This window comes from Mus pahari, chromosome 23 (assembly GCF_900095145.1).
Source record: "Mus pahari chromosome 23, PAHARI_EIJ_v1.1, whole genome shotgun sequence".
NCBI lineage: Eukaryota > Metazoa > Chordata > Mammalia > Rodentia > Muridae > Mus > Mus pahari.
Window position 1 is genome coordinate 5,008,828 of NC_034612.1, and position 70,272 is coordinate 5,079,099.

General features: G+C 51.0%; 2 protein-coding genes across 4 annotated transcripts; both read right to left on the bottom strand.

The window, feature by feature from the left end:
• Positions 1-7,940: 7,940 nt before the first annotated feature.
• Positions 7,941-18,202, bottom strand: Mlec (malectin). Of its 2 annotated transcripts, none has more exons than XM_021186998.2 (5): positions 17,821-18,202; positions 10,729-10,907; positions 10,117-10,293; positions 9,981-10,038; positions 7,941-8,254 (listed from the first exon to the last, which is right to left on the bottom strand). In XM_021186998.2, the coding sequence occupies exons 1-5, from the start codon at positions 18,053-18,055 to the stop codon at positions 8,025-8,027; spliced, it is 879 nt and encodes a 292-aa protein (XP_021042657.1). In that variant the 5' UTR covers positions 18,056-18,202; the 3' UTR covers positions 7,941-8,024. The 2 variants fall into 2 exon arrangements, with proteins under 2 accessions (XP_021042657.1, XP_029389506.1); XM_029533646.1 differs by lacking the exon at positions 17,821-18,202 and adding an exon at positions 17,185-17,779.
• Positions 18,203-27,805: 9,603 nt separating this feature from the next.
• Cabp1 (calcium binding protein 1) lies at positions 27,806-54,259 on the bottom strand. Of its 2 annotated transcripts, XM_021186732.2 has the most exons (7): positions 45,379-45,992; positions 40,230-40,409; positions 35,389-35,419; positions 34,519-34,662; positions 32,105-32,214; positions 31,747-31,894; positions 27,852-28,290 (listed from the first exon to the last, which is right to left on the bottom strand). In XM_021186732.2, exons 1-7 carry the CDS (start codon positions 45,421-45,423, stop codon positions 28,265-28,267), a joined length of 684 nt encoding a protein of 227 aa, XP_021042391.1. In that variant the 5' UTR covers positions 45,424-45,992; the 3' UTR covers positions 27,852-28,264. The 2 variants fall into 2 exon arrangements, with proteins under 2 accessions (XP_021042390.1, XP_021042391.1); XM_021186731.2 differs by lacking the exons at positions 40,230-40,409; positions 45,379-45,992 and adding an exon at positions 53,538-54,259 and having other exon boundaries at positions 27,806-28,290.
• Positions 54,260-70,272: the final 16,013 nt, after the last annotated feature.

Sequence of the window (70,272 nt, forward strand, 5' to 3'; positions counted from 1 at the left end):
AAAAAAAAAAAAAAAAAAAAAAAAAAACACAGACACGCAAACATGCAGCCAGTTTAAAGTGTGTGTGTGTGTGTTTGTGTGTAGCAGGAGCTGGAGAGTTGCCTCAGCGGTTTTTCTCGATTCAGGGTTTCACTGTGTACCTCTCACAGCATACACACAAAGATCAAAACAAAACTAGGGAAAAGTGCTTCTCTTTTCTCTTGTGGCTCCTGGAGGCTGTCGAACTTGGAGGCCGGCACTTCATCATGGCATTAAAAGTACAAGCTTGGGGTGGGCATGGTGTTAACACACCTATCTAACCTACCACTTGGGAGGTGAGGGCCGGACTACCACAAGTTCAAAGCCAGTCTGCTACACAGTTCCATTTCTGTCTTAAGAAATTTAAGAAGTTCAGCTCTTAGGCTCCCTTGGCCAGTTAACAGCTGTGGGAATTTGGGGTAGGCCGTTCCTCCCCCAGAATGTGAGTCCCTGGAGATGTCAGAAAGTAACAAAACAGAAAGAGTAACAAAACAGTGCTGTGTAGACTCCAGGGAGGTTCCGGGGAATGGTCTTATGTCAGCATTCATGAATGGGCCTTCCCCAGGGGCCTCTGCAAGGGCAGAGGGAAGACATAGAGCTGCATGGGAGAACACAGGCCCCCCATCAGTTAGAGGTAGGCAGGCACCGGGTGAGGCCTTGAAGACACAGCAGATATGACTGGAAGCAATAAAGCAGCTCACTCAGGCCTGCATCAGCTCTTTATCGTCTTGGTTTCTTTTTTAAAAAAAAAAACAATCATAGCCAGGCGGTGATGGCGGTACACACCTTTAATCCCAGCATTTGGGAGGCAGAGACAGGTGGATCTCTGAGTTCGAGGCCAGCCCGGTTTACATACAGAGTGAGTTCCAGGACATCCAGGGCCACACAGTGAAACCCTGAATCGAAAAAAACCAAAACCAACCAACCAAACAAAAAAGTCATAAATTAATTTTATTTATTTATTGAGGTTTCATCATATAGCCCTAGCTGGCCTAGAACTTGCTATGTAACCTGGCTGGTCAAACCTCAAACAAATCCATCCATTTGCCTCTACCTCCTAGGTGCTGGAATCAAAGCCACCATGCAGCCGCAAACATTTTTTTTTTTTTTTAGTACAAGGTCTGAGCCAAAGAGGAAGGGGGTTTGCTTTCTACAACTCTAGGTAGCCAAGAACAAACAAAACTAAGACTCTCGGGAGCCTCCATGCTCCACCCCTTTTGCCTTGACCCCCTCACCTTTGCTCAGAGAAGCTTTCCAGTAACTGTGAGAATATCACCTCTCCCCCTCTATGGAGGATGGGGCGGGGATGGGGGGGTGTTAAGTATGGAGGAAGATCTGGCTCGCAGGCTCCAGCCAACCCGGAGCCTGATTTCCTAAGTAAGATTAATATCTAGACCCACAGAGTGGTCCAACCCAACAGCTGTGCTTGGCCCATCCTCTTCTGTCAGACAATGTCCCCCCCCTACTGCAGTGCTTTTTCAGGTCCCATCCCCATTTGGCAGGTCCTGCTGCTCTGCTAAATAATAGTAACCCCTATCCCTAAATGAGTAAAGAAGTTTGCCTTGGAGAGGGATCAGCCAGATCCCTGTTCTTGGGCCCCCAAGAACAGAATCCACCAACACTGGGCTTTAAAGAGTTAAGTGCTGAATTCCACCATAGATAGGGTAACCCAGCAGGCAGGGCCAACTCCATCCTTCATCACACAGAGCCAGAAACTACCACTGCTGTTTGGCGAAACCATGGGTATGTTCTGGGGACATAGCTCAACATTCTGGGGAAGTGGAAGGCAGCAGAGAGTAATCACCAAGACTAAGTAAGCATGGTGGCCCTAACTTTTGACCCCAGCATTCAGGATGTGGAGATGGGCAGTGAGCTCTGGGGGTTGGAGACCAGCCTCATCTACATAGTGAGTTCCAGGCCAACCAGGTTACTTACTGAGACCCTGATGCAAAAGTAGATAAATAAACCAAGAATCCAGTTTGTTGGGGTTTTTTGTTTTCTTTTTTTTTTTCTTTTCTTGCTCTGTGGTCATGGGAAAACACAGTGACATCTGTAAAGTGCTTGGCGTTGTGGCCAGCCTATTTCAAAGGTTCACTTGAGGACAGCTAGTTAGTCTAGCTGGAGGAAGTGTTTGGATGGATACTGATGGCAGAAGACTGGCTCCAGTCATGACCAATTCCTAACCAGCTCGAGGCAAACAACTGCTATCTTGAGCTTCTTGTACTGCAGCTTTAAAACAGGACTGATACGTGTTAGGGAGGGGGGGAAAATTCCTTCCTGCATTTGGGCCTTCCACCTGCCAGGGAAGGGGAAGGCGAGAGAAATATTCTATGGCTTCGCTTGCAGGTCGCCTCTCAGACATAGCTGGAGGAGACTCGGTGTGTCTCTCAACAGTCAAGGCTGGGCATTGCAGTCAGATCCAAACAGCACACGCTGACCTGACTATTCCTGGAGTGCTGGCTGAAGTGGTCAGGCTAAGGTTTGGGAGGAAGTGTGTACCCGTTTGTGTCTGGACATCAGGTGACAACCGGTGGGAATGCTGGATCTCTCCTTCCCCTTAGCTTGGTAGCAAGAACCTTTACTCGCTGAGCCATCTTGCCAGCCCCAAGCGAGACAAGAATGTCATGTCATTAGTCCTCCATGGCCTCTCTTTCCTCCCCTTCTCTTACACTTGTGTCTACTATTATGGGGGTGGGGGGGACACACATTTACTTATCTGTTGGGGAGGGGAGGTGCCACAGCTTGTGTCAGCGCCCGCCCTCTCCCTCCCCCCCCTCCTCTCTCTCTCCCTCCACACTCTGAGGGTCAAGTTCAGGTGATCAGGATCAGTTTTGGTGACAGCTGAGCCACCTCCCTGGTCTTTCTTAGGGGTGGGGGTGGGGAGTCTAGCCTGACAGTTTAACTGAGTACTTAATTGGACATGGTCTTCAATTCCTGATCCTCCCAACCGTTGGGATGACAAATGCGTGCCGCCACAGCCAGCTCACCATCACACTTTTTGAGTTAAATTAAGTCTCAACACGGAGTATCACTGCAAATTGTTTATTAAAACACAAAGCAATGGACAGTGAAAAACATCCTGATTTTTTACTTTTTGGTGGGAGTGGGGTGGGGCATGAAAGGGGTAGAGATGGATGGAGACAGCCCAGAAGGAACAGCAGCTCGACCTACTCCTGCTGCTGCCCTGGCCAGCCAGGTTCAAGGTCCCTCATACACCTTGCCTCACAGCTGTAGATGCACGGTGTGGCCTTGCAGGGAAAGATGGGAAAAGCAAGCGCTGCAGAGGCTAAGGACTTGATGCCTGCTCTCCAGTACTGGACTCCACAAGCAGCCAGGTTCAATACTGAGGGACACGGTCAGTTTCCTCACAAGCCAGGCCGGCCATAGTGGTTGAAGAGGCTGCCCTGAGCTTAAAATGGACAGCCATTCTATAGGGGGGGGACTCTGTGAAAAGGTAATGTTCCTTAACGCCAATGAAGGAACTAATCCAGGGTCAAATTTCTTTTCATTCCCTGGATCGTGGCACACTAGGAAAGAGAAGAACCAAGAACGTCTCTTTCCCTAGTTTTGCCAAGTCTCCCCTCCCACCTGGCACCTCAACTGTTTCCTGACAGTTGTCCTCTGTAAGGACGGAAAGCACACTTGAGTTTGTTGTTGTTTTTCCTCATACTGAAATAAAGCACTAAGCTCAAAATAGAGGTGAGGATGGAGCTCTGCTTCTCCCGATGCTATGTGCTCCCATCACACACGACTGCCTGGATGCGAGCGTGCCAAGGCCTCATCTGCCAACTTCCGCAGGCACTACCGTTTCCCTGGCTGCCAGCACAATCCTGGCCCCTTGTTTTTACACTCCCGAGAAGCCCATCCCAAGAGATGCACTCTGTTCTTTTCCTGCCAATCCAATCAGTCCCCAGATCTGCTCTTATCAAGACGATCTGGCCACCTAGGACGACAACGCAAAAGCAGCCTGAGAAAGACAGGACAGATCGGCAGCAGCCATCTGCGGCGTACGGAGAAAGCGGCCTCCCTGGGCAGCTGGCCACCAGTGCCATGCCAATCGTCTATCCTTGCCCCTCTCCTGTGTTGGGGAAGCCCAACACAGATAGTTTTAGATAAACCTGGGAGATAAAGCTGCCCTGAGCTCTCCGGTGTAAGCAGTAAGGCTTCTTTGCAATTTTCTTAGCGCTCTTTGATCCATAATTACATCTTCCCTATAAGAGAGGCCGAGCTCTTCTGCAATCTGTGAGCAGATCGTGCGTGTCTGCGGTTTGTCGGTGTAGCCTCTGTCAGTCTTACCTGAGAGTCACCTTCTTCAGAGGCCACAGCACGAGGCCTAAAGTCACCTCCCTAGCTCAGCCTTTTAACAGCAGGAGCATCTGTTAGTCTCTTTTGAGAATGCTCACGTGCTCTGCCAGGTCTTTATAGAGTCACAGAGAAGAGTCACATGTGGTGGCCACAATTCCTTCCATTAAGGTTCCTCAAGGCAAGAAGACACTTGCATTGTGTCAGAGTAGGCCAGCAAGAAGGGGGATAGATAGGGCAAAAGCCCACAGTGGGGACCATCAGACCCTCCCAGACCTGGATCTAGAGGGGATGCCCACCTGACTCAGAGCAGGAGAAAAAAAGGCACTGTGCTGACCGGGGCGGGTGGTCCCCAGTTCCCAGGGAGGAGAGAGAGCCTGCTGACTCCCTGCTGACTCCTCCCTGGACTCTGAAAGCTGAGCAGTTTCTAAGGACAGGGCTCTGTGCGCTAAGAGAAGGGAGTACTGTGGCTGTTCCTCAGCTCCTTAGCTAAGACTCTAGACCAGGGCCAGGCCCTTCCCAGGAGAGGCAGGGATGAGACAAGGAGGAGAAATTCCTTAAAACAGAAGCTTCTCAACAAAACTCAAGTCAAACCACAGTTGTAACCTGCTCCCAGGCACACAGTGCGGCTCAGCTCTGCCCACTCACGAGATGAGGCGAGACGCTCAGTAGGAGCAGGAGCAAAGGTCACACACTTCATCAAGAGGCAGCGCCTCTCGCACGATGGGCATTTGAAGGCTGCCTTTCAAAGGCCAGATCTGTGGGTGTCTAGTGAGCAGCTGCCCCTCAGGACTGCAGACTTTCCAAACAATAGATTTAATGGTTTCGGGACATGAATCCCACAAATCGTTTCTTGGCACAATGTTTAAGAGAGTTTGAGTTAAGACCTAAAGCAATCCAGTCAGAGGCCGGCTGGCCCCCGACTGCCCTAAACCACACAGAACCTGGACTCTCAACCCAGCTGTCCCTGCTTGCTCCTCCCAAGACATCACCAGAACCACACTCTGCTCTTTTCCCTTTCTCTCTAGTGGCTGGATCAGTGGGCTCTAACATCCTAGGTCAGAGTATAGCTCAAACAGAAAACCCTGGCCTCTCCTGGCCCACTCCCTGACTGGCACCACCCACAGCTCCCAATCCCAGGCAACTCCTTGTTCTAGCGCAAAACACAGCGGGGAACAAACAGTGCAAAAAGCAACATGAACAATGGAGCGATTCTTGACATACACAATACAGAAATAAAAATAAAGTGTGCCCCACCCAGCCCCTTTAACCCAAACCTCACGTACCTACATCATCTTAGAGGGAGGGGAAAGCTTTCAAGTTCAACGTCAAACAGCTCATTAGTTGGGCAGGCTTGGCTTAGGGAATCCACCCCAGCCTCCGCCACACTCCTTCCCTTCTGTTTCCTCTCTTCCCTTTTAGTTTTTGTTAGCTACAGAAAGATGTTCCTTCCGTTCAGACACACTAGAGAGGAAAGCACCCGTCCCTATCCCTCCGGGAAGGGGTGGGCTTGGAAACAGAAGCAGAAGCCGAACCGCTTGGCTTACAGTACCATTAGGAAATGGCCCAGGAGTCAGGGTTTCCTTCTGAGACTCTGAGTCACCAAAGGGATGCGCTGGGGTGAGAAAGCAGGACCCCTCCTTCCTCAGAGACCCAGGCAGACAAGGTGACATGGAGGCAGCTGCTCTCCTTTACCTCGTTTAATATGCTGACAGTGGCCCGTAGCTTTGTAAATAGGGATGGACCGGGAACCAGAGCCTCCGTCAGAAACCCGATTAGTCAGGACATCTGTTGCCCTAGGCAGGCAGTTCCCAAGACCAGGGCAGGAAGTACCTAGGCGTCCTGTAGAAGCAGGACCTCTGCAAGTGCAACTTCGGGCCACAGCCATGCAGCTGCCACCTCAGTACCCTAGGGCTAGCCTAAGTCACAGAGAACACAGGACACAGTTCTCAAATGACTAAGTGCTGGCCTGGAGTAACCATTAGGAGCCAGTCAAGACATGGCCCGAGAGCGACTTACTGTGTCTGTCACACAGCTCAGATATCTGATAAGGAGATATCTGACAAGGCAAACTCAAACACATTCAGAAATAAGGGCCTGGCCTGAGACTCACACGGCTCCAACTCTAGCCGAAGCAAAGCCTGCTGCTTCTGACCTAGAAAATCCCTTTTATCGCAGCTGGGCTGTCCCTCACTGTGTCTTAACTGACACACAGATGAAGGTGACCAAAAGGAAGATGGGGGCCACAGAAACTTCATCCCCTACAGAGGTGTTTACTGGGAATTTGAGACAGACACTTAGATGCTAAAGTTAGACATTCGGAGCCTCCAGAACTACGGCTGACTAGGATCTTTGAGTCCCACGTACTTGGATGGAATTTAACTGCTACTTGGACAGGGGAGGGGAGGGCAGGAGAGCTTACTATTATCATCAGTGAGAAACACAGCTGCAGCCAGTCTCAGTTCTTTGGGGTGACTCTAGGCCTAAGCCTAAACTAACTGAAAGAGGACAGAGGACACAGGGACAGATGGACATCAGATTCTGGACATTCTAAACAGTGGTCAGTCACTTGGCAGGGCTCAGGTCTCTGAGGTTGCTAACATAAGCCTTTTCTAATCCAAAGACCAGAAGAGACTTTTAAGGTCAAGTGTTCTGTTGCTGCAGGCTGGAAAGCATCCTCGTGCCCTGGCAGCAAGACCCTATGGAGGGGCCGGAAGAGCTGCTGGCTCAGGAATTCAGAGAGGGAGGTACCAACAAGGTGAGGTGGTGGGGGTCGGACACCCCAGCAGAGACCACTCCAATCTCCTGTCCCCCGCCCGGTTTTGACAATAACTTAGCTCTGTGGTTAAGAAGTGAGAAATTTCAAATAAACCAGATTAAGAGAAAAATCAAGAAGAAATCAAGTCCTCAACAGGCACTAAAATCAAAACGATTTGTTGTAGGAACAAGCTGTAGGCGATTTGAGGACCTGACATACACTAGTCGTCTTGGATACCAGACAGTCCTCTAACTGGCACACATCAGGATGAGAGATGACAATGAAGATACATCAAAAGATTAACCCAGACAGGCTTCCCAGGAAGGAAGCACTGACTTTCTCTTCCACACCTTTGTCTTTACCGTCCCAATTATCTATCTCCACACACACACTTGGAACACCACGACTGCTGAAATCACATCTGACAGAAACTCAGAACACGCCCAACTCCAGTGTGGTCTTTCCAGGTTATGTGACATTTTCCTGCTGTTTGTTAATGTCTAACCTAAAAAAACCCAGGACCTGTGACTGCTCTGAGTTCAGAGTCCTTCCTACTGGGTATATAATGAGGATCCTCGGAGAGGAAGGATCCGCTCCCTAAGTACCCCAGAGAACAGAGAGCTGGGGTGGGGCCAGCTAGGCAGAGCAGGACTGAGCACTCGGCAACCAGTGTTGGTGGGAGTGACCCCACTCACTCTGCTTTTCTTATCTCTTTCCGTGTGTGTGTGTGTGTGTGTGTGTGTGTGTGTGTGTGTCTGTCTGTCTGTCTGTCTGTCTATGTGAGCACGTGTGTGTGTGTGTGTGTGTGTGTGTGTGTGTGAGCACATGTGTGTATGCGTGCTGTTTAATTTGTTTTCTCTTTTGCTAAACACTGAAGAATACAGAAACCAACAAGTCTGGCTTCTTCCGCACTCCCCTCCACCCTGCTGAGGACGGCCATTTGTTCTCACAAGCGGCAGAGGCAGAAGAGGGTTGGGATGAACACTCCGAAGGCCACCAGGATGGGGAACATGAGGCTGCTGTTGTCCGAGGCATAGGGGTTAGGTGTGCGGGGGCCTGACTGCACCCTGTTCTTGTTGGTCTGTCTTTTGAGACTTGACCCCTCGTCGTATTCTTCTTCCTCCTCCTCCTCTTCTTTCTTCTCCAATCCTGGATGAGGCTGCAGCTTTGGTACATCTAATAGAAAAAGAAAAACCCTTTAAGTACACTAAAACCCAGAGCATCTACATGAGACCATTCAGAGCCGTAAATGGGTCACACTAGAGAGACTTCTGTGACCTAGCCAGGTCCACAGGGAGGGGTAGAAATTATCTCTAACCTAAACAGCAGAGCAGTAATCATATTCAGGTTTTACCTAAAAAGTAATACAGGGCCTTCCCCAGAGGAAGTTATCTCTCCTCCCCGACTCATGTCTTCAAAGCTCCGAGAGGCCCACAATAGGCAGGGACAGTGATCTGAGAGCTAAAACTCAAAGTTGTCCTTCTGACACCATACCGGAGACTGCTCTACCAGGCCCTGCTTCCCAGCCTCACCTCACCTCTGTCCCAGCTCCTAAGGAACCCAAGCAGAGCCTGGTGTATAGTGTCACCTTCCTAGAAGATCCGTGTCAGCACTGGGCAGGAGGGAAGGTGTCAGGACAAAAGGATGGGGCTGAAGGTACAGCTCTGTGCTTGAGAGCACTGGGCGCTCTTCCTCTTGGAAGACCTAGGCTCCCAACACCGACACGGCGGCTCACGGCCACCATGGCATAACCGCAGTTCCAGTTTCTCTTCTGAGTTCTGAGAACACTACACATGTGGTGCATATATACAACACACACACTAACACACTCACACACTCACACTCACACACACACACTCACACAAGTACATGCACACAGACAAAATACTAATACACATAAAATAAGTCTAAAAAATTAAAGATATGACTTTCCATGTATTCAAGACAAGATGGGAAACAGCACAGAGAAAAGATGGAAGAGAAAACCCAGTAAGATGCCGAGTTTTCCCTGCAGAAACCAGCTGGGAAGCTGTCAGCCGAGCCACCTAAGCCCTGAGTGGGAGATGACCGAGGCTGAACTCCAAGGTCACGGAGCCACTGACCGTTATCTCAGGGCCCTGAAGCTGCACCTACCCAAACCCACGGGGACTCTTATTTTTGTCTTTTTCTCCAAAGAACCAGAGCCCAAACCACAAATGGAACTTAAGACATGTTTCAGGTAATTCTAGTACATTTACTGTGCATGTGTGTGTGCATGTGTATGTGCATGTGCGAACGTGTGCGCCCACGCATGCACACAAGCCATGGTGGAGGTCAGAGGACAAGCTGTGGGATCAGTTCTGTCTGCCTATCATGGGGTTCCTGGGATCATATTCAGGTCAGTGGTCTCAGCAGCAGAGGTGACTTTCCTGCCAGTCCTCAGGTAATTCTGAGTGAAATAACGGGGAAGGAACCCCAAAAGGAGCCATCACCAATCCCAACTCATAGAGCAGTTTCCACTTTGTGTCAGAGGCAGGGTGTGGGGGAGCACACCTTTCCTGCCAGCACTAGGGAGACTGAGGCAGGAGACTCTCTTGTGAGTCAAGGACAACAGCTTGGTCTACACAGTGAGTTCCAGGACAGCCAGGACAAGAGAAACTCCATCTCAAGAGGAGGAAAAAAAGATTCTGTCAAAGACCGACTGTTGATTAAACAGTAACAGGCAAGATGAACACAGACTTGACTTGAACCCTTTGTGGCCAGCACCAGGAGATACTTTGTCCCTATATGTGTGACTGGGAGTCCCCTATGATGTGGCTTTAAGTATTCCCGAAGCAATGCCCAGCTGGATTATGGCACGCACCCTCCAGCATACCCTTCAGCACGAGTGAGTCACGGAGCACAAGGCAAAATCCTAACTCACCGTCTACTGTCCCGGCCAGGATGTAGAGCGCACAGACTTTGGGATTGTCATAGTACCCCTAGAAAAGGAAAGGCACAGTCAGGCCACGGGCAGCGCATCTTCTCCTCCCTCCCACAGGAGGCCCAGCCGCCATTACCTTGACAAACTCGATGTAGAGCTTCCCTGTGAAGGTGGACACCTCCCCCTGCACACTCAGCTTCCCCTTCCGGATGCTCATCGGGATGATTTCATCATGGGCCGTGCTGTGCCCAACACGGTCAAAGATGTCCAAGTCCTTCACCACCACATGGCCATTCAACCGGACATCAAACACCTTCCCGGAGTAAAAGACAAGACAGTGTTAACACCACCCGCTTTAGACCCCTCAAGACATCAGACATGCACCTGCTCGGTCGGGCCTCATAACTTAAGTTATGGCTCTGGACACACTCCAAGGTGGCTGTAGTCCTCCACCAGAGCCAAGGCAGCCACGGCCCTTGGCTGCCAAGGTTCCATGCTGGCCTTACAGGGAAAAAGCAGACAGACTGAACCAGGGACGCCAACGCAGGGGACAAGCTGCTGAGAGTCGGGGAAGGAAGTGAGCAGGAGGTTCCTAAAAGGACCCAAGACAGGTACAGCCAATGGGCAGGGGGAGGACATTTCTCCAGGGTGGGAGGATCCTCACAGTTTCTACACTGGCTTCAGAGTACTGAACTGTTCAAAAGCAGCTGTGCGCCACTGGCCAAGCAGGAACCTCAACACCCCTCACCTTCTGCTGAGACTGTGCAAAGTAGACCTCAGCAAACTTCAACACCAGCACATAGTCACCCTCCTCCTTGACCGGTACTTCGTAGCCAAAGGTCTCTTCGTTGTACCGCTCTGTCTGATATAGGATCTGGTCCTCCGGGGTGGAGCGCAGGATTGGCAGTTTCATGCCATAGTCTGAGGCTAAGGAAAACACAAAGAGAAGGCACATCAGAGGCAGATGAGGAAGAGTGGGGACCTGGCAGAGACATTGCCAGGGCAACGCTCTAGTAACTCTCCCAGCAGAAGGGGCCACTCCCTCTGCATCTGGTTCCAAAGAGAGTTCACACAAAGACAAGAATCAGATAGCTGCTGACATAGAAGAGAAACATCAAAGGAACCAAACAGGAATCACGTCAGCAGAACTTTAAATTTAGTTCCTGGGCATGCTGGGAAAGGGTGGGAACGAGCCAGTCTAGTCCTTGACGTAAAGGGAATGAGGTGCTGCAGAGCTCGTCAAGGAGAGTCTCAGGGAAAACCTCCCGAGACCAGGGAACAGCCAGCGACTCTCATCAGTTCTCCTGGGTTTTCTGTCTAAACCAACCTGGTTATCTGTCAGGGAAGCCACTCTTACTTTTACATTTATTAAATTACTTACTACAAACAATAAACTACCTGTACTTTTTTTGTTGTTGTTTTTCAAAATTTTTATTCAAAAAGTTCCCAAGCTGGCAAAGAAAAAGAGTCTCGGGCTGGTGAGATGGCTCAGTGGGTAAGAGCACCCGACTGCGCTTCCGAAGGTCCCGAGTTCAAATCCCAGCAACCACATGGTGGCTCATAACCATCTGTAACAAGATCTGACGCCCTCTTTTGGTGTGTCTGAAGCCAGCTACAGTATACTTACATATAATAAATAAAAAAAAAGAAAAGAAAAAAAGAAAAAGAGGCTCATAAAAGAGGGGACGGTGTTCTGCAACGTCCTCCAACTGCAACGATCTTACATGACTGAGTTCACCTCCGCTGCCCTCACCACCGCCTCGCTCCATTAAACCAATGTTCTTTTTTTGTTGTTGTTTTTTGTTTTTTTGAGACAAGGTTTCTCTGTGTAGCTCTGGCTGTCCCGGAACTCACTCTGTAGACCAGGCTGGCCTCGAACTCAGAAATCCACCTGCCTCTGCTGCCCAAGTGCTGGGATTAAAGGTGTGAGCCACCACGCCTGGCCCTAAACCCATGTTCTACCCAGGCTCTGCTCAGTAGCCACTCAGTGCAGCTCCTACAGCAGCAAGGCTAAAGCGCTGTGCAGTGGCAGGGCCAGCGTGAGGAGGAACAGACCCCCCTGCATCAGAATCTGCCTTCAGACTGTCTCAAGAGCCACTTCCCTGGTTTCTAGGACTGACAACAAGAGTAAAGGAGGGCCTGGAGAGATGGCTCAGCGGTTAAGAGCACCCTCTGCTCTTCCAGAGGTCCTGAGTTCAATTCCCAACAACCATATGATGGCTCACAACTATTTGTAATGAGATCTAATGCCCTCTTCTGGTGTATCTGAACAGCTACAGTGTACTCACATACATAACATAAAAGAAATCTATAAAGAAAAGAAAAGAAAAGAAAGAAAAGAAGTCCTCTCCAGCCCCCAGTCTTCTCGGTAACAAGTTGTACATGTGCTCCCACCACCCCCCCCCCCAAAGAAAAACACGAAACTTGGGTCTTTCCAAAGATTCCCCACCCTCCAGTCCCAGGCGAGGAATACTCATCCGTCCTGACAAGGACTATCGGGCTCTCCTAGCACACACAATGAGGCTTACCAGGAACTGAAGATTGTAAGCCCACCTCCCCCTGAAGACACCTGACACCCGGGTCCTTTGACAGATGGCAGACCAGCCATGACCACAGCACCCTGAACTTGTCAGAGCTCATCTGACTCACTCCTAAGAGCATCTCCCTAGAGCTCTCTCCTCCAGATCACCACCTCAAAGGACAGGACCCGGCAAAGGTGAGAGATGAGCTAAAAGTCCCACGGCTAAGGTCAAGCCCTCAGAAAAATAAACAAAACTGTTAACAGTTCCTGTAAGTGACATTAGCCTTGTGATCAGTTGCACAGAGGAGACAATGGGGCAGGAAACTCACTGTAGTTTTGTCTTCGGACTCTTCTCCCTGTATCTCCTCAGGAAATCAAAGACACATGGCTCACAAAGGATGTGGGGCTAACACGGTCTCGCTCCTTCCCAAGCGCAAAGGCCTCAGGACGCACACCTATGCAACCTCAAAGGCTATTTCTCCTCCAACTGTGTGCTAAGAATTGCCTTCTCCCAGGAGGGCGGAGACGTTTGCAAACCTGGAACATTAGCGAGATTTGTTTATTGATCGATCCACAGAAAACGCTGTGCGTGTGTGGAAACCGACCCCACCCCTCACTGGGTGGAAAACCTGAGAAACCAACAGCAGTGTTGTCTGCAGCAGCCTCAGTTCAGAAAACTGCCAAGTGAGCGAGACCGGAACAATCTGGGAGCCACTTTAACCGGCTTCCCGTTAAGCCCAAGTGGCTGTCCTAAGAGACCTGCCACAGAGTCCCAAGAGACAGAGTAGCAAAAACAGGATTTTTCTTCCCTCGCTAGCCTTTCCACACCAACAGCTAAGCAGGTTTCTTTAAGGTAGAATGAGTGGACAGTCAGCACACTGCTGAAGCCGGCACAGCACAGCTCAGTTAACCAGAAGGAAGGAGGCCACAGGGCCTATCTATGTTCTATCTGCTCTAGGGCAGCCAGGCCCGCTGGAAAATTCAACCCAGCTCGGAGTAAGACAGGCCTGGATTCAAATCCTGACCCTGTCACCTACTAAGTGATGCTGAACTAACTAGGAGTTTCTTTTAGGTCCATTTCCCCAACTGCAGTATGGGGTCATCACCCATCCACAGAACTGCAGAGACGATGAGACACCTAGAAAAACCTTAGCAGTAAGCACTAAGGAAAATACCTCTGCTCTGGGAGTTAGAACCGGGTGGGCACGCCAGCACTAGCAGGCGGGCAGAGTGCTAGGAGCCGCAAGTCAGCCTGCGGTGCAGAGCCAGCTTCAGGTCAGCAGGGCTGCAGTGAGTTCCTGTACATACATACATACGTACATACATACATACATACATACATACATACATACAAAAACAGATTAAAAGGTGGCAAGGAAATGAATTAGAAAGCTACAGCTGAAATAAAAATCTGGAACCAGCAGGAACACGTGGGTAGGACCCACCATAAAATGCTAAGTACACCTGTGACCCCAGTGCTCAGGAGGCTGAGGTAGGAGGAAGCCACAAATTCAAGGCCAATCTGGACCAGAATGAAACCTGCTGGAAACAAACAAGTGACTGCTTCCTCTAGACCCCTCCAACCACTACTTTTTTTTTTTTTTCTCAATCATTTTTTTGTTTGTTTTTGAGACAGGGTTTCTCTGTGTAGCCCTGGCTGTCCTGGAACTCACTCTGTAGACCAGGCTGGCCTCGAACTCAGAAATCCGCCTGCCTCTGCCTCCCGTGCTGGGATTAAAGGTGTGTGCCACCATGCCCGGCCATTTCTGTTGCAAGAGAGGTTAGTTTCTAATAAATAGTAATGAACGATGGGGTCAAGGAACCTATGACCTAAATCATCTACCTGTAAATTTCCAGTCCTTGGGAGGGCCCACAGAAGAAACATTCCCACTAATAGGAAACAACACAGGAACAGAACTCTACACAAACCTCCAGGCCATAAGCAAACCACGGCTCTTCCACCCCCCTTCTCCCCCACGCTCTCTACCAGCCTCTTAGCTCCTCAAGGCTAAATTCTTCCTTAGCCAAATGGCAGCCCCCAAAGGGGTCCACTTTAGGGTTAAACAGTAAGTCACCTGACTGGCTCAGGTCTCCAGACAACGTTTCTTCCCTCTGGACACACACTCTGACCTACTTTTAATTTCATGTAAAAGGCCATCAAGCAGGGAAGGAAAAAAATAAAAATAAAAAAAGACAGTAGCACTGTACCCTGCTCTGGCCAGCAGTGCTGTCGGAGGATCCTAACACGCGACAGTGTGACTGTCAGGAGGGAAGACAAGGCTCAGGGCAGTAAGCAAGGCCCTCAATCCGTACACTCTAGAGGACTATCTCCCGAGGAAAGGAAGGAGTGGCCCCGAAACCAAGCCAAGCCCTCTGTGACCTTGACATATAATATATAAAACGGCAGGGTCTCGGCACCACAGGTCACCAAGTCAAGAATCCGGAAAGCCAGACCTGGTACGAGCCGTCATCCCAGCACGTGGGACGTGAAGGCGGGATAACCAAGAGTTTAAGGTTATCCTAAAGCTACATGGCAAGATTGGGGCTAACCTGGGCAACCTGAAATGCCTTTTCCAGGCTGTGACCACTAGCGATCCCAAGGCAGAAACGAGTCAATACACATGCTATCAAGTGCCGTTAGACGCCTAAGCCGCTGGGTACCCCAGGCCACTCAGTCACGGAACGCTGAACTACAGAGACTGTAGAGAAAGGGCAAGTTCAGAGTCAGGCCAAGCCCCTTATCTGGACTAAGCTGGCAACCAACATCTGAATTCACTCGGCAGACCAGGAGCTTTCCTCAGCACGCGTGCTGCGAACAGTATCACAGCCATGTGGGAAACGAAATGTCCCACAGTGCTCCTGCGATCAGCATCAATAGCTGCCTGAAACAAGGGTCTCCAAATAAGGGGCACACCCCGCTCCCGAGAGGGCAACGCGGCCTCCACAGCTGCTCTTCCCTGGGCAGGGCCGACGCCTCAGCACACAACACACTAGAAGGCTGAATGCTCAGTGGACCCTTAAACGTAGCTGGGGCCCAGTCCTGATGATGCCAGGGAACACTACCTCAGGGACTCAGTACTAACACTCGCCGGTCTGAGCCACAGCTATGCTCAACTCCTCTTTCTCTCCGTGCCTTCATGCGGGCCACACCCAGACAAGCAGGCAGTCTGGGGCAGGGGACCTTCGCTTCTACGTTGCCCCATATGCTAGTGTCCAAAATCGGATTCCACGATGAAGGAGTCTGGCAGGTCTCACACACTGTGTATTTGCTACAATTACCCAGCCCAACCCCAACCCTGCCACACACCCACACACAGAGTGTTCTGGCACCCAGGAAACTCAATCCAAGGACAAGAGAGCCTAGCTGGCTACCGACCAGGCCAAAACTAAACCACCTGCACCAGCACCCTAAAAGCTGAGTATCTGAGTAAGAGCAATACCAGAGGACGAAAGATGGCAGTCTTAGTTTCCTGCTCTGTACTGGGGACCTAACTGTAGGACAATGGAACCCACGTATACCTGGGTATCTGAATGAAGAAGCCAGCTCTACATGGCCCTCACCACCATTATCTCAAGAGGCAAAGTCCACCAACTGTGCGGTTTCCTCAGGAGCTCCTTCCTCTCTGCCCACAGCATGAAGAAAGAGGAACACCAGCAGCAGAGGCAGTAACGACCTGCTGTTACAGAGCCTGGCTTTGGATGCCACGACCCGGAGCCCTGACTCAGCGGAAACCAGGTTCCTGGGCCCTGCATGCCAGGTCTAAACGAATTCCAGGACACAGAACGCCAGAGGACAGCCCCATGAGCCAAGACCCTTACATGTATACAAGCAAAGAGTTCTGGTTTCTTCTGTGAAACAAGCTCTCACAATGTAGCCCTGGACTGCTGACCTGGGTCTCCCTATATAAGCCAGAGATTATAGGTGTGTGCCACCACATCCAGATAAGACGCACACAATGTAACTCTATCACGACACAGAAACTGGGAGAAACTAAGCTGAACCCTTCAGTAAAGTTAAAAGAGCCACACACAAACACTGAAAAAAGATTTCTTGTTGTCTACAGAGGCATATCGCCAATTAGGCGGCCTCTGCACCCAGCATCAATATTCCAGAACATGAAACAAGAAAAACCTTTTCAAAAAAAACTTTTGCAACAGTTCTGTGTATAGTGTCCTGCTTGCATGTCTGTCTGTCTACGCACACGTGTGCCTGGTGACTATGGCAGTCAGAAAGCAGCACTGGATCCCTGGGAAGCGGAGTTATAGACAACCCTGAGCTAACATCTGGGTGCTGGGAATCAAACTTGGGTTCTCTGAGAGAACAATCGACACCCTCAACTGCCGATCCAGCTCTTCAACCGCCGGTTTTCCTTCTAAACCTGTTTTTCAATCCTACTTATAGAAGAATCTAGAGCAGTTTTCTCCAAAGAATGGATTGGGGGGGGGGGGAACCTATAACAGAAGTGCCTAGGGCAGAGACTCGAGTCCCAGCTAGTTAAATAAAAGAAAAAAGTTCGTCTACTGGGTCTAGAGACGGGCTCAAGAACCTTATTTTTAACCATCTGCTCTCAAAATTCTCATCTGGCCGTTGTGAACTGTGAAACTCTGTAAAAGCCACTTTCCCCCTAAGCTGGGATGATACTTAGGATCACGGGGGGGGGGGGGGTCACACTCAAACCTTACACAGGTTGACCTCATGGGCAGGATGGGCTGCAATGTACGGACACCGACACCGCCTTTTAAGCATACGAATTCCAAAGGAAGGTAGGGGAGGGGTGCCACAGTCAAACTTTCTCGGACTATCCCCCTTCGAAGATTCCCTGCCGTTCTGGCTAAAAATCAAAGCCCCAGTCCCGGGCTTGGAAGGGGCACGGAAAGCGGTGGGTGATCTGTAGGGTGGGCAAGCCATCTCCTGGAAACCGTCGCGATGGATGGCAGAGCAGCGGAGTCGATGACCTCCAACCTGCGAGGCCTCCAGGCGCCGAGCAAAAGGCCACCCTTGTCTTTTTTCCAATCCCAGCTTGGGTGGGATGAGGGGCTGGGGCAACGTAAGATGAGAAAGGGTCTAAATATAAACTTCTCGCCAACTCTATGCCTCGATGGCTTCTTGGGAGCTTCGAGCCAGGGCTAGGCCCTGGGTTCTGGCCAGGTCCCTGGAGGGTGGGGGGTTGGGGTGGGGGTGGGTTCACTGCAGAGAGAAACTTCGCTCCGAGGCTGTGTGGTCTCCCGGCTGGAGAGGAAGGGGTTCAAGGCCCGCAGCGGCGCCCTGCTCCCAGGCCGCGGGTTCCCCCAAAGGCTCGGCCGGAGGGGGGCTCTCACCTCGGCCCACCCGGCCTTCCAGAGGGTCCTTGCGGAAGTGGATCCCGTGCACGTCCACATGCGCCTCGCCGCCCGCGTTCACGGCCCAGATGACGCTCTCCGGCAGTCCGGCCCCGGCGGCGGCGCCGACCACGCCGAACCCCGGACCCCGGAGCTTCGGCCCCAGCAACGGCAGCAGCAGCAGCAGCCGGAGAAGCGCCACGGCGGTTCCCTCGGCTCCCCGGGGCCTCGGCATGGCGGCCACCACGGCGGGGGCAGCCCCTTGCCGACCCTCGTCCTCGGCCGGCCGCCCCCCAACTCAGGAGAACCGCGCGACGGACCGTTCTGCCTCGGCAACCCGGGACATGTCGCTCTCGGGGCCTCCTCCTCCTCCTCCTCCTTCTCCTCCTCCTCGGCCTCCCGGCGCCGCCTCCCACCTCGGGAGCAACCTACCCCGCCGCCCCGCCCTCAGCCCGGAGCGCCTCAGCCAATCAGAGGGCGGTCCTCATGAATTACCCACCACCCCGCCGAGAGCGGCCGAGCCATTGGCTGGCGCGTCCGGGGAGGGGCGTGGCCGCCTCCAGGCTCCGGCCCAACCACGGGGCGCGAGGAGGAGCGCGCGCCGAGGGAGGGGAGTTCGGTTGAAGCGGCGGTTCCATGCGGAAGTGGCGGGTGCAGCGCCCAGGCCGCCCCGGAATCCCACAGCCGGCTGGGAAAGGTGGCCTGGGCCGGGGAAGGTTTAGAGAAGGGCGCACTGACACGTCGCCAACACTTCCGGTGCTCTAAGAGCTGGGGACCGAGTCAGCTCAGAAGGGGGCGTTGCCGTCTTCTCCATCCCTCCTCCTTTAACTCAGAAGGCAAGAGCCCAGGCTCATGCAAGCCGAGCGATGGTTTGTCCCCCTGTGGGGCATCGGGACCCGTCTCTCCCTGGGATGCCATGTGTACAGGTGGCGGGGACACGCGAGTCCCGCGAGGATACGGTCCCCGCCCTCACCCCTTAGCAGGCGCGTGGAGTGTGGTAGCGCCCAGGAGGCCGTCCAATCAGAATGCTCCAACGCAGCGGAAACGCGTGGCCGTTAGGGGGAGGGGGCTCCGGGATGCCTGCGTCTCCATGGCGACGCTCCCTGGCGGGCCTGGGAACCTGAGTGGAGCTAGGGGCTTCCTCCTCCTGCTGGGGACCGCTGGCACGACCCGAGCTCCCCGCTTTGGCATTTCACCCATCGTTCTTCTGCCCTTGGGTATCTGCCTAAACTCCCATTTTTTCCCGACCCAGCCAAGCGGGGGAAGTGGAATCATTTGTTCCATAAGTACTTATCCTGTCCATACAGATGATGCCGTCAAAACATAGGAAAGCCCGGTTGGATTCGACTTTCGAAGTGGTAACATAAAACAACTCTGGGCGCGGCGACGCCAGGTGACACGTGCCTGTGTTCTCAGAGGTTGAAGCAGGAGGATTCCCGGGAGTTTTAAAAGGCCAGCTTGAGCTCCAAGAGTGCGATCCTGTCTTTATAACAATAAACAGGAGGCTGGAGAGATGGCTCGCTCAGCGGCTACAGCGATAGCTGCTTTGGCGGAGAACATGGGCATCACCCCCAGCCCGCACATGGCTGCTAAGGATGGGGTCGCAGTCTTCTGACCTTCACTGTGTGTCTGTGACACACGTAGACATACAGGTATGAAAGCCCCTGCTTGGGATTGCCAAGACCCAGGTCAAAGTTTTCTCTAAATCTGCACTCTCTCAGGACAGGTGACCTTCAGAGAGTGACAGGAGCTACAGTCTAGGACTGAGCCCCCAGGTGGGCTCCGTCCCTTTCTCAGTGGCTTCCCAGATCTGTCTGTCATCCTTTAGAGCTTTGAGCCTTGGCTGACCGAAACACCATCCATCCACTCAGAAAATTCTCCCCCTAGCCCTGCACCTCTCTCCTCTGGGAAACCAGGGTTGAGCTGAGCACGGTTCCTTCCTACCCAGGAGGTGCATTCCCCAGACTGTGACTCTGTCTCTTGCTAAGTTGTCCAGGCTGGTCTCAAATTTGTGATCCTCCTGCCTCAGTTTTCCGAGTAACTAAAATAGCAGGCCCGTGCTACCTTGCCCAGCTAAAACAGTACGCTTCTCATGGAAAAATGCAGACAACACGGAAGAGAACTTGGGGGGAAAACATCATACACCCATCCAAAAGCCAAGCTTAGGACCCTAGCCAAGACGCGGCCCTGACAGCAAGTTCTCAACAGCCATTCGTTCCCACACATCTGAATCTCATATCCACCTCAGAAAGCTGAAAAACAGGAAATGTTCCCCCCGTTTTATGGATGAGAAACTTAAAAAGTTGAAGAAGGTTAAGCAATCTGTGTAGAACCACACAACATTCAGTTTCCAGCCCACGTATGCCGTGAGGCTGGCTACCTATGAGTGAGGCCACATTTGATGCAAATGAATGGTGTCTCTTATGTTACCTGGGTAAAGGAACTCACCCCTCTGTGCCTCAGTTTCCCCCTCTTGGATACAGAATATTTGTACATATGTCCTAAGGCTGTGAGACATAAAAGAGATATATTTTAAGGGAAGAGAATAAAAAATTTTAAAAAAGCTTTTGGAAAAGTCATTTATTTATAAGCAGGGGGTCTGGGGGAGGCATATAGGTACACGCCACAGCTTGGCTGTGGCAGTCAGAGGACAACAGGAGTCAATGACTTTCATCATCACCTTGGGTAGTCAGGCTCAGGCTCGGTGACAAGTGCCTGTACACCCTAAGCTGTCTTACTGCCTCTCCTTTTAGTTTTAGTTTTAGATGAAGCCAGGCCAGATGAACTCAGCTGTCTGTACTGGGGACAACAGTCAGTCCCTGTACCTGCTGGGCTACCTTGCCAGCCCAAGAGCATTGTGTGACTGTGGAGCACATGACTAAGTGTCAATAAATAAGTCTTACATGGTTTTTTTGGGGGGGAGGGGGTGGGGGGTCACTGAGACTTGGATTCAAAGGCTGCTTCGACTTTTTTAGAGCTATGTGGAACTTGAGGAAACCTTTCTCCCCTCAGAGCCCCCAGCTTCCTCATCTGATAGATGTAATTAGCATACCCACATGTAGGATTCTCAGAAACCCTTAGCAGAGGGCCTGGCTCATAGCCGGTGTTTAGTACGCAGTAGCTATTAATCATACAAGAAGAAGTAATTATAACATGTCATGCTGGCAATCTAATAGTAGGAAAGGCCCTGGTGAACACCCGAGGCTAACGAGTTAGGGAAAAACCCTTCTACCCTAGGGAGGGAAAAACCAGCAGGAACCTGAGTTCAAAAGTGGAAAAGCAGAGAGCAGCTGTTCCTGAGTCCCCAGAGGCGACTTCACCTTGACCCACAAACCCCGAAAAGAGGCGTGTCTTCCGGTCGAGATAAGAATCCCAAGAACAAAGCATGCTATTAATTAAGCACAGTCTATTTTTAAGTTAGTGGCATAATTTCCCGCCAAAGGATAAGCTCACAATAAAAGCTCAAGAGGGAAAACACAGAAGGTGGGTGATTCCCCCCCACCCTGCTTTTCCTCCCGCCTGGAGCCCTCCCATGCAGAGGTGGGTGGTCTGCTCCCAAAGCCAAGTCTCTTCACCTCCGTTCTCTTCAAGCCAGAGGGATCAGAGCCACCCAGAGAGGCAGAGAACCTGCCCATGGCACCTCATCTTGCAATCGGTGGGAAACTACCTGGGTCTTCACCATCAGGCAGAAAGGAGGCTGGGCTGGCCGGCCTCCGCTTCCCTGCAGAGGCTAGAACTCACAGGAGAGGCTGATAGGCCAGTGTGACTAGGGGTGGGGACAGAGAAGGCCCACATCTGCCTGAACTTGGGTAAGTGGCTTCCCACTGTGCCTGGTTTTCCTCATTTGAGAAGTTAATTATCTTTAACCTCACTACAGACTTCTGAGAACCGATTTTAACTGTGTTAACTGATAAGAATACATTGGATTTTTTTTTTTTTTTTTTTTTTTTTTTTAAGAAAGGATCCCATGTATTCCCGGCTGAGCTCAACTTGTTCTGCAATTGAGGGTGACTTTGAACTCATGTCTTTCACCTCTGGAGTGCTGGCACTGCAAACACACTCCACCACAGGCAGTTTCCAGAGTGCTAGGGGTGGAACCCAGGACGTTGTGAGTGCTAAGGAATCACCTCAGCCTACCTAACTGGGTCTGTACGCCCAGCACAGAGGGCAGGCTTGCTTGCTTGGTTTTGTACTTGGGGGCGGGGGGATGCGGGGTCTTGCCTGCAGCCCAGGCTGACCTGGAACCTGTGACCTCCTGTCTCACAGCCTCCTACATGCGGAAATCACAGGAGTTTGCTGTCACCTGTCCCTGTGCCACAGGGCACTCCTGTTAGGAGAGCTTTAAAGCTGTGCTGCGGGCTTCAGTCCTTGTAAGACAAGAGGGAGATCTTTAAGCCTAGCTCAAAGACAATCTCAGGCAGAGAGAACTGTATGTGTCAAGGATTTGAGCCACACTAAGCACCATGCATGGGTTCTTTTCTTTTCTTTTCTTTCTTTCTCTTTTCTTTCTTTCTCTTTTCTTTCTTTCTTTCTTTTTCTTTCTGAGAGACAGGAGCTCACTATAAAGCCCTGGCTGGCCTTGAACCCACAGAGATCTGCCTGCTTCTGCCTCCCTAATGGCCCTTCCTCCCTCCCTTGTGTATGCATAACTGTAGGTACATCATGTTTACCTTCAGAAGTCAGAAGAGGGCATTGGATTCCCCGCAGCTGGGGTTACAGACGGTTGTGAGCCCTTATGTGGGTTCCATATACTCAACCCAGGCCCTGTACAAGAGCTGTAAGTGCTCTTAACTGTGGAGTCATCTGTCCAGCCCCTAAAGGAGCTCGTTCCTTGTAACCACCCACTCACAAGCTGGGGATGGCTAATAATCACGAACGAGGCTAAAGGAAGACAGGCAAGCTAGTTCTTCGGCACACGTGTGACCAAAATGCCAGACAGTAACTCCAAGGAGAAAAGATGCACGGTCTGACTTGTGGTTTCAGGAGGTTAGCCATGGTTGTTTAGCCCCACAAATTTTGGGAAACCATCATAGTTTAGGGAACGTGATGTATTGACAAGCTTCCTCACCACGTGGTGGTGGAAGCAGGAGGCAGGGAAAGAGAATACAGAATGGGCTACGGGCCCGCCCCGCACTGAACTACTTCCTATTGCCACGCCCCCAATTCCCATCACTTCCAGAAGAGCTGCCAGCAGCAGACAGGATCAAGTGTTGTATCCTGCTGGGGAGCATTTTCTATTCCAACCCAAACTCAGAACCCGGTCCTCTTTCTACAAGCGATAGTGTGCCGGAAGCAGGAGCAGGTGACAGACACCTCCTCAAGGAGTGCGGAGGCAGCGCACGTGTGTGCAATCTGAGCCTGCTAGGCACCTTGCAGGACCCTGAGGTCAGAACTACTTCCAGACATTTGAGCCAGAGCTCAGATTTGAGTGAAGATGAGTCCGTCACTGCAAACGGGAGGTTCCTGTGTAGGTGTTAATCCCTCTGGGGCTGGAGAGATGGGTCAGCGGTGAAGAGCTCTAGAGACTCTTGCAGAGGTCCTGAGTTTTGGTCCTCAGCACCCAGGACAACTCTCAACAAACCGTTTAATTCCAGCTCCAGGGAATCTGATGCCCTCTTCTGGCTGCTATGGGAACAGCACTCACAACATGCCCAGATACCCACCCACATCCCCACCACACCCCCACGCATGTGCGCACATACACACATAAATCTAATTTTTAAAATTTAAAAATGGGGGCTGCAGGGCTGGAGAGATGGCTCAGTGGTTAAGAGCACCGACGGCTCTTTCAAAGGTCCTGAGTTCAAATCCCAGCAACCACATGGTGGCTCACAACCATCTGTAATGAGATCCGATGCCCTCTTCTGGTGTGTCTTAAGACAGCTACAGTGTACTCATATAAATAAAATAAATCTTGAAGAAGGAGAAGAGGAGGAGGAGAAAGGAGAAAGGAGAAGGAAAAGAAGAAGAAGATGAAGAAGAAGAAGAAGAAGAAGGAGGAGGAGGAGGAGGAGGAGGAGAAGGAGGAGGAGGAGAAGGAGGAGAAGGAGAAGGAGAAAGAGGAGAAGGAGAAGAAGGAGAAGGAGAAGAAGAAGGAGAAACCTTTCAAAGTGAATTTCATGACCATCTTTCCCATCCTTTTTCTGCAACAGGAAATCACACTGAGGCAAGAGGGCACTCCGGAGGAGGCAAACATAACTGGAGGTACATCATTAATAGTGAAAGCTGTGACAGGGGCCACCAGCTGCACTTACAGCACAATCCCAAGGACTTCCTGTATACATCTTCCCCCAGTACCCACAGGGGCTGAGCTTCAGAACCTGTTGCTCCCATCATAGAATTCACGAAACCTCAAGATCCCCGCGTAAAATGACACCGTTTTCCCATATAACCTACGGACTTTTCCTATGAGTTTTCAGGTTTTTGTTTTTGTTTTTTCAGCTTTGTGTATGTGTCTCCGTGTTGGTTTGTGCTCATGAGTTCAGTGTCTGTGGAGGCCAGCAGGGGGCACCAGATCTCTCGGAGCTGCAGTTACAGGCAGTTGCCAGCCCCGTGTGGGATCTGAACTCAGGTCTTTTAGAAGGACAGTACAGACCCTTAAGAAAGCCATCTCTCCAGCTCCTACATCTTTGTTTTAATTATATTTTTAACCTGTACACGTTATAGTTTTTTTTTTTTGTTGTTGTTGTTTTTGGAGGCTATTGGGACAGGCAGGGGTGCCATTGCACACATGGCGGAAGGCAGGTTTCGGGGCCGGGGTAGAGAACAACTTTCAAGAGTCAGCTCTTTCGTAGGAAATGAACACAGGTCACTGAGCTCTGTGGCAAGTACCTTTGCAAGCTGAGCCATCTCACCGGCCCTTTTGTTTTGTTTATGAGCTGGGGGTGGGAAGCAATTCTTGAACCTGTAGCCTCTGGGAATGTTAAGGAGCACTCTCTAACCACTAAGCCACACACTAGCAGTTTTCTTTTAATTTTGAAATTACGTTTAATTTAATTATCGCATTGTGAGCATGGGTGGTGGTGGTGGTGGTGGTGGTGGTGGTGGTGGTGTGTGTGTGTGATTATATTTTAGGCTGCCCTCCAATTCACAATCCTCCTTCCCTTCTCCATTTCCTAGGATTATAGGCCTGCGTCACCAGGCCCAGCTCTAAGGTAACACTTGGAGCTGCCCCAGGAGGGGTATTAGAGGAGTTCCCTCGGTAGCAGAAGGAGCCCTTGCCTAGGGAAATGCATCGTGGTTCTAGATGTCATGGAATTCTAATCCTTAAAATACCCAGGTGGGTGGGAGGAGCCAAAATGCAAGAGCGGAGCTAAAGTGCAAGGGCTGAGCTAGGATGTAAGAGCCGAGCTAAGGCGCAAGGGTGTAGCTAAGATGCAAGGGAGGAGCCCCAGGCTTCAGCGAAGAGACCTACCCCTGGCTTCTTGCCTAAGTACTCAAAGTCCTTTCAGCGGGACCGGACTGTTTTCTCTAGTCCCTTTGTCACGGCTGCTGTGTTTATGATTTTAAGAGGCCACACACTAGGCATGGAGTTGTCCTAGCTCACCGTATGCTCCTCTTTCTTGCTCTCTCGCTCTTTCCCTCTCTCGTTGGCTGGTTTCTGGAGGGTTCCCCCTGCCTGCTCACGGAGCTGTCTACAGAGGCCCTTTCTCTTCAAATCGCCCCACAAAGCCATTACATTTCTGAAAGGTACTGATCTGGAGTCCCTGGGCAGAGTTAAGCCAGGACAGGAGAACTGTAGGCCTGCCGAGTGAGGCGCAGAGCCAAGGGCTTAGTGTCAGAATTGGGTTATTAAAATTTGGAGCTCCCAGCCCCGCTGGCCTCTGGGACATGGAGATTATCCAGGCGTGTTTGGCTGGGGGCCCACAGGCCTTGCCACGTTTCCTGCCAAGTGTCCTCCCTCAACTGTGACACCTGGGGGCACAGAGTGCCCAATCTCTCCCTCCCTCTCCCGCTCTCTCCCTCCCTCTCCTTTAGGCCCTCCCGCCTGCCTCAGGTGCCTGGAAGCACACCTGTTTCTGGAACTTACTGTGGAGTTCTGTGGCCCACAGACAATCAACATCGGAATCTTCTGAGATTTGGTTTTAAGGATGGAAAATGACGGTCCCTAACCCCTAGGATGGCATCAGAATCAGGGGTGGATTCCAAATGGGTGACTTAGTGAATCCTCAGGTAGGCTGGCGAGCTGGCTCAATGGGTGAAGGCTCTTGCTGCCATCCCTTACAACCCGAGGGCCAGGAACCACGTGGTAGAAAAAGAGAGCTGACTCTCAAACGCCATCCTCTGGTCTATCTGCACGCACCCACAGACGTGAACACGAGGTAAATGAACACATGTAACTAAAAAAAACCCTTGCCGGGAGTCTTTACCACGCTGAAGGAGGGAAACAAAGGCTTGCAGAACTCTAGCTATCCCCCCCATATGTCCGCCCAAGTACGCTCCAAGCCTGCCCAAGATTCCAAACAACTTCTCACAAACATCTCCTTTAAGATCCTTCAGCCCGTCAGCTGTGGATGCTAAACCCACTGATTACAGTGGCTCTCTTTTGCCAGGTGGCAAAAGTCCGTGGCACTCTGCAATGACAGTCCCTAAAGATACAAAAGCCAATGCCCCCCCCCATTGTAGACTCGCCTCATTACACACAGGAAACAGGTTCCAAGAGGACACGCGGTGGCACGAGACTACCCAGAGTCGCACTGTAAACAAAGCAAGGCCTAACTGTTACAGAGCGGCTGCCTGTCTCAGATCATCACACCCCGTGGGGCTTACTCCAGGGCAAAGCCCTTGACACCACTTCCTCTCACCTCCCTGGGGCTGGCCAGACCTCTTCATGCCCTGCTTCCTGTCTGTGCAGGATCTGCTTCCGGCTGCTTCCCTCTGTCAGTGCAGGGTCGCGCTCTGCAATCAGATCTGAGTGTGTTTCCGGCATGTCCGTCTCCCCGACCAGCCTGGCACTCAGGAGGAGGTACGGCCCCTGCTATGTGCTTCCTTCCCCAGTACACATCTCCCCCTCAGACCACCTTGTCTCTCCTGCCCTCTGTGTTAGAATAGGGGCGATCTGGCTCAGAGGGCAAACCGCTCGCTTGATCCTCTGCACGGCATAACCAGGTGTCCTAACGCACTTGCATAACACCAGCCCTCCTGAGGTAGGGGCGCGTGTGTGTGAAAAATCAGAGGGTCAAAGTCAAAGCTGGAGAGATGGCTCACAGGCTAAGAGCACTGGCTGCTCTTCCAGAGGATGTGGGTTCAATTCCTAGCACCCACACGGCAGCTTATAATTGTGTGGTAACTCCAGTAACAGGGGACCCAGCCCCTCTTCTGGTCCCGTGAGCACCAGCAATGTACACGGTGCAGAGTCATACACAGAAACAAAATGCCTGTGTTTAATAATAATAATAATAATAATAATAATAATAATAATAATAAAATAGTGAAGTTCAACGTTATTCATGGCTTGGTGAGAGGCCAGCTAGAGAGACTCAGCCAAGAAACAAAGAACCGGATCTTACTGGAAGCAGCTGCCCAGCTCAATTGCCACAGCAATCTCCTTAAAAGAGGTCACATTTCCAGGGTGGTGGTGGCAGTCCGCCGGCTTTTGATCCCAGCACCCAGGAGGCAGAGGCAGGTGGATTTCTGAGTTCGAGGCCAGCCTGGTCTACAAAGTGAGTTCCAGGACAGCCAGGGCTACACAGAGAAACCCTGTCTCAAAAAACCAAAAAAAAAAAAAAGAAATCAGCCAGGTCTACAGAGCAAATTCCGGGACAGCCAAGGCTATGCAGAGAACCCCTATCTCGAAAACCCACCCACCCCCACCCGCAAAGATGCCACATTTCCGGCCTAAGTAATATACCAGAGTAGAAGTCGCTGGCTATAGAATACTCAGTCAATGTATGTGGCGGGTAAGAAAACCCACCCAGTTCTGGGAGAAACTGGGGAAAGGTGAATATAAGATGAAAAGCAAGGACCACCCTTTCTGCCATTCTCGTTTTTTTTTTTTTGTTTTTTTGTTTTTTGTTTGTTTTGTTTTTTGTTTTTTATTGGTTCTGAGATCAAAGGGCTAGGCGAGCTGGGACAGGCATCAGGAGGGCGCTGAGAGGCTCTGCCCTGGGGCACACATGCTGTGTGGGGTCTGCTGGCGGGCTCCTTGGCCCACCCAGCCAGCAGCGGCTCGGCACATGGCACTTGGCGCCTTGCGTGTCCTCTACCGGCTTGGCGCTGTGGCCTCCTCTCCGGCGGGCGCCCCCTTTTTCCAGTTGCAGGAGTTGTGAGTCTTTCACAGTGCGGAGGGGTGGGGGGTTCCGGGGTGGGCACCTCCCCGGGGTGCAGGCAGGCCCCATCCGCCAGTACATCCTGGGCTCTCGGCAGCTACTGCGGGGGTGAGACGAGCTCAGCTCTTCTTCCCGCCTGTGGAAGTTGGCAGACCCGGAGGAGCCCCTTGGCGGTCTCAGCGAGACATCATCCGGACAAACTCTGGGAGGGGACAGGAACGGGTGGAGAGAGTGGCGGTCAGAGCCAGCAAAGGACATTGGGGTTGGGCCCCTCCTCATCACCCCTGATTCGAAGCTGCGCTGTTCCCCACCTCCGCGCCCATCTCTGTAAGGCAGCTCTGGGCGCTTCTGGTCTGCAAGTCTGACCCCTGCAGACATCCCCGCAGCTCCTCCCTAGTGGGGTGACCTCACAGTACTTCCCACGTCTGATCCAGTCCGATATTTCCAGCACAGTCCCCAGGGTATATCACAGTTTTATGGTTTTTTGTTTGTTTTGTTTTGTTTTTTAATCCATTCGCCTACAGAGGAACATCTTGGTTGTGTCCAGGTTTTGGCAACTGTTAATAAAGTAGCCACGAATATCCATATTCAGGATTTTACATTGACATACACCTTCAACTCACTGGGATAAATAACCCCTCCTTTATTTTTTTAAAGACTTTATATTTTTATCTTTTTTTAAGGGTTTTTGTTTGTTTGTTTTAATGTATGTGAGTACACTGTTGCTCTCTTCAGACACAGCAGAGGACAGCATTGGATCCCATTACAGATGAGCCACCATGTGGTTGCTGGGAATTGAACTCAGGACCTCTGGAAGAGCAGTCAGTGCTTTTTTCTTTTTTTTCTTTTCTTTTCTTTTTTTTTTTTTTTTTTGAGACAGGGTTTCTCTGTATAGCCCTGGCTGTCCTGGAACTCATTTTGTAGACCAGTCTGGCCCCCGAACACAGAAATCCGCCTGCCTCTGCCTCCCAAGTGCTGGGATTAAAGGCGTGCGCCGCCATGCCCGGCTCAGACAGTGCTCTTAACCGCCGAGCCATCCCTCCAGCCCTTATCTTTATTTATTTATTTTTTAAAGATTTATTTATTTATTATATGTAAGTACACTGTAGCTGTCTTCAGACACTCCAGAAGAGGGCGTCAGATCTCATTACAGATGGTTGTGAGCCACCATGTGGTTACTGGGATTTGAACTCTGGACCTTCAGAAGAGCAGTCGGGTGCTCTTACCCACTGAGCCATCTCACCAGCCCCTTATCTTTATTTTTAATTGTGAGTGTGCGCACGTGTGCGGTGGGTGCGTGTTTGTGTGTTGTGAGGGCAAAGGAGGCCACGAGGTGCCCTGGAGTTGGAGTTGCAGGCACCTGTGGGGTCTGGAATGTGCATGCAACCTGGACCCTCTGCCAGGGCAGCCGGTGCTGTTAAATCCCGGAGCATCTCCCAGCACTTAGCAGTTTCTAGATCTGACCATAGAGGCTCCTCTCCGCCCAGTGTCACTCTCTCTTTCCCTTGACCTCCTGACCCCTGTGTTCTGGGCACGGGCCAGCACGGATCCATCCTGGCTCTCCACCCAGAAGGCAAAAGTATAAGATGAATGCTACTATTCCCTTCCGTCTCCCAGGGCCGAGAATGGGGCCGCGCATGCGCAGCTGACTCCAACCTCGGTCTGCATCCCAACTCTGCCTTCCAACAGCTAGGCAACCCTGTCTGTCCTGAGACAGGGTCTCTCCACGGACCTACCCCTCGCCGTCCTGGAACCCTCTGTGTAGATCAAGTTGGCCAGGAGCTCACAGAGAGCCACATCCCTCCGCCTCCCCGGTGTCGGGATCAAAGGGGATCCGTGTGCCACCGTGCCTGGCTTTTAGACGATTTTGAGCTTTATTACTAAGCAAGCCTCGGTTTTCTCACTGTTTAATATGAGGTGGTGGAAGTACAGGCCATAGCATTGTGAGAACAGAGAGGTTACACGTTAAGCTTCCTATGACACGTACACGGTGCATACAGGATAAAGGATTGGCAGGAGTTTTAGGGATTTCTTTAAAAATGCCTATATGATTAGGCAGGCGCGTAGGCTCACATATATAATCCCAGCACTCAGGAGGCAGAGGCAGGTAGATCTCCGATTCTGAGGCCAGCCTGGTCTACACCCATGGTTCTCAAACTTCCTAACGCCTCGACCCTTTAATACGGTTCCTCATGTTCTGATGATCCCCGACCCAAAATTATTTTTGTTGCTACTTCATAACTGTAATTTTGCTACTGCGATGAATCATAATGTAAATATCTGATATGCAGGATTTCTGATGTTCAACCCCTTTGAAAGGATCATTCGACCCCCCAGGCTGGGAGTTCCAGGCCATTGGGGGCTACAGAGTGAAACCCTGTCTCATAAAGTAAGGGCCAGGCGTGGCGGCGCATGCCTTCAATCCCAGCACTCGGGAGGCAGAAACAGGAGGGTTTCTGAGTTCGAGGCCAGCCTGGTCTAGAGAGAGAGAGAGCGAGAGAAGAGAGCGAGCTGTCTAGTGAATATCTATGTGTGAGGTGTTTATTGTGTAGGAAATGTTGAGATAAAGAACACAGAGTTACTCCTCTCAAATTTCAAAGTTGATCAGGACAGCATCCGGTACAGGGTGAGGAACAGGGATGGACCTGAAGTGATAAGGGGGTCAGAAAAGAGGAGGCTCAGTCTGCAGAAGAGGGAGGGGTGGGGAAGGAGTCTTCTACTGGGTCTTGGAAAATAAGTAGAATTTCACTTAAGGTGGGCAAGATGGCTCAGGAGATAAAAGTGATTGCTGCAAAGACTGAAGACCTGAGTTTGATCCCCAGGACCCCTTTGACGGAAGCAAAGAACCATCTCCTACAGATTGTTCTTCACCCTCGTGCCATGGAATGTGCACGCACGCTGGATAGATAGATAGATAGATAGATAGATAGATAGATAGATAAAAAGCAAGTTAAATGATTCAACTCAAGTAGAAAAAGGGCACCAGGCACAAAGGACAGCATATTCCCAGGAAGGTGTCACAGGGTCACTTGTCTTGGGCCGTTCAGAGTGAAGGAATGATGGATGCTGTGGCTGGACCAGTGAGCTGTGGTCACATGTCAGTGGCCTAAGGTCAGGCTGAGGCGCTGTGATGCTCAGAGGTCAGCATGAGAGGGTCAGCAGAGACAGTTGGGGCAGACCACAAGGGTGGACGAATATATGAATGGCTGGATACAGACCGGAAGCGGAAATGACGGGACAGACAGATTAATGGCTGCAAGGAAGAAAACATAGGGGAGAGATGTGGGTGGGAGCCCAGGTACCGAGATGTACGCATGGATGGATGTATAGCCGAATGAATGGGTGCAGAATAAACCGATCAACGCATGGATCGATGCTGTACCGATGGCTTTTAGAGATGGTGACGAGCTGAACAGACACCTGGACGGATGAAGAAATGAACGGGTGACAAGTATGAATGAGGGACAGGTAGATGGATGAACGGACCGGGATAGGTATGGACTGGCGTATACACAGATACGATGGAAGAAATGCAAGGCGGGGTGGGGAGCAAGGCCCAGAAACTTGAGTGGGATTGGTGATTTCCTAGTGCGCCTGCTCTTAGAGGGCTCTGTGGCTGGCCTGCTTCGCACCCCTACCTTTTTCAAGCCCCGCCTACCTTCAAAGTCAACTCGTCCATCTCCATTGAGGTCCACGTCTCGGATAATCTCCTCTATGTCCCGGTGTCCCACCTGATGACCCAGGAGCTTCCTCATGGCCTCTCGCAGCTCAGTCGTACTTATCTCCCCGTCACCGTTGGTATCAAACTGGAGAGCGTGCGTGACAGGGAGAGAATGTTGCATGGATGGACGGCAGACCCCTACACTGAGCAGGGTTCCCGCTATGGCAGGGCTCCTTTCCTATCCAAGACCCCTCCCATGGTCTGGGACCAGGACCCAGGGTTTAGAATCCTTTATAGTCATCCCGAGGTTGGGACTCAGCCCGCCCACCACTGCCTGTCGTCACCCGTCACTCACCTCCCGAAAGGCGTCTCTCAGCTCCTTTACGCCAATCATATCTGCTGTCTCCGCCAGGAGTTTAGGGCCCATCAGTTCCACAAAGTCATCAAAATCCACGTGGCCACCCACTGGAACCAAAAGAAGTAGGAACTGAGTGAGCCACGTTCAACCCAACCACTGCACATCCACCTCTCACTAAACAGCTTCCTCCGTCTCCGTCTCCTCCACCTCCAGGTCGGGATGTGACCGAGGCCAATGAGGTCAGACCACAGACAAGGGGCTGGCCAGGGAGCGGGGAGGGGGTTGTGGGGGGGGAGGGGAGAGTCATAAAGTGGACAGAAGCACAGGAGGAAGAAGCTTCGGGCCACAGAGCCGGGTGACCAATGTCAAAGATGAAGAAGTCTAGATAGATGCTCTCGAAGGAAGGAGAGAGGACACGTTCCTCGGACCTGCGCCACACGCTCCAAGCCTTACTTTACTAGAGCTGTGCAAATACAAACTCAACTTCCAAGTGACTAACAGCAGCTAGAAGGAAGCAGGACGCCTGCCTGCTGGCCTGCTGGCTACAACTTTCTTTTCTTTCTTTTTCTTTTCTTTTTTTTTCTTTCTCTCTCTCTCTCTCTCTCTCTCTCTCTCTCTCTCTCTCTCTTTTTTTTGGTTTTTTGAGACAGGGTTTCTCTCTATAGTCCTGGCTGTCCTGGAACTCACTCTGTAGACCAGGCTGACCTCGAACTCAGAAATCCGCCTGTCTCTGCCTCCCAAGTGCTGGGATTAAAGGCGTGCGCCACCACCGCCCGGCTTTCTTTTCCTTTTTTAAAGATTTATTATATATAAGTACACTGTAGCTGGCTTCAGACGTACCAGAAGAGGGCATCAGATCTCATTACAGGTGGTTGTGAGCCACCATGTGGTTGCTGGGATTTGAACTCAGGACCTTCAGAAGACCAGTCAGTGCTCTTAGCCACTGAGCCATCTCACCAGCCCTGGGCTACAACTTTCAATGAGGACTGACTGCAGCAGGAGGAAATCCAGCAGGCAGGCTGGAGGGGTAGGGGTGGGAGATCCCAGCATAGTTTTTATTTGTGTATGTGTGCATGCGCCTATGTGTATGCAGGTATATGTGCATCTATAAAGGCCAGAGGTTAATGTCAGGCACAATGACCCTCCACTGTTCTCCACTTTACTGTTTGAGGCAGGGTCTCTCACTAACTGCAAGCTCACTAACTCAGCTACAGTAGTAGGTCAGCAAGCCCTCCCTTTTTCCACTACCCAGTGCTGGAATCACAGACATATACTGTCTCGCTTGACTTTCTCCTAGCCACCGCCACTACCGCCACCACCGTCACCACCATCTCACACACACACATACACACACACACACACACACTCACACACACACACACCTCCCACCCCCTACCCCCTCACCCCACTATCACCACCACCATCACCATCTTCCTTGAGACGGAGCCTTATGTAGTCCAGGTCGGCCTCAAACTTGCTATAAAGCTGAGGATGACCTTGAACTTCAATTTTATGAGTATGGGTTTTTTTAACCTATATGTTTGTCTGTGCCCCACAGGCATGCCTGATGCCCACAAAGCCAGAAGAAGGGCTCACACCATTCTGGAGATAGAAGTTTCCATGTGGGTGCTGGGAATCAGGCCCACGTCCTCCTCTGGAAGAGCAGCCAGTGCCCTTACCTGGGGACCGTCTTTCCAGCCCCCATCTAGAACGTCTGCCCCTCCATCTCCCAGGTGTGCTCTCAGCACAGGGGTTGGGGGGTGTGTGTGTGGTGGAGACAGGAGGGTCCCTGGAGCTTGCTGACCAAACCCCTCTAACCAAATCAGTGAGCTGCGGGCATGTGCCACCAAGTCTGGTTTATGCATCCCTCAGGATCAAAGCCGGGGCTGTGAGTATGCTAGGCCAGCACTCTACCAACCAAACTATCCCAGCTCCATACCAACTCCATGAGTCAGCTTACACTCCAGTGCTCCCTGCAGCAGCTGGTGTGAGTCTATCCTGTGTGGGACCCTCCTCTCCCCTTCCCTCCCCTACCCCTCCCCTCCCCTCTCTTTCCCTCCCCTTCCCTTCCTTTCCCTTTCTTACCCATTTCCCTGTTCCCCCCTGCACTTGCCTTCCCTTATGCGACAAACGCCTCAAACCCAGAGATCCCCATTTCTATAGAACCCAGATAAAGACAGAGGACCTCGTGGTACAGACAGCATCCTCTTTAGTTCTTACTGCAAGCCCCATTTTAGGATGCTGCTGTTCACCTCACGCCCTAACTTACTCCTACCATCCCGCTACAACCCCGATTCACACGGAGGAAACCGAGGCTCAGAAAAGAGCGGGTCTGTGTCGGGACACACAGAACGAGATACAAGAGCTCACCCCCGGCCCCCCGTGTGACCGGGAGGGCAGCGGCGACTCACGGTTCATGTTGATCTGCTGAGACAGCTCGATGAGCTCCATCTCGGTGGGCATGTAGCCCATGGTGCGCATGCAGTTCCCCAGGTCCCGGCAGTTGATGTAACCGTCCTTGTCCTTGTCAAATTCCCGGAAGGCCTCTCGGAGCTCTGGGGGAAGGGAAGCAGGAACAGATGTGATCGGAGATGGGACCCAAAGAACAGTTAGAGCAAAGGCAGCCCAGGGCCAGCTCTGAGAGGTAGACCCAGGAGTCCCCTAGGCCTCCGGCTTTGCCCAAGGCTCTCTACAAAATGATCCCTGTTTTGTGTTAGGGACTGTTCCAAGCTGAATCTGCCTCTCCTCCTGCCAACACCTAGAGACAGGTGGATTTTTTAAGTTCAAGGCTGGACTATTCTACCAGGAGTACGTAGAGAAATCCTGTCTCAAAAAAATCAAACCACAGCCTGGCAGTGGTGGCTCACGCCTTTGATCCCAGCACTCGGGAGGCAGAGGCAGATGGATTTCTGAGTTCAAGGCCAGTCTGGTCTACAGAGTGAGTTCCAGGACAGCCAGGGCTACACAGAGAAACCCTGTCTTGAAAACACCAACAAAACAAAACAAAACAAAACAAAACAAAACAAAAACAGCTGGGTGTGGTGGTGCCTATGGCATTAGCCCCAGCACTTGGGAGGCAGAGGCAGGTGGATCTCTAAGTTTGAGGCCAGCCTGGTCTACAGTGTGAGCTCCAGGATAGCCAAGGCTATGCAGAGAAACCCTGACTAGGAAAACAAAACAAAGCAAGCAAACAAAACAAAACAAAACAAATCAAACCAAACCAAAACCCACCCCCAACACAAAGAGAGCTGAGCAACCCTTTTCTCTAAGCCTGACTTTACCTTCAATCTCCTCTGGTCGTAAAGATCTGTCCTGGAACAAGAGAACAAGTCACATTAGCAACAGCAAGGGTCCTAGAACTCGCGATATGCCCATCCAATGGGAGCATCCAAGTGGCAGCAGACAGTAGCGGGGAGACGACGGGAGGTGAGCAGAGGTCTGTCTGGACCTTGAGGGAAAAATACGAAGTCCCCAAGTCTTAGAACCAGGACACTGACAGAGATGTCCCACACCCAATAGTCCCTGCAAAGTCTGGGCCACCAAAGAGCTTTCTGCCTTCTCCAGACACAAGAATGAGTTGGGGACAGAGCTGGTCCGGAGACAGAAACCTGTAAATCAAATAGGGCCTGGGGAAGTCACCACAGAGGGAAGAGACCGTGCAGCGACACCAGGAGGAGACTGGCAACAGAGGCCTGCACGCCATGGGAGATGGGGGATGCGAGAGGAGGAGAGCAGGCAGGGGGCCACTCAGGCAACCCCAAGAGAGGAAAAGGGGCTCAGGGTATGCAAGGAAGGGCTGTAGCTGTGATCAGCTTCCTGGGCACTTCCCTGATGTGACCCCGTACCCATACCTGGTCCATTATAAGACTCAGCATAGGACCTGGGGGCTGCCAGTGTCCAAAAGCTGCATACCTGCAGCTGCCAGCAGGACCCAGATCTCCACAGGGAGCCAAGGAAACCCTGCACCCGGGCATTAAACCTGCTGCCGGAGAAGTTTCCAAAAAAATAAAACAAGTTAAGAGGAAGCACGGGGTCGGTCCCTGATGATGACAGACATCACCCCAGGCCTGCCTGGTAGGCCTCTGATAATGGCGGCCATCACCCCAGGCCTGCCCAGGAATTCCTGGTTCAGAATACGTATGGGTGCCATGTTCCTGCTCTTTGCCTTAGGGTGGAGAGAGTATGGGGTAGGTCTGGCTACCCTAGGGAGGCTCCCAGCAGGCACTGGCTCCCATACCATTAACACAGGCAGGCACACGGGGAATGCCATTGTGAGTGTGGGCTATCTCAGCTGTACACAAAGGTTGTTTCAGTCAGTGTGGAGCCTAGAAGGGTGGAGGCCAGAGAGCCTGGAGACAAAGGCACCGGGATATAGGCACCCAGTCTGAAGATCACGTTCAAAGGGAAGGTTGATGTTGATGTTCAGAGTGGATGCAAGTTTGGAAGGAGCAGGCTACAGACAGCTCAGCTCTTCCCAGGGGGCTGAGGGGCAAGAGTTGCTCGGAGGGAGTTTGTCTCTGTGATGGGTGTGGCTGCAGAGATTTTTTTTTTTCCCTTCAAAGGCTGGCCCACTGTACATAGAATGAGGGTCACTCCTGCTCCCAGACAGAAATTACAGTTTCTGGACATTCCTGGGTGGCCAAAAAAGGTGTGTTTCCATGTATTATATCACCGGTATGTGATAATAATAATTGTACAGTCATCCCTCACTATCAGCAAGGGATTGATTCCAGAAACCCCAGGCACGCCAGCATCCAGAGATGCTCAAGTCTTTTACATAAAATGGCATGCTGATTTGCATATAATTTACATACCTCCTCCAGTATACTTCAAATCACCTCGAGATGACTTGTTCTATGTATGCGATGCAAATACTATGCAAATAGTTGGTACGTTGTGTTATTTAGGAAATGAGGACATAAATAATAATAATTGTGCGCTTTCAGGGCAGATGCAGGGTTGTTTTTTTTTTTCACTTAAAACATTTTTAAAGACTTATTTTTATTTGATGTGTATGAGTGTTCTTCCTGCTCACGTGTATGTGCACCACCTGCATGCCCGGTGCTCTAAGAGGCCAGAAGAGGACATCACATCCCCCAGAACTGGAGTTACACACAGTACTGAACTCGTCATCTGCAAGAACAGCAAGCACTCTTAACATCTGGACTCTCCAGCCCCAGATGCAAGGTTTGAAAAAATTTATCATGTGGTGCTGTGTGTGTGTGTGTGTGTGTGTGTGTGTGTGTGTGTAGATCAGAGAATAACTTGCAGGAGGCAGTTCTTGCCTTCCACCACGTGAGTCCTGGGGATCGAACTCAGGTCATCAGACTTGGCGGCAAGCACCTTTACCTGCTAAGCCACCTCGCCAGATTCAGTCATCAGTCTTTAAAATATTACTTTTTGATCCACGGTTACGTGAATCCTCAAAGACAGGGATGCAAGGAAAAGGGGAGCAGACTGCATGCCTGTGTACACAGTGCGCGAAGTGGCACTCAGTGGGCTTAGCTACATAACTAGAATTAGTCCTTTCCCGCCCCCAGACCCTGAGCAGCTTGCCGCCCGCCCAGGGCTGAGTTCTGCAGATTTGGAAAGGATGCGCACACCGCAGACCCTCCCCACAGACCCGTCCACTCGTGTTCCCAGATCCCGAGGAGAGACCCTGGTGGCTGTTCCCAGGGTCACCCTCTGACTCCTTGCTAGCCCCATTCAGTGGGGGGCGGGGCATGTGTTCTGGAGTAGTTAGGGTTATACACTGGTAGATGTACCATCTCCTGGGGTGGGGGTGAGGGCAGGCAGCCTTGGGTTCATGCATGTTCTCTTTCCAGTTTGTGCAGTTAGGAGAAACCCTGAGAACCTAGAGCCAGCCAGACCCAGGTTTAAAGCTTGTACCTGCTACTGCCTAGCTGACAGTCAGTCACTACAGCTTCTTAAGTTGAAACACGTTGAATGCCAGTACACACCCTGTAGAGACTTTGCGTGCGTCCCTCAAAACATGCATTTAGCATGTGAAGTTAAATCAATGTGATCTACAAATATTTGTAGCCATAACAACCTCATGACCTACTTCCCTGTGACAACTTGAGACACCTGTTAGAGGCTATTCAGTACAGTAGCCACTAACCACCCGCAGCTACTTATATTTGAATTGGAGGGCTGGGTGGGGTATATAGTTCAGGATAGAACCCTCAGCCAAAACAGCTTATAATCAAAATAGAGTAAAATAAATAACTCCATTCATTAGCCACACCCCAAGAGGTCACACTTGATAGGTGCCCCTACACTGGCTATCAAAGTGCAGGAGGACCAGGAGACCGTCTGAGAACACAGAGCTGCTCAGAGACGGCAGAAGGAGGCTGTCCGTGTCCGCATCCTGCCCCCGACACTTGCTAGCCTGACATCAAATGTATTACTGCATCAGACAGTCTCCCCACCAGGGAACTGAGGACGACCAAAGCCCCTGCCTCTGGGAGGAATCCGAACTTCTGGGAGGCAATCCGCCAAAACACTAAACATAGTGTTGGCTTCCTCAGCCTACGGTGGGCACACCATAAGGCTTTCAGGGAGTCCCGGATGCTTGTTTGTCTACGCATGCGCAGGTGCGCGCGCTCCGAGGTGTGCATGTGTGGAGGACGGAGGTCAGCCTTAGATTTTCCTTAGGGGCCTTCCACCTTTTTTTTTTTTTTTTTTTTAAATAATTATTCTTTAAATTGTGGGTTGTGCAAACACAAGCACATAAGTGAAGGGCACCCTGGGGCCAGAAGATGGCAGTAAATCTCCATACATAGTGCTGGGCTCATAATCAAATGTGAGCTACCAGCCGGGCATGGTGGCGCACGCCTTTCATCCCAGCACTCGGGAGGCAGAGGCAGGCAGATTTCCGAGTTTGAGGTCAGCCTGGTCTACAGAGTGAGTTCCAGGACAGCCAGGGCTACACAGAGAAACCCTGTCTCGAAAAACAAAACAAAACAACAACAACAACAAAAATGTGAGCTACCTGATAATGGATATTGGGAACTGAACCCAGGTCCCCTGAAAGTGCAGTACCACTGAACCACCTGGCCAGCACATTCCTTGCCCCATCCACCTATGTTTTAAAGCAAGGTGTCTAAGCCGGGCAGTGGTGGCTCACACCTTTGATCCCAGCACTTGGGAGGCAGAGACAGGCCGGTTTCTGAGTTCGAGGCCAGCCTGGTCTACAGAGTGAGTTCCAGGACAGCCAGGCTACACAGAGAAACCCTGTCTCAAAAAAAAAAAAAAAAAAAAAAAAAAGACGAGGTGTCTCTCCCTGGGACCTGAGGTTCACTGGTTCTGGGCCAGCCAGCGAGTCTCAGGGCTCTTCCTGTCTCTGACTCCTCAGCACTGGAATTACAAGCACCCATCACCATCTTTAGCTTTTAGTGGGCATTGGGAACTAAACTCAGACCCTTTATCAAATACTATCTCTTCAGTCTCTGATTTTATTATTTCATTTTTAAAACTTTTTTTTAAAAAAGATTTATCCAGCACTCAGGAGGCAGAGGCAGGCGGATTTCTGAGTTTGAGGCCAGTCTGATCTGCAGAGTGAGTTCCAGGACAGCCAGGGCTACACAGAGAAACCCTGTCTCGAAAAACCAAAAAAAAAAAAAAAAAAGGAAAGAAAAGATTTATTTAACTTTGTATGTGTATGAGTGTTTTGTCTGCACGAATATATGTGTATGACATGCATACCTGATCGCCATGGAGGTCTAAAGAGACATCGGATCACCCTACCCCCACCCCCACCCCCGCCTGGTACCCATAGAGGTCAAAAGAGGGCATCGGCTCCCCCACCCAGGACTGGAGTCACAGATGGTTGTTAGCCACCAAAAGTGTGCTAGGAGGCAAACCCAGGTCCTTTGCAAGAACAGCCAGCCTTAATCATTAAGCCATCTCTCCAGTCCCCTGCTTCAATCATTTCCTGCTGGTTGATACAGACTCACTTCGGAGCCACAAGAAACTTCAAGATCATATTCACAAGTTTGGGGGAGGGGTTGAGAGTTGGGGTTGCTAGGTTACAAACCCCCTTTCTTCCCAGCACCTCCTCACGTCACGCCACGCCACGTGAAGCCAGGTTCGGCCGGCTGCACCGCATCAACTTACGTACAGGTTGTCTGTTCTCAGCAAAACCCTTTCGGAGAAAAATGCAGGCGGGACCCAGCAGGTTGTGCATGACGGCACAGTTCTGGGCCAGCATCATGAGTGGTCCATGGAGCTCGCCGCCATCCGCCATCCCATCGTCGCTTGTCTGCACCGCCATGTAGCTGGTCTTCTCCTCCTGGCGCATCTTCAGCCCGGCACCAAGCAAATAAAAAGAGAGGTGAGGTGTCACCTCCCTGTCCTCCTGGGCCCTTCCAGCCCTGGCCTGGCTGTTGATTCTAGAAGAGCCTCGAGAGTCCCGTGATGACGTTCTGAGCGCTTTGACGCATACAGGGGTGAATATCTAATTAATCCAACGGATGGAGACTCCAATCCTTGGCTGAAGTGTCCCGTGGAGAGCTAAATGTGATTCTTGAGGTAGGCTGTGCGCATGCGCAAACACACACACACACACACACACACACACGTATGCACAGATAATCACACACTCGTGAGCATGACATTCAGAGTGAAACAGAGAAACATCCTAATTCAGGAGTGTCACACGGAACCATGTCCTTTCCCTAAATGTCCCCTCCTCACCCCACCCCCCAGTGTTCCAACTCAACCCTGGGACCTACATCCTGTCTCCCAGCCTTCTGATAGACTTAGGCCCTGCCTTAGCTGGATACCCCCTCCCCCACCCCTACTCCCATTGGAAGAGCGGTGCAGAGTTGGGGCAACACAGAGAACAGCTTCTGAGAAAGTCCCCGCTAACTGGAGGTCACATACTGATGTCATTGTTGACAAATGAGGCAGGTGAATGGTGGTGGTGGTGGACAAAACGGACGCTGTGTGCTCCCTCTAAACGGGCTGCACTACTCAGTACACGCCAGCCCACAGGTGCCAAATCTGGTTTAAAAAGCATCAGTGGGTCAGACAAGCCCCACCTGTGCCCAGGCTCCTACTTGGGCAGTCTTCCAGCAGCTTTTCCTTTCCTACCCGCCCTCTTTGCCTGGCTTCGTGCCCAGGCTGGCCTCCTTGAGCTCCAGATGCTGAGGCAGGGGCCTTGCCATCTGACCAAATATAGTTGTGCTCTCAGGCCCCAGCCAGCCTGAAGATTCCCACAGAGTTATAAAAAGTCAGCCTTGCCCCCCCCACCCGCCCCGAAGACCTTCCCCCCATCTTAGGACAGTAGCGGTATTCCAGACACAACATGTGGCCGGACTCAGGCCTCGAAGAATTCCCAGAGCCTCTCTGGGCCCAGCGCCGTGCCTTGCAAGAGCGTCCTCTCATCAGTGTGGGAGCCTGTAGCAGAACTTTCCCAAGGACATCGGGATAGCTGGACTCCCAAGAGAGCTGTCTCTCTGAGACGCACAGAACTATATACTCGCCACCCCACCAGCTAAGCACACACCGGTATAGGGGCAGCCTGTTCTCTTGGAGCCTCCCTCGTCCTGTTCTCTCATGCTTCTCCTCCAAGCCTGGGGGCGTGGGGGTGGGGTGCCCGTTGATGGAGACTCGATTCCAACCTCTCCCAACACCCTAAGCCCCTTCCAGACCTGAAGAAGGAGGGACGGCCTATGGGTTCCTCAGAGGAGACACAGTGACTCAGACCAAGGCTGGAAGGTCAGTTGTAAGAAACCTCTGAACACCAGAGATGGCCACAGACCAAGGCTCATTCTAGTTTGAAGCTCTGCTCCACTTACGCCTCTGAACCTATGCTGGAAATGGCAAAGACCAGAGAGCCTTTCCCTCTAAGAAGGGGTCTGAGAGAAATAAGCCCGGGACTAGATGGAGGACTAGCTCCAGGAACTAATCTTACTGGAGATGTTTGTGGAAAAGCAGACTTTCCGTTTCTGGCCGAATCTCACACGCGTTGGCTCGGGAGAAACACAGTCCGAGGAGGGAGAGATGGCAGATAGCACAGAATCCTCAGAGTGTTTAGTGTGCTGGCTCTGGACCCCATCTTGGGAGAAGCTCTGGGTCTGCCACTTGCTCTCTGTGTGACCTTGTACAGCTCCCTTCATCCCCCTGAGCCCCAGCATCCTCTTGGTGAGGGAGGGTAATCATCTGTGTCCACAAGTCTTTTGCGAGCCAACGAATAAAGCTACGGCCTATAGATTGCTTTGCATAGCGTTTCAAACACATTAGGAGCCAAATAAACGAAGTTGCCCGTCGTTACGGCAACGATGCAGACAATGATGTTGGTAGAGCAAGAGAAGAGATGTTGGGAGCCAGAAGGCATTTTTACTTCTGGCTCCAGGGGGAGTGGGGGAACATCTGCCAATCAGCAAAGAAACGAGAAGGATGGAGAGGAATTTGCTCCCACGAAGAATGTGAGCCAGTGGTGGCTGGGAATTTCCACTGCATCTCTTGAGTATAACTCTGCCTGGCACCAAGTTGCCCCAGGAGACAGGCGTTCCTCCCCAGCCAGCGAGGATGGCATGGCTAGCTGGTCCTGCCCGGCTCAGAGCTGAAAGCCGGGTACCTATTACCATGTCCATTTTCCCAGCACTTCCACTCAAGGAGCCAAGCCAGGGACCAGGAATGCCTGGCCTGGAACCAGGAGAGAGGCCAGAGTATTAGGGAATGCTGTGACCTCCAGCTCTCTAACCAAACAAGCTGCCCGAGGGCACACAGGTCAAAACTCCCGATCTGCTCAGGCTCAAGGAGAACCTGAAGGGAGACAGGAGAGGGCGCGCATGCTTCTCTACAGGGCAGGGAGTCAAACTAGACAATCTCGAAGGTCGTATTTTGGAATTTATGAATAACATTTCTGGCAGTGGGAGAAAGGAAACGCGTGCGTAGAATGCCAGCCCCGAGTTTACACAGCGCAGGCTCCAAATCCCAGGCTCTGCTTGCTAGCGAACGGATGACCTCGGAAATCCTTATCTCTGGGCCCAGCTTTCTTTCCCTGCAAACCTAGCCAGGGGAAGAAAAGGGGGAGTGGAATGACAGATATGCTGTAAATAATCCAAAAGAAATTATTCCTCCGAATTATGATCACTTCCCCCAGGGGACTAAGAACCTCGCCAGCTGCACTGTGGCTCGGTGGTACAGAGAGGCACAGGGTTCAGCATGCATGAGGCACCTGGGTATGGTGGCTCAAGTCTATACTATATTTCTAATATGCAGCAGCTAAGGCAGGAGGCTCTAAAGTTCCAGGCCAGCCTGGAACACAACGAGAAGCCTCACCACAAAAGCGGCTGTAACGATCACCAATCTCTTCCGCTTTGATACTCCATCCTTCAACTCGGATGATAGTGAGCGTCCTGATGTGCGTCTGCTACTATACACATCTGGATACTATACACATCTGGTGCTGTGCACTGGCTCATACATGTGACCCCAGTACTGAAGATGCTGAATGAAGCTCAGGTTTCAGAGCAAGCCCTTGTTTCTATTAAGCAGAACAGAACAAACAAGAGCTACCAGCACTCGGGAGGCAGAGGCAGGCGGGTTTCTGAGTTCGAGGCCAGCCTGGTCTACAGAGTGAGTTCTAGGACAGCCAGGGCTACACAGAGAAACCCTGTCTCGAAAACCCCCAAAAAAACCCAAAACAACCAAAAAAAACAAAAACAAAAACAAAAAAACCCCAAGAGCTACATATTAGGCCTGGGCGGTGTGTAGCTCTGAGCTTGATCTCCATTGTTACACAATGTACATAGGTATTAAGCATTCCCAACTAATGGGCAAAGGAAAGAAGTCTCGGGAAGTTAAGTAATTTGTCCAAGATCGAACGGACAGAAGGAGGAGGCTCAAGCACTCAAGAGAAGAGGGAAGGAGGCAGAGGAAAGGGCTCCTTCTTAAATTCATGTCCCTCTGTGTGGGCATTTGCCTGTGATCCTCCAATTCAGATTAGCTTCCGCTTCCCCAAATCACCTCCCAGGCAAAAACCCAAATCACTCTGAGGCACTACGGAAACGTCAGCCCCCCACCCCCTGAGCCGCCCAAGGAACGGCCGAAGATTAAATGGAATTTGATGTCAAAGGCTTAGCCACACGAGGAAGGCGACAGGGCTAAAAAGCCCCAAGTGTCCTAAATTGAGAGGTCAGAAGCGGAATAGGGAAGATGGGGACTTGAATGAAGGCTCCATCAGCCAATCCAAGACCTTCGGTGGGTCACCTGACCCTCCCATCCTCGTCCCCACGATTGGCAATCCCATTTCTTCTTTGGCAAATGAAAACACCAGAGGCAAAAATCTTCATCAATCTACGACTCGACTCCAGCCATATACGCAGAGCTCAAGCAGAACACACTCTAGCCATAACCCAGACCTTCCTGTCGACAGCCAAGGGAGAGCACACTCGCTCTCTCCAAGGAATTCTTGCAAAAGAAGTCCTAGCATACAAGCAGTAAATCCACCCTGAAAAGTGATGTGGACAATCCTGACCCACATATCTCTCAGGCACTGTGTTTCTCAAAAGAAGCCATCCTGGGTTCTAAGACAATATCGTCCTGACTCCCATGCCTGACTCAAGAGTTATTGTAAATATAATCAAAGGGGGAACATTTCCTTGCTTAATACAGTTCCTTCGAAACTTAGATAATTGGTTCTTAACCTGTAGGTCACGACCCCTTTGGCAAACGTCACAAATCATAACAGTAGCAACATGACAGTTAAGGAATAGCAACAAAAATAATGTTATGGTTAGGGGTCACTACAGCAGGAGGAACCGCATTAAAGGGCTGCCGCATTAGGAAGGTTGAGAACCACTGGCTTAGAGATTACCAGTGAGGAGCACAGACCAACTGAGCCCTGGAGTCTGCCCCCAAGCATCTCCGACGCTTTAGACTCTAAGGTAGCTAGCTATATGTACATTGCCATCCTAAGGATCCACGCGTTTCATCTTACAGCCCCGAAGCCCCAGAGTCACATGATTTCTCATTAACCTCTATCATGAATCCCCGATATGGCCTTCCGGGACCCCATGACCTCCCATCCCTAACCCCAGGCACCTTTAAGCCCTAACTTTAGCTCAGAGCCTGCCTAGAACGTAAGAATCTGCTGATGGATCAGTGTCGTCAAGTCGGAACAGGGACACAGTTTTGGACAGACACCCTGGGAAGCCTAATGAACATCAGATGCCCACCCACTTCATCCCCTCTGGGGTAGGCAACAAGATGCCAGAAACCCCAGTACCAAGACTGGGGGGGGGGCTCCCAAAACATACCTTTCTCGAGAGGTTTCTTAGTGGCGACTTGACGCAGTTGCCCATCCTACACAGCCCCTTTGGCGGTCTCTGGGTCCATGAAGGAGGCTGGGGGGGTGGGGGTGGGCAGAAGACCTCCGTCTGGGTCACTGCCAACCCCCGCGACTCTCTCTGCCCGAGTCGCTCTTCCTCCAGGACAGAGCTGAGCCCGAGCGCGCGTGCTCTTTGCCTGCCTGCCTGCTCCTGCTGATTTTTTTTTTCCTGGTGGTTTGTACGTGCGTTTGTGTGTCTAGGTTTAACTTTCTGGTCAGTTTCTTAAGGAGCCGAAGGCAGAAGGAAAAAGTGCATCGCACCGGGTGAAAAAAAAAGAAAAAAAGAATCCCCCGGAGAGTAGATCACAGAGGGCACTGGCGCTGGGAAGCCTTTAGGATCATCAACATCAGATTAGAGCATTAGAGCTCAGTCCATTCTCTGTCTCTCCCTGTCCCTCAGCCCCTCCTTCCTATGCTACCAAATATGCAGGGAGATTGACTTGGGGAGGGGGACCCAAGGTGGCAGCTGCAGTTGGGAATTAGGCCAGCAGATCCAGAAGGGGAAAGCTGGCTAGTTTGGGCCCCCAAAGCCAGGGTGCCTCACAGCCTGTGTGCACGCACGCGCGGTTGAACACACATGCACACACGCGCGCGCGCGCGCACACACACACACACACACACACACACCACACTAACCACACACATGCATGCACACGCAGGACCCCAGGGAGATGTCAGCCCCGTCTGGAGAGCACTGAGCCGGGTTGAGCATGCCTCATCAGCCACTGGCAATTCCAGCTGACTGAGCAGCAAGGTGGCTCTCAGTCGAGGGCCTGGGAGATCTTGTGACGTCTCTATTACGCTCCATTTTTCACACTTGCCTCATCACTGACATGGAATGAGGCTCCATCCAGGGCTGGCGGCACAGCTGAAGCCACAGCTGTCATCTGCTTCTTCCTTATGCTCCCTCTGCCGTGGAAAGGCTCCCTGACCCTCAGGAAGCCAAGCGATGGCCTTGACGGGAGGAGAATGAAGGCAACGCTGGCACAGAGGACGTGGCCAAGGTCTCTCTTCCTATCCTCTGCCTAATCCTAACCGAGGGTCTTTTTCACTGGCTTCGCTGGAGTGCAGAACAGGGAGGCTGCCTTTTAAAAATGGTCTTCCGAGTCCCCACAGTTGGAACTTTACAGATGACTGGGTGTCCCTTGTCCCTCCAAATTCTTGCTTTGGCAAGGGAATTCTCATGCCTCAGATGTCCCGGTTTGAGCGCGACAGTGGTAGGCGGGTACCCAGAGAAGCATTCCTGTTATCCGTGCAGCCAGCTTTTCCCCAGCAGGGGGCGCCAGAGATAGATCAGGAGGTTGACCCACTCCCTGGCCCCTGATGCAATCGCAGACACCGGGCCCAGACTGCTTCCTCTCCCAGGGACTTTTGTCCATTGGGATGCCTGGTCAGAGATCTCATTAGGGAAGATGGCTGGGTACCTTGCCCAGTGGGTGGCACAGGCTTCCTCCTACGGGGCTAGAAAGGAGGTCGCTGGCTGCTTCACTTTGGCAGTGGTGCGTGGTGTCGCTGCAGACCAGGGAACAGTGTAGCCAAGGCAGTTTCTTGATGCCTTGTTTGGCCCATACTCCTGGAGGAGGGGAAAAAGGGAGAGGCCACTCCCCGAGCACAAAGGAGGAGCCTGGGTGGGAACTGCTAAAGGGCAGGAAAGAGGGTAAAGATGCCAGAGGGCTGGGGAGGGGCGGACAGCTAACGGAAATGCAAAGCAACTCAGAGGAAGCACTCCGCTGGTCCAGGGGTCTGGGTCGATGGCCTCTGATGAATGGGGAAGGATCTGGGGTCTAAGGTTGAGCCCGGCTCTGCCTGTGATCACCTTCCATCCCTGAGCTTCAGTTTCCTCCGTCAGAAAATGGGACTTTCCCTGTCTGGCTAATACGGCGCATACAGGAAAGCCTGTGGTACATAATAGGCGCTGATAAGTAATTATTCAAGTGGAAGAAGGAAGTATCGTTTGCCCGGCGTTTATGTGCCGGGTGCTGTGCTTGGCTCTGGGAACAATGAAGAGGAACAACGCCGGGAGTTTACATCCTCGCAGGTGGGCGAGAAAGTGAGGAGCACAACTATTTAATTATAGTCCAGATAAACGCTAAGAAAGAGGAATACAGCCGGGCAGTGGTGCCGAACGCCTTTGATCCCAGCACTTGGGAGGCAGAGGCAGGCGGACTTATGAGTTCGAGGCCAGCCTGGTCTACAAAGTGAGTTCCAGGACAGCCAGGGATACACAGAGAAACCCTGTCTTGAAAAAACAAAACAACAACAACAACAAAAACCCAAAACAAAAACAACAACAAAAAATAAAAACAAAAACAAAAAGGAAGAAAGAAAGAAAGAAAGAAAGAAAGAAAGAAAGAAAGAAAGAAAGAAAGAAAGAAAAAAAGAAAGAAAGAAAAAACGGGGCCAGAGAGATGGCACAGCAGTTAAGAGCACTGACTGCTCTTCCAGAGGTCCTGAGTTCAAATCCCAGCAACCACAACCATCCCTGTAATGAGATATGACGCCCTCTTCTGGTGTGTCTGAAGACAGCTACAGTGTACTTATATATAATAAATAAAAAAAAAAGAAAAAAGAAAAAAGAGAGAGAGAGAGAAAAGAAAGAGAAACACAGAAATGTCTGGACCTCTCCTGAAATCCCTGGTGCAGTGGGCATAGGCAGCCGAGTGCAGAAACTGTCGACTCTCTGGGGCGCTCTAACCTGTAGCTGGCATTAAAACCCACTGAGAGTGACTGGGAAAACACTTCAGTGGGTCTGTGCACTTGCTGTTTTTGCAGAGGACCCGGGTTCGGTTCCCAGCACCCACAGAGATGCTCACAACCTTTTGTAACTCCAGTCCCAGAGGATCTGATGTACCTCTTCTGAGCTCTGAAGGCATCAGGCGCACGCGTGGGACACGTACAAACAGAGGGAAGAACACTCATACACATAAAATAAAAATACATCTTTTGGGCTGGTGAGATGGCTCAGAGGGTAAGAGTACCCGACTGCTCTTCCGAAGGTCCGGAGTTCAAATCCCAGCAACCACACGGTGGCTCACAACCATCTGTAACAAGATCTGACTCCCTCTTCTGGAGTGTCTGAAGATGGCTACAGTGTACTTACATATAATAAATAAATAAATCTTTAAAAAAAAATACATCTTTTAAAAAAATACAAAAGACGACGTACCAGGGAAAGGATGCCTGCCGAGTCAGACGGATTGCGATGGATCTGATTCACTTTGGACTTTTGGAAATTGTCCCTTAGATACTAACAACACCTCCTTTGGGCTTTTATGGGTGGTTAACGAAACAATATCACAAAAGGTCCCACCCAGTTTCTGGCACCAAAAACCTGTCCCCTTCCTCTGCCTGGAACTGAAAGGGCTAAACGCAGCATCCACTCATCCAGTTATTCAGCCCTGGTGACTTCTGCCCCCTGCAGGCCAGTCTCAGATATAGCAGGTACTTGTCGACCTTGGCTTTACATGCCTCTGTCCTTGGAAACTGGAGACAGAAGACAGCAAAACCAATCAAATGCTTAAAGAAAGCCCATCCTGCGAGTCAGCAAGATTGTGCAGTGGGTCAAAGTACTTCCTGCCGAGCCTCACAACCTGAGCAGGACCCACATGGTACAAGGAGAGAATCAACTTCTGAAAGCTACCTTCTGGCCTACACACACACACACACACACACACACACGCACACGAACCATGCACACACACTTGTGCACACGCACACACACATATACACATACACATGTGCATGGACATACACTTGCATATACATGTGCACACATATACACACATATACATGCATGCATGTGTGCACAAACACACACACACACACAAGTATGCCTGCCTTTGCCCCCCCCAAGGGCTTGGATTAAAGGTGTGCACCACCACACTTGGCAAACACACATTTTAAATAAATAAATGTAGAAAAATTCAAGGTCTTATTCTGCTTTGGGGTAGGAGTGGGGTTGACATTGTTGAGGCTTAAGGTCAGCTAGGGACTCAGAAGAACCAACAGCTAGGGACCCAGAAGGACCAGATACAGGGGTTTTAAAGTCTCCTTAAACTAAACTGGGCAGGGGGCGTGAGGTTTGACCTTCCCTTTAAAACTCAGCAAGGCCGAAGATTGGGAGTTTCCTCTAAGAAGTGAAGAACACTTTGTGGCATACACCTTTCTTATTCTCTTCGAGTCCCTGGGCCTCTGGAGCCGTGCTTTGGATTCGGAATGGAATAATAGGATCAGAGGGTGAGAAGGATGAGCCTGTTGCTGGTTATCCCTGCTTAGGAGGGCGGCCAGTCTTAGGTCTCCTCCACCAGATCAACCAGCAGCATATGAACTCAGGTGACAACCCAGTGCCGGGACACTCAGGGAGAGGGATGGGGTACAGCATGGGGCTCTGATGGCTTCCGTTCCTGGCCAGCCCAGTGCCACTCAGGTGGCAGGTGGTACCGTTTATTTACTGTGTGACCTCTGGCAGGCACTGCCCTCTCTGGAGCCTGTGTCCTCATTTCAAAAATGGGAGGGGTGGAGGGGTAGGGGGTGGGGGGGGTTGATGACACCAACCCTCCAAGGACAGACTCTGGCAGTTTTGTAGTGGATTCTGGACTCAGGTTTCTGAGGAGTCCTGCCGATCACCGGGAACAGCCGGAGCCAAACACAGACATCCAGACATCCCAGACCATGTTCTTCCACTGACTCAGCCTCCCCTAACATCATGATTGATGCAAACCACAGGCTGACCTTCTCCCTCCTCATCCCGGGCCTCAAAGGAAAGGCAGCGGAAAAGTACAGGTGGAGCCGGAACGGATATTCACAGTCCTGATCTTCAAGATGGGAGCTGATGCGGTGGAACCCGCAGGCCCCAAGCCATCATGGCCCTGACCCATCTTCTCTGTCTGTACCACAGGAACGAGGAAACCCGGGAGTCACTCACGAATACTGTGATGCTTCAGCGTGCTGCATGGACACTGGGCTGGTCCGTCCACACCAAGAGAGATGTTTCTCTAGGATGGGACCAGAGCTGAGGGCGTTATCCACTTTACTCTCTTCTCAAGCTTTAAAACAAAAGCAGGTGCGTTCATACCATAGTCTCCCAAGACCCAGCTCCTCACAGCGTGCTTATTCAAGGTCGTGTCTCATGCCCCACAGTCTGCCTGGGCACCTGGGTGACGCGTCCTTATTTGGTAAAGCTAGGGACAGGCCACTGACATTGAGCTCTGAGCCCATTCTTTTAAAAGCCTTCCTCGCCCAGCATGGAGGCCTCATCCCTTACCCTGCGCTTACTCAGACTGCGGCCAGCCAGCGCCCCTTTAATGACTATTAATGAAGGCAGTCACAGGAATGCAGGCTGCTCTTTAGCCACCGCTCACTATGAACCAGGCCCCTGATACCCCTCATCTCGCGCGGGCCTCGTCACAACCCTGCAAGGCAGCTTTCCCTCAGCCTCAGGCCACAGAGAGAAAAATGATGCCAAGGTCACAGAGGTACAAAGGGACAAAGTCGGAAGCTAGGGATCTGGTACCTTTGCCAGCCACCATCCCTCACCTCAGTCTTAAAGCCATAGTGTCTCCTCCCTGCAGGCAGCAGAGGAGCTCCTGGTTGTCACTGGTGTGTGTGTGTGTGTGTGTGTGTGTGTGTGTGTGTGTGTGTGTGTATGGAGGTGGGGTGCCTTACTTCCCATTTCCCCAAGTGTGGAGAGTCTATCTGCATACCTCTAGTGTGTCCAATCCTGGCTCTGCTGCTATTACAAACAGAAGAAATGCAGCCTTATAGTTAATCAGCATCAGCAACAGCAACATAGATGCAGCCCTGGCTTGGTGGTCCCCAGTGGATTAAGCTCTATAACTAGGCCTGCAGAAACCATTTAACTTCCCCAATTCACTATTACTGATCTCTCTCTCTCTCTCTCTCTCTCTCTCTCTCTCTCTCTCTCTCTTCAAATAAATAAAAGCCCTGATGAGATAAAAGCAGTTCGCCTAATTCATGCAAAGTTTAAAAAAAAAAAAGCTAAAAAAAATTGATAAATAAGTTAACGGCGTGAACAAAATACACTTTGTCCTAAGTGGATCCACCTAGAACTTTCTGTTTTCAGGACCCCATTTTGCCGTCTCTTAGTCTCCACCCTGTCTTTAAGGACAGAATGTTCAATGCAGGAGAGAGATAGCAAGGAGAGACCACTTCCTCCTAGTCAAAGGAGACAGGAGGCTCTGACACAAACCTCTAAGACGGGTGTGTGGTCCTGTTCATACGAATCCCTTGGAGGAGTCATTACCAGGAAACTCAAACTGAATGTGCTGGGGGGGGGGAGGGGCAGAAGGGCAGAGTCTGCTGCTCTGAGAGGCAAGAGCTTCCAGAGAGAGAGGTAGTAAATATTTCATGGGACCTTCCAGCTCCTTGTGACTCAAGTGACCCTGTGACATTTCAGAACCTGGGGGCTGGAGAATCATCTCCACTTAATGGCTGAGACGTGGAAGAGGTCGTTGAAAGGCTCTGGGGCTGGGACAAAGGCCTCTGACAGCAAATGTTGCAAATGTAGGGAGCAACGGTCCTTTTGCCAGATCACTGGCAAACTAACTAATCAGCCTGGTGACTGGGCACCTTCCAAACAGCTGGGTCGAGAGCTCTAAAACAGCCCCAAATCCTAACTCTCCCCACCACTTGCTTCCTACTGTACCACCAATGCCCGGGGAAAGTAGGTGTTCAAGAAATGCTTAGTAACTGAGTGAATCGCAGCTCCCCACTCACAACACAGCATTTGAATGACAACCCAGTCCAGACCCACAGATCACTCCTAGCAGGCTTCGGCTCTTTGGTGCACACAAACCACTGCAGTGAGCATTTCCCTTGGCACGTAGCCAGGCTCTCGCTCTCTCCCTCTCTCTCACAGGGCCCTGCGTCCAAACCTCTACTCCTGAGCACCGCTAAACAGGGCTCCCTGCAGGAACAAAGCCGTGTGCCCACTGGCCCAGCCACACCATCACAGCGGTCCCCGTGCAACCCAAATCCACGTGCGGCTGCCTTCATGACAGAGCCCCGCCTGAAGAGTAGTATTTTGAAAAGAAGCGAGCAGTTCTGAAGCAAACACACACGCGGCCTCCTGATCCCCGCACACCCAGCCAGTCATTCAGCCGGGAGCTTGAGGTGGTTATCTTTGCGCTAGATCCTACTATAGAAACGCTTAGACCCCTGCGTCTGAAACCACGCCAGCCTTCTGATTGCGCCTCTGCAGAACTGACTCCCTGAGTTTGATTCAATTACAGACTCAGAACCAGGGGGAATCTTGGCTTTGTCCAGAAGTTCACAGGTTCCTGTCTCCCCTGCGACACAATCCCACACGGAAGCCTTGAGCTGTTCGTGAATGCCCCGCTGACTGGAATCCTTGCGGGCAAAGGCGTGCGAAGAACAAAAAAAAAAACGGAGTCACTGGTGACCTCTTAGTGGCCTTTCTGACCCTAAAAGGCACACCAACCCAGGCTTGGATTTTCTGGGTCTTATCCCACAATTGCCTAACTGCCATCCAGATAGAATCCCTGGAACACCAGCTTCCTTGAAAACACTCTCAAGTTCCAGATGGAGCCGTAGCTCTGGACAGACCCTTCGTGCCTGCCCAGACATCTCTTCACCTCCCCATTTTTCAAATCCCCTAACTTTCCCAGACCTTTGAGGACACTCTAAGTCACGGCTAGTATAAATCATCCGCAAGCAACTCGTTGTACTCCCAGGCCCTCCCCCTTTGCCGCTCAGACTCCAAGCCCTTCGCTCCTCTGGGTCGCCAGAGGCCAGAGAGAGGAGCGGGTTGGCGCCGCCTGCTCCAAGCGCTGCTCACGACCCCGGAAAATCTCCCGGAGGATTGCGGAGGTCGCTCCTGCAGGTGCGAGGCAGGCTCGGCTGAGCGGCGCCCAGGAAGAGGCCCGGAGTGTGGACAGCGCACAGGGTGCTGAATCAGACACGGGGGTGGCGGAGCGCCAGGGCCGCGGGAGGACAGGATGAGCCGAGGTGCGCCCCGACTGGGCAGAGCGAGCAGGGCCGGGGACGCGCCGCCGCCGTAGGGTCCCGAGCGCCGGTGCCCGGAGCGCGGGCGAGGGGCGCGGCCCTTACCTGGCCGAAGGCGGAGCTGAGCATGGGGCGCAGCCGGTGGAGGAACGGGTCCGCCTCGGTGGTGCCAGCAGGAGCCGGGTCCCCGCGACCCCGCGATCGCAGGGAGCCCCGTAGACCGAGCGCCGGCGCCAGCCCCCGTTCCTCCCCATCGCGCCCGCGGGCCGGCGGTAGCGTCTCCCGGGGCCTGCAGTGTGCCTGGGGCAGCCCACGCCGGCTTTCGCGCGCGCCCTCGTCCCGCGGCACGGGCCGGCACAGGGGCCTCCGTGAGCTGGGGTCCCCGCACGGTGGAGGCGAGCCGGGGCAGGGACCGGGCAGCCGGCGGCCACGCAGCCCGGGGTCCCGCGCAGAGCTGTGGCGGGGAGCCCGGCTGCCCCCGCTCGCCGCCGCCGCCTTGAGCAGCGATGTCTTGGACTCGCTCTTGGCGATGTGCGAGCTCATCGCGGCGGGGCCCGCGCTCGCATGGCCCGGCGGGGGTGGCGCGGGGCCCCCGGAGGGCAGAGAGCGGGGCGCCCGGCGGGAGCCGAGCCCGAGGACGCGCTGCAGGCGGGCGCCGTCCCCTGGCCGCTTAAATGCGGCCCCGTCGCCGCCGCCCATGTGACAGCGCAGCCTCTGCGCCCGGAGCCTCGAGCTCCCGGCGGCCGGCGCTGCAGATCTGGGGGGGCAGCTAGCTGTCCCCCGAGAGCCCACCCCCGGCTCTCCCGCGGCCCAGGTGCCGCCGCGCCCCGCCCCTCGCCCCGCCCCGCGCTCGGGGAGTCCCGCTTCCGGGCGCCTCTGGTGGCCAAGGGGGCGCTGCGGCACTGAATGTGAGCACGAGGGAAGGGGCTGGCTAACCTCTCCCAAGGAGACTGGCGGAGCCCCTTATCATCACGCCCGGAGGATCCCTCTGTGCCCGGGATCGGCCGGTCGCCCCTCACCCCCAAAGTCAAGCAAGGGTGCACTTTCCAGAGAGAACAACTTTGGCAATAGGACCAAAGGGGTGCAGGACGCCAGAGACTCAACTAGGATGCAGGCACTCTGTGACACCATCCAGACAAACGCAGGAGCCAGATGACCGGGAAGGATAGAGCTAGGAGTGTATCCATGCCTCGTCCATCCACCTTCCATAGAGTACACCGGACTAGGATTACCCCGGGCAAGTCAGCCACGGAATTTACAGTTGACACAACAGAAGAGGAACCAGGTGGCATCTGGCTGCAGCTACCTGTCCCGGAAGTGCCTGGTGGTGGTCAAGTTCCAGGTAGGACACGTTGGCTATGCTTGTTTCTCCATCCAACCACCTCCTGCCCTTCTAGCCATAGAGCGATGACTCCTGCCCTTGGTATGCAGCCAGGAAGTCACACTGGGCTGGTTTCAATCTCAAATCCCAGCTCTGCAGCTTGCCATCTGGGAAGCCTGGGCAAGTGTCATCAGCCCTCCCTGAGCCGGTTTCCCCTCTTCTGTGAAATGCAAATGATTCTTCCAAACTGATCAGAAGACCGTGGTGCACAAGAAAGACCGGAGCGGGAGGGAGCTGGGACAGGGCTTACATGCGGTTAGCAGATTCTCTCCAGTCTGCACCTCCGGAGGACCCCTTGTACCAAGGTGCTTAATAGTAGGGAAGTTACGATTTGGAGGTGAGGACCTCCCTGTTCTTTGCCCATCCTCCATCCCTTACAACCTGCTCACTGCTCAGCCTCATTAGGATGGATGGGCAGGCTCCCAATATCACGCGGGCTTCGAGGAGGACCCTCTTTTATTGGCATGGTGTATTTCTACTTACGCATGTGCAAGAAAGAAAGATGGATCCGGATGTGGTGGCACGTGCCTGCAATTCCAGCCTGTGGTAGGCTGAGGGACCAGGATTGCTATAAACTTGAGGCTAACTTGGGCTTCAGAGTAAGACCCTGTTTAACTATTCTAACTCTTGTGTGTGTGTGGGGGGGGGGGGAATCTGGGTGTGGTGGCACATGTCTGTAACCCCTTGGGAGAAGCAAACAGGAGGATTAGAATAAAGAGTTCCAGGCCAGGCTGGGCTACATGAGACCTTGTCATATAAATAAATAAATAAATAAAGCCAGACAGTGGTGGCGCACACCTTTAATCCCAGCACTTTGGAGGCAGAGGCAGGCAGATTTCTGAGTTCGAGGCCAGCCTGGTCTACAGAGTTAGTTCCAGGACAGCCAGGGCTACACAGAGAAATTCTGTCTCGAAAAAACCAAAAACCAAACCAAACCAAATAAAGAAAGAGTGCTTTGGGCTGAAGAGATGGCTCAGTGGGTAAGAGCACTGTCTGCTCTTCTGAAGGCCCTGAGTTCAAATCCCAGCAACCACATGGTGGCTCACAACCATCTATCTGTAATGGGATCTGATGCCCTCTCTCTTCTGGTGTGTCTGAAAACAGTTACAGTGTACTTTTAATAAAAATAAATAAATAAATAAATAAATAAATGTAACAGGCAAGGTGACACACGTCTTTAATCCCAGCACTCAGAAGACAGAGGCAGACAGATCTCTATGGAGCTGTCATAGTCTACAGAGGTATAGGTCATAGTGAGACATGTCTCAAAGCAAGCAGGCAAGCACATCAACAAAGACCCAGGATGGCCAGGGAAAGCAATTGCACAGAACGAAAATGATCAAGGAAATGAAGCAGCATTTGGAGGATTAAAGACAATGTACACGCAACATAAACCTCAGGAGATGAAGACCTGAGCGGAATCCCTCAGGAGCCGATAAGCAGCAAGGGCTGACTATAAATCCCGGCTGTGCCCCACCCACCACTCACCAACCTTCCTGAAGCCTACACGCCACTGAGACAAACCTCTGCCGGCCCGGCTGCTCATTTTGGAAACCCAAAGAAGCTGGTTATCTCACGTGCGGGCGTGCCTGCACGCGCAGTTAGTTATTAACACAAATGAAATAAATCAGAATTACGCTCACAGGCTAAATGGATGAGACATCTGTATTCACATCCCAGATAATCCTGCATGTGGGCTGAAATTCCTTTTCACTTGTAACATTTGTATCCAATACATATGCATGCCACCAGGTGTTGTGCCTTGCATCTGCTGTACAAAGATGCGCCCATTCATTCAATAAATAGTTGTTTGCTCCTTAAGCTGTGCAAGAGTTGGAACTTGGGCCTAGCATATTCTGGGCTACCACTCTGCCAGTGCACTATGCCCCAGACCAGACGGTGCCACTGGGCAGCTATTAGAGGAGGCATTTCTGCAAAGGAAGCAAAAGAACGAGTTATGTCTCCATCTGGGAAAAGACGGATCTGACAGAGCAGAGAGATTCAAATATCTGGAGGAGAAGAGATCTTGCTGTGTTCAAGAGGCCACCAGACAAGAAGGGCTGCAGGGAGCTTGAAGGTGGGGTAAGGGAAGGGATGGGACAGATACTTAAAGACCTTTGGGTCACAGGGATTGTTCATAACAATACAGCCCCATCAGCAGGCAGGTGTTGCCCCAAAGTACAGGTGAGAGGTGATGAGGCTGGGACTGGGGGTGACAGTTGGGGGAGGTGTCGGGAAGGGGTGAGATTCATGAGATGTGTAAAGAATGAATGGTGCCGGGCATGGTGGTGCATGCCTTTCATCCCAGCACTCGGGAGGCAGAGGCAGGTGGATTTCTGAGTTCAAGGCCAGCCTGGTCTACAAAGTGAGTTCCAGGACAGCCAGGGCTACACAGAGAAACCCTGTCTCGAAAAACAAAAACAAAACAAACAAACAAAAACAAAAAACAAACAAACAAAAAAGAATGAATGGTAAGGCCCAGTCAGGCAGGGTGGCAGGTGCCCGAAAATTGCAGCATTCTGGAGGGTCTGGGGTTCAAGATCGTCCTTGGCCAAATAGAGTTCAAGATCAGCCTGAGTTATGAGAAACCCTGACTCAAAGCCAGGCAAACAAGATGACAAGAGGTAAGATCCAGTCACTCCCTGGTGTGGTGGCGCATGCCTTTCATCCCAGCACTCGGGAGGCAGAGGCAAGCGGATTTCTGAGTTCGAGGCCAGCCTGGTCTACAGAGTGGGTTCCAGGACAGCCAGGGCTACACAGAGAAAATTATATAAATCGAGGAGAAAGACAACTGTAATATAAGGGAACCAGGCAGTTAGGGAATTACAGCAGGCTGGGTTCTGTCGAAGCCCAAAAGAGAACCTTCAGGGAGCCAGAGAAGTCGCAGAGAGAAGTGACATTTGAATGGCTTCTTTGAAGGGCAACTGAGTTCTATCAAATGACTGAAGAAGGTCAGGGGAAGGTCGTTCCACATCAGGATGTCAGGATGTCGCCTACACGAATGGCTGATTGTACTTGGGACAGTGCCTGGCCACTGAGGAGGACAGCATAATAAAAGTTGTGACATAGGCCAGGAAAGGGGCTTGGATGGTGACATTGGAGAGATTGTACTTTATCCCACAAGTCATGATGAATCCTTGAAGAAGCTCTCTGTGTGTGTGTGTGTGTGTGTGTGTGTGTGTGTGTGTGTTGGGGATAATGCTAGCAGAACTGCATTTTTTGGTTGTTTGTTGATTGATTGATTGATTGATTTTAGGTATATGAGCACACCATTACTCTCTTCAGACAAGAAAAGGTCATCAGACCCCATTACAGATGGTTGTAAGCCATCATGTGGTTGCTGGGAATTGAACTCAGGACCTCTGGAAGAGCAATCAGTGCTCTTGACTGCTGAGCCATCTCTCCAGCCCCTGGTTTGTTTGTTTTAAGCAGCCATTTTGGGGGAGTTGACTGGAAAGACAGGAAGACCAGTTCAGTAAGATCAACTAGGTTCATGTGACTAACAAGAGTTAAAGAATGGAGCTTCCTGGTCTTTGTCAGGGTTCATTGGGGTGAAAGGGAGAATGGGGGCAGGAATTCTGAATCAGCAGCTCTGCCTCACTGTCTGAGTGAGGGATAGTGGAGACAGACAGACAGACAGACAGAACCTGGCAGCTCATGGGCCAGACACCCCTCCCACCCATGGTGTCCTCCAAAGCTAGATAAACTGGCATCAGGAGTTATATCACACAGGGGTGAGGTGGAGGAGGATCCAAAGGTTCAGAGTATGAGTTAGGAAAGAATAAGACACGGGAAGCCTTGATTTGGGAACCCAGGAAGAGGCTCCTCAGAGCGTCAAGTGTGACCCAAGCATTGGTGTCTACAGCCTGGACTTCTGTGTGGAGCTCAGGGGGCCAGGTTCATTACCACACAGAAGCAACACAGGATAAGCTGCACTGAGGACAAACATAATCTACAAGGACAGCCATAGGCTGCTTCCAGCATGATAGGATCATCTTCCTGAGAGTTTAAAAAAAAAAAAGTTGTATTCCAAAAGGCCAATAAAGGGCTGGGGAGGTGCCTCAGCCATTAAAGGTCAGCTTCCAAATGTCAAGTGTTTGGTTCCCAAAGAGGGAAAAAAAAAAAAGTGTTTTCACTGCGATGCACAAAACCCAGCCACGACAAAGCACTCACGTATGCCCGCTGGGCACCAGGCACCAGGAATAAATACCACGCATGTCCTCATAGTGTTTTGATTCTTACATTTACTCCATGTGTGCACCTGAAGGGGCGTGCGCCACATACGTGCAGCAGTCTGTGTGGAGGGGGTCAGGAGTTAGAATTGAAATTGGAGTTAGAGGTGGTTGTGAGCCACCACTTGGGTGCTGGGAATCAAATCTGGGTCCCTCTGCAAGAACAAGTGTTCTTCTTCACTGCTAAGTCATCTCTCCAGCCCCTACATTTTACTTATTTTATTTGAGGGGAGAGGACACAAGCCAGGAGGATAGCCTGCGTGGAGGTTTGAACTCTGTTTTTCAGGATTAAAGGAGAGTGACTTTATCTGCCTGGCCATCTCGTCCTTGGCTTCCTTCCTTTCTCTCTTTTCTTTCCTTTATTCTTCCTTCCTTCCTTCTTTCTTCCTTCTTTCTTTCCTTCTTTCTTCCTTTCTTTCTTTCAAGAGATTTATTTATTTATTTTATGTATATGAGTACACTGTGGTTGTACAGATGGTTGTGAGCCTTCATGTGGTTGTTGGGAATTGAATTTTAGGACCTCTGCTCACTCTGGTCAGCCCCGCTCAACTCAGTCCCTGCTTGCTCCAGCCCAAAGATTCATTTATTATTATACCTAAGCACACCGTAGCTGACTTCTGACGCACCAGAAGAGGGCATCAGATCTTATTATGGGTAGTTGTGAGCCACCGTGTGGTTGCTGGGATTTGAACTCAGGACCTATTGGAGGGAACAGTCAGTGCTCTTCCCCGCTGAGCCATCTCACCAGCCCCCTCCCTTTGTTTCAATACAGCATCTCACCCTAGGCAAGTTGACCTGTTATTCCCTGAATTATAGCACAGCCTGCTCTCAAACTTGTAGCAATTCCCCTGCCTCAGCCTCCTGAGAGCTGGGAATATAGTCATGAACCAAAACGCAGTTAACCTCTTTGTGGATTTTTTTTTTTTTAATCTAACAGGCAAGTAATGTAGATTTAATAAGGAATTGAGTTCAGATTTAGGGGAATTGCAGACATATCGTTATGGTATAGGAAAGTGTGGGTGTGCAAAGAAAGAGGAGAAGACTTACCTCACCCAAGGGGAGGTGTAATGAAAACGTCAGTACCCTACCATGAAGAAATCGTTTTCAAATAACCCCTTGCATTATAAATACCGCTCTAGCTTTCTTTTTTTATGTTTTTGTATATTTGTTTGTTTGTTTTGTTTTGCTTGAGACAGGGTTTCTCTGTATAGCCCTGGCTGTCCTGGAACTCACTCTGTAGACCAGGCTGGCCTCGAACTCAGAAATCTGCCTGCCTCTGCCTCCCAAGTGCTGGGATTAAAGGCATGCGCCACCACACCCGTAAGATGGCTCAGTGGGTAAGAGCACCCGACTGCTCTTCTGATGGTCCTGAGTTCAAATCCCAGCAACCACATGGTGGCTCACAACCATCCGTAATGAGATCTGACTCCCTCTTCTGGAGTGTCTGAAGACAGCTACAGTCTACTTACATGTAATAAATAAATAAATAAAACATTAAAAAAAGAAAGAAAGAAAAGAAAAGAAAATTCGCAAGGGAGTTTGGCAGGGAGACTGGCTCCATTTTCCGATGTGATCATGCGCCCATCTCTCTTTAACACCGCTGCAGTCTTGCAAGGCTGTCCGGCGTCTACACGGTGGTGTCTGGATTAATTCTCTGGGACGTTTCATCTCTGCTTGCTTCTTTTCTGTTGTCAGAATCAAATTCTGCTCTTAATCTCCCCCTTGTTTTCAGATCACACAAATCTCTCTGTTAGGTTTCAGAAATCTGGGATTACAAACTGTTCTCAGGATTCTAAGTCCTCCGAGGTCATTTGGTGAACACAGGACAATTTTCTCCTGGGAGGCAGAGGGGACGGTCGGCATACTAAATAGAAGATTCCTTCCAAAAATCTGCCATTGGCCATCAGTGTACATTGCTTAAGAGGATTTCAAGATTTTCCAAGTAAAATGAAAAGAGAGCGTGAGGCTATTAAGAATGCATATTTGGGTCAAAACCAAATGGTGCATTTAAGGCCAAGCACACCATCATATGTAAATAATTCAATAGAAACCACAAAACAAGCAGGAGAGATTGAGCAAAAATAACCAATACTGACAAGAACAGACTCCTGGAACAGTCTAAGGGTATAGACAGCCTATGGTTTTTGCTTTTTAGTCTTTCTTTTTGGTTTTTCTGAGAAAGGGTTTCTCTGTATCCCTGGCTGTCCTGGAACTCACTCTGTAGACCAGACTGGTCTCAGAACTCAGAGATCCACCTGCCTCTGCCTCCCGAGTGCTGGGATTAAAGGCGTGCACCACCACCTCCCAGCTCAAACTATGGTTTTCAAAATGGCAGCATTAGAACTCATTTGTTGGGGGCTGGAGAGATGGCTCAGCGGTTAGGAGTACCAACTACTCTTCCATAGGTCCCGAGTTTAATTCCCAGCAACCACATGATGGCTCACAGCCATCTGTAATGGGATCCAACACCCTCTTCTGGTGTGTCTGAAGAGAGCGACAGTGTACTCACATACATAAAATAAATAATCTTTAAAAAAAAAAAAAACCAAAAGAACTCATTTGTTACGTGGATAAAGGAGAGAGAACCCCCTTTTTTTTGTTTTTGTTTCCATGCTTAAGCAAAAAAGTCTTACTCAAGAGAAACTCTGTCCCATGCTGATTATCGATTGCTTTCATTATACTTGTGTATTTGTCTACATGTTTATTTATTTATCATAGAGGGCATGGAGGTCTTTGTGCTTATACCCACACACTAGGGGAGCCCAGAATGTCATGTGCCCAGGGTCCTTCCTTTGGTTGTTCCTTCAAAGGGAGGAATGAAAAACCCATTTTCTGCCCAGACAGCTGGAGCAGATGTACTTTTTAACCAGGTGACTTTTGGTTTTGTTGTTGTTGTTGTTTTACACTTTAAAAAAAAAAGATTTATTTATTGCTATATCTAAGTACACTGTGGCTATCTTCAGCCGCATCAGGAGAGGGCGTCGGATCCCATTACAGATGGTTGTGAGCCACCCTGTGGTTGCTGGGATTTGAACTCAGGACCTCTGGAAGAGCAGTCAGTGCTCTTAACCGCTGAGCCATCTCTCCAGCCCCCTGGTGACTTTTGTGCAATTTGTGTGGTCCAAGGAGATCCATCCAGTTGGCTCTCATAAGCTTGTCTTCCTCGATCTACAGAGTCCGTCTTTACGGAGGGCATCCCACGGACTTTTTTCGAGACAGGGTTTCTCTGTGTAGACCAGGCTGGCCTTGAACTCAGAAATCCGCCTGCCTCTGCCTCCCAAGTGCTGGGATTAAAGGCGTGCGCCACCACCCCTGGCTCCATCCCACGGACTTTACTGAGTTTTGATATTGTCGGGTCTGATCTGCCTTTGGCTTACTTTGCTCCTCGGAGAGATTTAGGCATGCTCTGCTGTGCACTCCGGATTGAGTTACTCATCCCCAGAGTGGTTTCCATCCGACTGCGCTGTGCTTGAAGATACCTAAATTAGACAACTTACGGTCAACACTGGCTACAACACACCACGCATGCGCATAGAGGTCAGTGGTCAGTTTGCTGGCGTCAGTTCTGTCTTTGTGCCTCGGGGGCTCCAGGGATGGAACTCAGCATATCGGGCTTGGCATCAAGCAATGGACCGTTTTTGCTGGCAGTGGCTGCTCTTTTCATAAAAAACGGAATATCGGCCGGGTGTGGTGGCGCATGCCTTTAACCCCAGCACTCGGGAGGCAAAGGCAGGCGGATTTCTGAGTTCAAAGCCAGCCTGGTCTACAGCCTGTCCTGAGTTCCAGGACAGCCAGAGATACACAGAGAAACCCTGTCTCAAAAAACCAAATAAATAAATAAATAAAAATTAAAAAAATAAAAACGGAGTATCTAAGATGTGGTTGTAGATTGTCCCAGCCTTGCTCACTCCATAGATCTCCAGCTGCCAGGAAACATTATTACCTTCAGGTCCTATTCCTCTGTCTGGAAATATGACTGGTTCAGGAAATGTCAGTCCCCAGTGCCTTCCCCTCCCCAAGCCCTTCCGTGACATTATATTATTACCCAGGCTGGACTCGAACTCACAACCCCTTAGGTCTTAACCTCCCAAGGGCAGGGATTACAGATTGCACCACCAGGCCCAGCTCCTTCATTCTTCAAGCCTGATGTTGAGAGTCTGCGTCAGCCAGAGCCAGGCTGACTCCATGACAGCTGCACCCTGGCCGTTTGGGAGACTAGGCCTAAGTTTCTGTTTCCCAGAAACAAGAACCTGGATCCAGGGACCTGTGGTGAGCCAACCACAACCGCGGGCAGCCAGTCTGAGGACACCTCATCATCTGGCCTGAAGTAAGATTAGGTAGCTGGAATGAGTAAGCCACCCCTGGGAAGTCTCCATATCATCAACTCCTGTGCTCTATCAAGCAAGCATACATGACACACACACCACACAAGTCACCGTCGCATCGATGCAGTCTCCGTTAGACAAAACACGACCCAAGTTCAGATGACCTCCTCCAATCACAGTGGCCCCCTTTACCCAACTCCCAGCACAAAGACCCTGACGGCACCCTAGACACTTGTGTGATATTTTATTTTACGTTTTATATAAATTATTTGTATTCCATGTGCATTGGTGTTCTGCCTGTATGTGGGCCGGCGTGAGGGTCTCAGGTCCCCTGGAGCTGGAGTCATAGAGATAGCTGTGAGCTGGGAATTGAACCTGGGTCCTCTGGAAGAGCAGCCAGCGCTCTCAACTGCAGAGCCGTTCTCCATCCCTAACACTCATTTTTAACTCTGTTTATTTCTTTAGTGTGTATGTGTACGCACAAGCACAAGGTCAACGTTCGAGGGCCGGCTCTCTCCATCATGAGAGTCTTGGGAATCAAACAGGTTGTTCAGAGTCTACACGGGGACGCTTACTCTCTGAGCTGTCTCAACAGCCCTCATTTCGTTAGTGAGACGGCAACAAGTAAAAAGAATCAAACGGAATGTGGGGGTGGTAGGGTACACCTGTAAGGCCAGCATTTGGGAGGTGGAAGTGGAAGAGTTGATAATCCAAGGTCATCCTTGGCTATGTAACAAGTTCAAAGTCAGCATGAGCTACATGAGAAACCCTGGTTTGATGTTTTTGTTGTTGTTGTTGTTGTTGTTTTGGTTTTTTTGAGACAGGGTATCTCTGTGTAGCCCTGGTGTCCTGAAACTCACTCTGTAGACCAGGCTGGCCTGGAACTCAGAAATCTGCCTGCCTCTGCCTCCCAAGCGCTGGGATTAAAGGCGTGCGCCACCACGCCCGGTTTGTTTTTTTTAAAGGACATTATTGAAAATTCTAATTATTCTTAGGGATTGCAATGTAGCTCAGTAGGTTGAGTGACTGCCTAGCATGCACTAAGCCCTGGTGGGTTCAGCACCAACCTATATAAATCTGGGTGTGATATGGTGCATGCCTATAACCCCAATATCCATTAAGAAGAGGCAGCAGGGTCAGGAGTTCATGATTATCCTTATATGAAAAAGAATTAATCTCCCGTGCGGAGACTCAGTAGCAGGTGATAATTCGAAGACCAGCCTGCCTAGCCATTTTTCTCCCTCCGACAGACCATTTCCTTTGTATACACAGCCAGGACCTGAGTGGTCTGTAACGATCAACATACAGATGACCTTCGGGGACCAGCTATGGCTTTTTGCCCTGGTCAGGAGAGTTCTGTGTTTTAATCGCCGAGAGGTTCCACCCATGATCAGAATCAGCCAACAGTGCGGTCTGGGAACAGGGCGGTTACATCTGTGGCACTTGGAGCTGTGCCTGGCCCCCCCGCATCAGGCAGTCCTACTTAGCGGTTCTGCATGGCTTGCAAACAAAGTGGGTTTGGTAACAAAGAAGCCCATGGCACCGCCGGGAATAGCAGAGCGCCTTTAAATTTCCCAGAACTGGAGCCTCTCAACAGACTGAAGTATCTACCAGATGAGGCACCTGGAGGTCTCCAAGGTGTGTTTACCTCTGTGCAAGGACTATTTCGTATTCAAATGCACACAAAGCGGGGCGCCTTTGCTTCTGAGAGCTGGCATATACCTCCATATCTCTGCAAGAACATTCGAATACTGTGTTTCCCGTCTGAGGACCTAGCTGGGGAGGCTCTCCACCTTACAGAGTCATGACATCATTTTTCCCAAGCAAAGGTGACAACACTGGTCTAAGGGAACCGCCCTATCTAGGGAACAATCATTTCTACTAGGAGAGGATGTGACTTGCTCTGGGGTACACTTTTGAGACGCCATGTCACTGGGCAGATCTCCCTACCCTCTGAGTCCGGGCAGCCCCATTTCCTTCCTCCTTCTAATTTAACAATCCAGACTACACAGGGTCCAGGCTGGATGCAGAAGTCTGTAGCTAAAACGGAGGAGGGCTCTGGGGAGTCTGGGTGGGGGAGCCCTTTCTGCTCTCTTTTTTATTGGCTTTCAGCATTTCCAATTCGTCTTGGGATGGTCGCTGGAGGCAAGAAGCCAGCGGTGCCTAAGGAATGAGAAAGTGCAAACCGATCCAGAGGAAACAAAGGGCAGCAAGGGACCCCACAGCTGAGGCAGACGACACTGTGAGCGGCTCTGTCGGGAGGCTGGCGAGGCGTGCGCGCGCGCGGGTCTCTGCCTTAGCACCATCTGCCGATTCCTCAGGAGGACACAGAACAGACCAGCGAGCCATGAAGATTCGATTATGTAACGCGGGAGGATGGCTTGTTTTCAAAAGGGAGACAAATGGGAACGAATTGATTTGTTTGTCAAAGTCATGGCCCCCGAAAGGAGGGAGACTAGTCCCCTCCTCTTCCTGGAGAATCTCATCATTGAGGGGAGTGATTTCACAGACTCAGAAAATGGGAGCCCAGGACTCACAGAGTCAGCTCAGATGGTAACGGAGCCGGAGCCGGAGCCTGGGCCGGAGCCCGGTGAGCCACGTGGTAGAAGAAAAGAACCAACTTCAGCTAACAGTTCTCTGACCTCCACAAATGCACATACCCACCCACATGCCGCGAAATAAATACATGCAAGACCATAATTCACTCCATTCATAAAAAAGAAAAAAAAAAAGAAAAACGAGTCTATTTCCAAAATTGTGCTGGCAAACCTTTTCTGGCTTCTCTGCTTGAGAAATGACCATTCCGCCGGTACCCAAAGGTACCCAAAGGGCACAGCTATAGCAAGGAACATAATTGGCACCCCCAACCCCAGCTTTAGAACCTGACAGCTTTGTCTGACCTCTCTTGATTGCTTTCAGGAAAGTAACATCTAATCTTAGAACCAGTAGGGGTCATCTTACTATTCAGAACTCTAGAAAGTGCTTTAGAGGCTAGGGAAACTAGTGTGTGTGTGTGTGTGTGTGTGTGTGTGTGTGTGTGTGTGTGTTAGTTGGTCCTTTCCACATGGTAATGTGTCAGGGCACCAGCAACCAAACTCTAGTCATCAGGCTTGGCAGCAATAGCTTTCACCTATGGCGCCATCTTGGTACCGTCTCACTTTCTTTTTCTTTTTTTTTTTAAAGATTTATTTATTTATTATATGTAAGTACACTGTAGCTTTCTTCAGACACTCCAGAAGAGAGCGTCAGATCGTAACCCCCCCCCCTGTCACATCTCCAAGTGGTGGCTGGTTCTTTCTACCTCCTTGGACATTGTATCAATCTTACGGTTTCCTTGTGCCCTCCCAAACCCTTGTAAATCATCCCTCTATTAAATCCTCCTCTGGTAGTCTAATTTGAGTCTGTGTCTTCAATAGACCCTGTGTGACACACCCACCAAGTCACATCAGTCTGTGCTAGACCCTGCACCACGCTAAATTAAAAAACAGAACCAACAATACAGCAGGCTGCGGCTTCCCGTCGCCAGCCTCTGCATTTACCTTTTCCCAAAGCAATGATAACAACGTAAGGAGAAAAGTCTAAATCTTCCTTATAACATAATTGTGCAGTGGAGTTTGTATGAGCTAAATATAATTCTGAGAACAAGCTTTTCCGTGCCATCAGAATTCATGTTAACACAACTATAAAGTGAAAACTCCCGAACTGATGCCCTGCAATCGAGAATTAACAGAAAATATATTCCACTATGTAAATCAACCCAGCAAGTAATCCAGAGTCCGTGTGGCCAGCGAGTTTTGGGAGGAACAACAGACGTGAGCTGAGGCTTGGGGTTTTATTTTTATGAAATAAATGTACTTTCAAAAAAGGTGAATTAGGGGGCTGGAGAGATGGCTCAGCGGTTAAGAGCACTGACTGCTCTTCTGAAGGTCCTGAGTTCAAATCCCAGCAGCCACATGGTGACTCACAACCATCTGTAATGGAATCCGATGTCCTCTTCTGGGGTGTCTGAAGACAGCGACAGTGTACTTACATATAATAATAAATAAATCCTTGGGCCGGAGCGAGCAGGGCCGGAGAGTGCAGGTTTGAGAACTGGGTGGGCAACATAGTGAGAGCCTGTGTTTCAAAAGGTTAGACCCGAAAAAGTTGGGGCTGGAGAGATGGCTCATAGTGAGGAAGCTTGCAAAAGATCCAAGTTCACATCCCAGCACCTATGTTGGATGGCTCATGATACCCTCACCACCAGCTCCAGAGGTGCTGACACCTCTGGCACCTGTACTCACACGCATGCACGCCGCCTACGCATGCAATTTAAAAATGATATTTTGAAAAGTTGGATGCAAATTTCATATCTATAAACCAAACAGTATGTTTCCTGGTCAGGAGGACCTCACTATTTGTATAATAAGTTAGTAAAATAACCACCTTTTTTTTTTTTTTAAGATTTATTTAACATATGTGAGCAGCCTGTTGCTGACACATCAGTAGAGGGCGTCAGATCCCATGACAGATGGTTGTGAGCGACCGTGGTTGCTGGAAATTGAACTCAGGACCAGACCTCTGAGCCATCTCTCCGGCCCCAAAGAACCCCCGTTTGATGTCCCTAACCCATCAAACCACGAGGCACATTGACTCACGGTCCTTCTAGTGAAATTTATCCTCAGTCTGCAGGGAGGATCGCTCGCCTTCCGTGTTCCCGAAATAGTAGAAATTATGAAATGGAATTTAGAGGAAAAGATAAGGGAATTGCCATTTATAGACCACACAGAAAACGCGAGGCAATTTGCATCTGTTGGGCACATTTAACCCTGAGAATAAACACGCATTCCATCGCTTTCTTATTTTCTACATCTGAAAAAAGAAACACACACACACACACACAACACGTATTCCATTGCTTTCTTATTTTCTACATCTGAAAAATAAAATCAGCATGGAAATGAGCTTTTTTCCAACCAGAAAGCGAAGTGAAAAACGTTATCCGGTGGTGTAGGATTATAGCGCTCACAGCCACAGCTTCGGTGGCTTCCTACTGCTCTTGGGATCAAGTCCAGATTCCTCCACACAGCCGGGCTCCTCTGAGCAGGCTTACTCCCAGTCCTCGCCGCCGCCACCGGCCGCGCCACCGCCGCCGCCGCCGCTGCCTGGAAGGCCTTACCAGTGCCTGGTCCTGCTGTCAGCTCGCCCCCCCCCCCCCCGTGACCTCAAACCCATCCCTAGCATCTCCACAAAGTTTACACTTCCCAGGGAATGTCTGTCTCCCCAGCTGGGCCCATAGCATGGACTCCTTAATGCCAAACACCAGAGAAGGGAGGGCCTGCAGCTCTGCCTGGTGCTGGCCTTTTGCCTCCTTGGTCCGGTTTGTTCCTTCTGGCCCCAGGAGGGCACCCTGCCCTGCCTCTTGTAAATGCAGGGGCAGTCTAAACCAGGTAGGGTCGTATACTCATATAATCCCAGCACTGTGGAGAAGGCAGGGATGTCAGACCCAAGGTCACCCTGGGCCACAAGAGTGAACTTAAGGCCAACCTGGGCTACTTAAGAGCTTCTTTCAAGCTGGGTGTGGTGGCACACGCCTTTAATCCCAGCCCTCGGGAGGCAGAGGCAGGCGGATTTCTGAGTTTGAGGCCAACCTGGTCTACAGAGTGAATTCCAGGACAGCCAGGGCCACACAGAGAAACCCTATCTCGAAAAACCAAAAAAAAAAAAAAAAAAAAAAAAGTACATATATTTAATATATACTTAGTATACATAGTATGCATGTACATAAAAATTTTTAAAGATAAATAATTAGGGGGGCTGGTGAGATGGCTCAGCTGGTAAGAGCACCCAACTGCTCTTTCGAAGGTCCCGAGTTCAAATCCCAGCAACCACATGGTGGCTCACAACCATCCGCAACGAGATCTGACTCCCTCTTCTGGAGTGTCTGATGACAGCTACAGTGTACTTACATATAATAAATAAATAATATTTCTTTAAAGAAAAAAAATAATTGGGGTTTGGAGTGATTGCTCTGTGGTTTCAGAGGATCCCCCACTCAATACCCAGCGCCCCCAGGGCAGCTCACAGTTGGCTATAACTCCAGTCCCAGGGGTCCGGTGCCCTCTTCTGGCTGCTGGGGGAACTGCATGCAGGTGAAACCCATAGGCAGTTGCGGAGACTAAGGGACCGGGATGGGGGTGCTTTGCATGGTTGGATGTAAGGCAGGATTGTGAGGGGGCCTCATGGAGACGCTGCTGACTGCGTGAAAGCCTCTGCCTCTGGAGGTGGCGATGTGTTCCTAGGAGAAATGAAGAGGCCATTGAAGTAGAGGGCAAGTCGGGGAGTAGAGGGTCCCAGGACAGCAGGAGGCCAAGGAGGCATAGACACCATAAAGACTTTGGCTCCACATCTGGATATGGCAGAGCACACCTTTAATCCCAGCACTGGGGAAGCAGAGGCAAGAGGAGCTCTGTGAGTTCAAGGCCAGCCTGGACTACAGCATGAGAACTTTCCTAAAACAGAAAACAAATCTTTGGCTTCAAGTAAGATAGAACAGCTGGGAAGGCTAGGATAGAGAACAGACATACGTAGCCAAGTAAAAAGGGCAGATGCTATTGCATCCATCATCCATCCATCCATCCATCATCTATCCATCCATCCATCCATCTATGCATCCATCCATCCATCCATGCATGCATTCATCCATCATCCATCCATCCATCCATGCATGCATTCATCCATCATCCATTCATCCATCCATCCATCCATCCATGCATCCATCCATGCATCCATCCATCCATCTATCCATTCATCCATCATCCATTCATCCATGCATCCATCCATCCATCCATCCATCCATCCATCCATGCATCCATCCATCCATCCTACTTAAAAGCCATCTGCCCTGGTGCACCAGACACCCC

Excerpts from the sequence above, each read along its gene's own strand:
- Cabp1 (XM_021186731.2), bottom strand. The coding sequence starts at position 54,131 with ATGGGCGGCGGCGACGGGGCCGCATTTAAGCGGCCAGGGGACGGCGCC. Across the intron at positions 32,215-34,518 it reads TCAGCAGATCAACATGAACC|TGGGTGGCCACGTGGATTTT; the intron begins GTGAGTCGCCGC and ends TTTTGGTTCCAG. Across the intron at positions 31,895-32,104 it reads TGAGAGACGCCTTTCGGGAG|TTTGATACCAACGGTGACGG; the intron begins GTGAGTGACGGG and ends CACGCTCTCCAG.
- Mlec (XM_021186998.2), bottom strand. The coding sequence starts at position 18,055 with ATGCCGAGGCCCCGGGGAGCCGAGGGAACCGCCGTGGCGCTTCTCCGG. Across the intron at positions 10,908-17,820 it reads GGAAGGCCGGGTGGGCCGAG|CCTCAGACTATGGCATGAAA; the intron begins GTGAGAGCCCCC and ends TGTTTTCCTTAG. Across the intron at positions 8,255-9,980 it reads CCTGGCCGGGACAGTAGACG|ATGTACCAAAGCTGCAGCCT; the intron begins GTGAGTTAGGAT and ends TTTTTCTATTAG.